This window comes from Cucurbita moschata, unplaced genomic scaffold (genome assembly GCF_002738365.1).
Source record: "Cucurbita moschata cultivar Rifu unplaced genomic scaffold, Cmos_1.0 Cmo_Scf00007, whole genome shotgun sequence".
Taxonomy (NCBI): Eukaryota; Viridiplantae; Streptophyta; class Magnoliopsida; order Cucurbitales; family Cucurbitaceae; genus Cucurbita; species Cucurbita moschata.
In genome coordinates, this window is record NW_019268523.1 from 962,900 (window position 1) to 1,023,847 (window position 60,948).

The window sequence follows — 60,948 nt, forward strand, 5'->3', positions numbered from 1 at the left end:
ATTTCAGAAACCTTAGAACCATATAAGAGCTCGTGATTTCTTTGCTTATAATTGATGACTCCTTTTGAAGGCCCTTTTTTCTTTGCAAGTGCTCGTACATTACTTTATTTTGCTCAATGAACGCTCTGTTTCTTACCAAAAAAACAAAAGCAATTTCTTTACAATGCTATTCTACCCATGAAACTACTTTCAGGATTAATCAGTGTGTTTACATTCAATCCACATATTCAGTCCAAGCCATACGCACTGTAAAAAAAAAAAAAAAAAAAAAAAAAAAAAAAAATCACATTGGCTATTAGAAGGTTCAAAGAATGTGAAGGAAACGTATAATAAGGCATGGGGAACAACGTAATAAATTAAGCTTCTCAGTTTTGAAGCAAATTTAAAGATTAAATACATGAATTGCACATCAGATTCAAAATTTCAAATATACGAATGAAACACACATCGTTGAAAGACATTTGAGAGACATAAAATCTCATTGAATACTAAAAGAGTATCAAAGATTCATAGAAAGATCGGTACCATCCCCAATTTTAAGCTCTGCAGCATTTTCTTCCTCCTCTCCAGACATGCCTGAAGTTGAAGTTTTGGACTACCTACAAAATCTGGAAATGATTAGAGCAAGATCAAATTACAAAATTGATATTACAAAAGATCCCGTTGCGAAACTAGACTAATAAATCAAATCTCCATTCCACACAGCAAACTTCCTACCACATAGCCTGGCATCAGAAGTATAGTAAAAGAACGGAAAATTCAGAGTCAACAACTAACGATATATAAAATTGATAACCTTATGAAAGAAGACTCTGAATAAGGTATGGCACTAAAGATTCTTCAATTTACTTTTGAAGGATTTAGTCTATAACATATAGAAATTGTTTTCGTAATGTAAGTCATTAACGTTTCCCATTCCCCATGAAAACACTCACATAGATCACAATTCTATTAACGTTCCCCATCAATCAAACAAAGTTTTAAGGTTAGTAATACACTTCGCGAGCCTAGGAACATAAAATCTTCAATTCAAATTGCAAAAGCTCCATCCAACTTGTTCGAGGTTAATCTCGAATCTTTTCGAGGTGAATGACGGATAGATTTCAGATTTAAATGAAGCCCAAATCAACTTTCCATTAATCACGATAATCAGCAGCATTAGGGAACAGAGAGGGGCATTTGAGCCCTAACTAAATGCCTAAACACCAACATACCGATTAAAAAAAAAGAACAGAAAAACAAAAATTTCCAACTTTCAAAGAAGAACAGATTCGTAATCTTCGAAATCGGAGATGGAGATGAATACCAAATTCTACCAACGTCTGGAATTATAAAAATGCATGCATTAATAATCAGCTTGATGAGATTTCAAATAGAGAACGGCCTGAGAGAGGACGCACCACAAACACAGAGAGGGTTAGGGGCGAGATCCGGCGGCAATACGTGACGGCAAAATCAGAGAGGGCGGTTCTTCGTTTCCAACTCAGACGTTACTCAAAGAAGGCCCATTACTGTGAGGAAAATATATGTATATTTTGGGGAAAAATGGAGCCAAATATAGCAAATAAATTATTCAAATAATCTTTTTTTTATTAGATTAATATAAATAAATATATATATATATTAGGAGATTTGTTAAAACAATTCTTTAGATAATATTTTTTAAAGTGATTTATTAAAATTATTTCGAATAAAAATGACTCCAACCAAAATATCCTCCAGAATAATGTTTCTATAGGATAGCATAACAACTCAAGCTTATAGCTAATAAATATTATCTATTTTGTCTGTTATGTATTCAGCTTCACGATTTTAAAACGTGTGTTAAGAGTAAGTTTTCACATTTTTTTTATAAGAAATGTTTTGTTTCTCTCTCCAACCAATATGGGATCTCACAAAGAACAACACGGCACAATCAGTATCTGCACCTAACCTCCACGTTGGAGAGGAGATTCAGGCAAGAAGCGAGTGTGAAATTAATACAAAAATTAACTAGTAATTAAAATTTAATTTTTTTTTTATGTGAAATTGAATGATTTAAATTAAAATATTTAAAAATATTTAAAAAATAATAATAATAAGAACAAAATGAGGGAGGCCCTCTGTTGGGGGCTGCGCTACCATTGTTTTAGATATTAGGATCGTACCATTGATTCACTTGATGGACCAAAAGACAAAAGTAAATTATTTTTAAAAAATTTATTTTTTTTATTTGAAATATAAAAACCATACTAAAGCAAGAATTCAAATTTTAAAGCTTAAGTTAGTCTCATTTAATTAATTAAGGCATATAATATTGATTAAAAAATTAGAGATTTAAATTTTTACCAAAATTTAAAATTTAATTATAAGATAATATGGGATGACATATCTGTAAAGATGCACACTGCTGATCATTTAGTTAATAATGTTAAATAATAGCGACGAAATACAAATATTTGGTTATGTAACGTTATATTTGTAAAATGAAAATTCACGAGCATGATTGAAAATTACCTTAAAGGGTAAAAAGTTGTAAAATTGTACATGTAAAAGAAGGTAGAGGGAGGGCCTAATGAAGATTTTGAGAGGGGCCAGTGGCAAACTTGAGCAGAAGAACAGTAAAAAGAGTGAAGAAAAAGGATGAAGAAGAACAGCAATCCTACTCTCCCACCTAAACTCTAACTCTACTCCACAACTGGAAGCTTTTCTCGTCTTCGTGTAACGGCCCAGATCCACTGCTAGCAGATATTGTCTTTCTTAGGCTTCCCCTCAAGGCTTTAAAACGTGTGAAGAAGGTTTCCGTCTTATAAATCCACTCCTTTTGGAGTCTATCGTCCTTACTAACACACCGCCTCGTGTCTACCCTCTATGTGAAATAGCAAAAAAGGCTGGCACATCGTTCGGTGTCTGGCTTTGATACCATTTGTAACGGCCCAAATCCACCAATAGCTGATATTGTCCTCTTTGGACTTGCTCTCAAGACTTTAAAACGCGTATGCTCGAAGAAGGTTTCCACACCCTTATAAACAGTGGTTTGTTCTCCTCCCCAACCAATGTGGAACATCACATTTCCATTTATTTTTACGGAGATTGATATGGTCCCAACGTTAAATTTATGGGGATCGAGTGCTCCATAGAAATTCTATTTTAAAAAAAATTTTAATATATAATTATGAGATCTAGTGTTGGTTGTAGAAGAGAACGAAATATTCTTAAAAATAGTGCGGGAACTTCTCCCTATGAGACTACTAGTCCAAGCCGACTATTTGCTAACCGTGAGCTTGAGCGGTTAAAATAACACGAGAAATTCTCTATTTTTGTATAGCTAACGGGGAATAATCTCGATCACGGATTAAATGGACATTAAAACAGAGAAAAAGGGAAGATTTTTATGTGGGTATTATATTGTATATAGAGCTATATGCACATGTCCTGTCTGTGCCCATAAAATTAAAGTGTTTAGGGTCCAATATTTGAAAGATTTCTTTACTTTTTAGTCCCTATATTTTGTACAAATTCGTGTCAGTGCCACTGTTTCTTCCATTCTCTCTTCACACCTCTTCAAGACCCTCTAAATTTAACCTCAAACAACTCAAAGTCGATTGCCATTTCTCTCCCTCTCTGAGTTCTGCTGCTGAAGGTGATGATGATGATGATAAGCTTTAATTTCTTCCTTTTTTTTTTTTTTTACCTCCCAACATACAGTAAAAAACTGCTCTCTTTTTTATTATTTACCCTTGAAGAACATGCATGCATGGCTTTATGAACTATTTCATGAAAAATAAACCCTTTTTTTTTCTATGGGTACAGCTCAATCTCTCAGCTAAAGCTTCAGCCACTCCTGTTTTTCACCGCAAGGTAACAGTATTTTCTATTTTTCCGATGTTTTTTACCCACATTCTTCCTTTTCCATACATTCACTGCTTTAATTTCCTGTTTATATATATATATACAAGTTTTTTTTGGATGGTAAAAAGTAAAAAAACCAAAAAGGGTAAAACCCACGAGGTTGGTGAGTTTAATTTTGTCAAACTATAATATAATCATGTAATTATTGTCTAATAATTTTCTAATTAAAGAAATCATCTCTGTTATTAAAACTAGGAAATCATTACTTTCAATTAATTTCTTTTTTTAGGAAATAAAAAATAAAAAATAAATCTGAAATAATATATTATTTTAAATCAAAGGGTATTATTTTTTAAATCAATTTTTATTTATAAATATTAGGATTTTTTTAAAAAAAATTTAAATAATATTGGCAGGCCATTAATGGATTGGACATAAATTATAAATGGGCTGTTGGAAAAGAGGTCTAGATATTAAAGCTCTGGAATATAATTAAAATATATATTAAGTGAGAAAATAAATTTATTTTCCCAAAAGGAAAAATAATAATAATAAAAGAAGACAACTAATTAATTCATCCAAAATTAAGAACTAAATTATATAAGTTATGTTTAATTATTGATTTAATTAAGGGAAACCCTAATTAAGGATTCCTTTGGAAATTGAAGGGAAATAAATAATAATAATTATAAAATTAAAAGAGAAAAATACAAGGTTGTACTAGATACAAACATAGGACCCATATAGTACGTATGTTACCTTGGATTCGTCAATATGATCTATGTTGTACTAGAAAAAAATCCAACATATTTGGCATCAAATTGTCACATGTTCTAAAATAGGAAGCAAGAACACCTCGTATTTCCTACGAGCTTGAGCAATGGCACATGATATTTAAGTCCGCTCACCTAAATGTTTGGTTGTCATACTAGGGTTGTCCCTTCTAAATCTTTCGATACACAGTGAAACTATAATTTTTACAATTGTCAGTCTCCCACCATACAAATCTCGTTCAGTAGTTTCTAATGGAGTTTTGAAACTAGCTAAGAGTCGGTTTTGAACGACTTTCGAAATGGTTAAACACGCTTTTTTGGCGTTTAGAAAGTCATTTCAAAACGACCCAGAATTTATTTTTCAGAAACTAGTTGAATCATACTGATATCACACACATCGAACGTTAGATGAGTCGAAAAATATTAGGATTCAAATAATTTTGTTCCAATACAATCTCTTTTGCTTCATTAATTACATCAAAAGGAGAAAAAATGCAGTGTCACAAAATAATTCAATCTCCCAATGCTTACATATTTATAGTTCATATAATGAACTCCTTGCATTTTCCTAGGAACCAAACAGCACAAAACCATCCATGTTTTCTGTCACTGCTCCAAGCTGATTTCAAAACACTCATGTTGGCTGCATAGGCATATCATAAACCATTCAAAACCAAATCAACTTCATAAAGATTCATCAAAGGAGAAGCAAAAAAAAAAGAACTTTATTTCAATGTATTTAGGGTTTAGCAAAGTTGATGCCCGTTCCTCGTTTTTTGTTTCTCGTTTCTCGTTTTTTGACCTAAAAATTTCATTCATATTTTTCGAAACTAGAAATAGAACCGAACCAGAGACCAAAACCTTTGTCTTCAATTGTAAGATCCTCAAAACCTTAAAAAGAACAGAAATGTTCCAATATTCAAGGCTTTTAATGATCACATAATTAGATTCCTAATACCCTATTATAATCATGCTAATCCAAGATCAAATTATAATATCAAAGCAAAAATATCATAAGAGGTTGCTTAATTTAGATTAGAAATTTAAACCCGTACCTATCAACTAAACAAGATTATCGTATGAAACAGAAAAGATCTTAATTATAGAATATCACCAACACTATCCTTAATCAAATCTTTTGAAGTTCGTAAAGCGAAAGGTTAGATGAATCCAATTCATCTTGGTTTGATATGAACGGATCTTGTTGAATGAGGGCATTTTACTCCAGAGAAAGAAGGAAGTGAAATCGAACGATTCAAATAATGATTAGATCTTACATATATAAAGTGGGATATGAAACTGTTAATGATCAAGGTGTTGATTGTTGCTGCAGGCATCCCATGGCTTTGCACAAACTTGAAATTCTGCAAACATTTCAGCTCAAGAACATTAATCCATGTTCTTCAAAATTGATTCTTAATAATTAAAAAAAAAAAAAAAAAAAAAAAAAACCTGGGAGAGAATCCATGTTGGCAATTGAACAAAACCCAGATTGTGGTTTGGCAAAAGAGTCAATATTGATGTCCCAATTTGGAGGTGGAAAATAGAAATTGTTGCAATTGTTGTAATAACACTCTCCTTTTGAAGATGTGATCATAGGAGAGGGCTTCCACATGATCCCTATGATGTTGTTTTCTTGATCCAAGTTGGCTCCGCCGCCAACGGTCGTAGCGCCTTTTGGGAAGACGGGTATGGAAGAAGAAGAGGAGGAGGGTGGCGGCGGTGGCGGTGGCGGAGGTGGCGGTGGCGGGGATCGGAATTGGCGATTCTTGCTCATGATTTTCTCCTTAGTTCTTTCCCTAGCTCTTGCTCTAGCTTTTGCCCTAGATTGTTTGGCCAAAACATCATGAAATGGAAGGGTTTTGTTTGAGGATTTGGGCAACATTATTTGGTTAGCCTCAGATTCAGAGTCAAAATTATACAAATTTTTGTTGTTTGTCAACTCTTTAATGGCTTTTTTTGACTTTGTAAGGAGCCAATCTAGGGTTTTGCTAGCTTTGTCAAACCCCAACATGTCTTGAAGATCAAAGAACTTTCTAGAAATGTCAATGGACAATCTCACTCGCCTGTCTCTCAAACCCTGAGCTGTGTAAATCTTGCTATGCCGATCTTTCTTCACACTGGCTTTTTTTGTAATTAACCCACAAGAAGAAAAACACTTCCCACCATTTTGGGACATCCTTGCTTCTTCTTCTTCTTCTTCTTCTTCTTCTTCTTCTTGTAGAAATGGACCTCCCGATCCGTGCAGCGACGGTGGATCTTGAGGGCCGATGAAGACGATGTTGGTGGGGTTCAGCTCGGGGTGGTGCGGCGGCAGCGGAGGAGGGGGAGGAGGCGGCAGGAGGTGGTGGTAAGGGGAGGGGGATGAAGGGAAGTAGTGTTGAAGAGGGAAGAGGTGGAGATTGTTGGTGGAAGAAAACATGTTTTTTTGTGTGGTTTTGGGGTAAGTTTAGGGTCTTTAGGTTTGTAATGTGAAGGTTGTGTGTAATTAAACCAACTGAGCAGCTGCTTTCACTTTAAAAGCTTGATGAAGAAATGGCATATTTTCATGTACTCATGGAACCAATATCACTACTAGTGGACTTCAAAAGACCCACCTTCTCTCTTTTCATATCAAATTAGGGTTTTTTTTTTTTTTTTGCTCTCTCTCTTATGAAAAGAATGCACCAAAAGAAGTCGCCTTTTTTTTATGGTTTGTTTTACTGTCTGGGGAGGGGAACAAAGCATTCGTGGACAATATCTACTAACTATGGGTTTGAGCTGTTCAAAATGGTACGAGAGTCGGTCTCTAGATGGTGTGCTAGTGCCTAAAAATGATATTAGAGTCAGTCACTAGAAGGTGTGTTAGCGAGGGCGCTGGGCCCTAAGGAAAGTGGATTGTGAGATCTCATATTGGTTAGAGAAGAGAACGAAACATTTCTTATAAGGGTGTGGAAATCACTTTATAAAACCTTGAGAAAAAGCTGAAAGAGGACAATATGTGGTAGCGGTGGGTTTGGGCTGTTAAAAATGGTATCAGAGCCAGTCACTGAGTGGTGTGCCAGTGAGGAAGCTGGGCTTTGAGGAGAGTGGATTGTGAGATCCCACATCAGTTGGAGGGGGGAACGAAACATTCCTTATAAGAGTGTGGAAATCACTCCCTAACGGACGCGTTTTAAAACCTTAAGAAAAAGCTCAAAGAGGATAATATCTATCGGGTTTGGGCTGTTAAAAACAGTATCAGAGCCAATCACCGGGTTGTGTGCGAGTGAGGATGCTGGCCTAAGGGGAGTGGATTGTGAGATCTCACATTGGTTGGAGAGGAGAACGAAACATTCTTTATAAGGGTGTGGAAACCTCTCTCTCTAGTAGACACGTTTTAAAACTGTAAGGTTGATGTAATGAGTCGAGATGGACAATATGTACTAACCATGGGCTCGAGGGAAGAATGATCGGAGGGTTTTTGCCATTAAATGTGGGAGCAGGGTACCAAGGCATAAAAGGGAAAACAAAACTGTTAAAAAAAGGGGAAAAAAAACCCTCTTTAGTTCAGAGATAGAATGGGGGCCTCCTCTCAGCTGTCTTCTAGGGCTTAGGATTTCTGCGAATCTCTTTCAGATTCATAGTTTAATACTTTATCAGGACGGATGTGATAAATTAGGGTTACGAGTTGGGTTGAGTTGGGTAGAGTTGAGCTATTTTACTGACTCGCTCATTATCTGAGCCGTGGGTTCAATAACCCTACTCTTTCCATTTTGCCACTCAACTCGATGGAGTTGTACAACGTTTGCCTCCTTTTGCAACCGTTTACGTGTTTACTTACTTTCTTATGCATCTGCAACTCCTGACACTCTCACAATTTTTCAAAAACCCTAGCTCATCTTCCAATTAAATATATGTTTTAACTAGTTGAGCTATGTTCATATTGGCATGTGATATCTCACTCCGTTGGCAAGGAAAACGAAGCATTCCTTACATGAGTGTGGAAATCACTCCCTACCAGACATATTTTAAAACGGGAGGGAAAACCCAGAAGGGAAAACCCAAAGAAGACAGTATTCGTTAGTTTCGGGTTTGAGTTGTTACATATGGTATCATAGCCATCCACCGAGTGGTGCGTCAGCGAGGACGCTGGGCGCTCGAGGGATGGATTGTGAGATCCCACATCAGTTGGAGAGGGAAACAAAGCATTTCTTAGAAAGGGCGGTAGGTAGTTTGGAAGTGACAGACCCGACACTTTGGGAAGAAGACAACTTACAAACTGCTATATTTTTACAACACAAATGATAGCTTCCATACATTATTACACATCCAATACAATACAATCCAAGAAGGCCAAAAAAGATAGGGCTTTCCCTATCTTAGAAGGATCTTTTTAAGTATATATTCCTAATCACTAAGGAGAATTCATTTTATTCCTTTTGAAGAACTTAGCTTTATTTGTGGACATAACAAAAATCTCGTTTACAACAGATGGAGATTGCTTTCGATATCGGTAGAAATTAGCCCTCTTTACCCGTCCCATGGACATCTCTAAATTATCTACCATAATTCTTCTTACCCAAGATCTAGAACTATTTTTGTAAGATCCCACATTAGTTGGAGAGAATAACGAAACATTCCCAGGAACCCTTTTCCTAACAAACGAGGTTGAGGACGATAATTAACGGGTCAAACCAAACAAGCAGAGGGCTTGAACTATTACAATTAGGGAGGACAAGGGACAACGTTTATATTCTTGTAAATTGAAGCCACTTTACGGTCCAGTGAACATCTCTATTCTTGACCCAGAAGTCAATTTACAGTCCTCGTAAATTGAAGATAGTTCTAGATCTCGACTAATCTCGTTCTGTGGACATCTCTATTCTCCACCCAGAAGCCACTTTATCGTAAATTCTCTTCAATAATTCTTATTAGTCAAGATCGAGAACTATCTTCAACGGTCCACGGTTTAAAAGGGTTTAGGGTTTGATTTTCAAATATTGGTATTTGTGTTAGATTGATTTAAAAGTTAGTGGGGGAATGTAGAGGTTGAATTAGTGGGGGAATAGATTTGGGTGTGGAAATGCTTCACTCACAAATCATATTCCCTTTCTCTCTCATCTAGGCCCCCCCTCCTCCCCTCTTTTAACAAAGGATCATCAACTCAAAGGTTAGAGAGAGAATGTGTGCAAGTTTTCCCATTTTGCCCTTGGTGTATAACGGTCCTTGCTGGCACACGACCCAGTGTCTGACTTCAATATCAACAAACGGTTAATCTTACATTTTAAAAGTGTGTCTGTTGAGGAGAGATTTCCACGTATTTATAAAAAAAATGTTTTGTTTTCTCTTCCAACCATTTATAATTTTCGGACATAATAATTAATTGCTAGACCTTAGACTACTTTTAATGAAACTTTGCTGGATATGACGAACGAAAATTATAAGACGAAATAATTGCCAAAGCTGCAGGTTTTTTCCTTTTGTGTTGTGGGGTTGCAATTGTTCGAATTCTTACATAAAAGACCTTTAACTTTTACGAAATTACAATATGTACCACAAATTCGTTAAAATTTCAGATTTATTGAAAGTACAAGGACCAAATAGAATAAAACTCAAAATACAGTGACCAAAGTTACTTAAAATTGTGGCAAGTAGAAGTTCATCCGTTAAAAGGTCATTTATTAGATATAAAATTAGAACCGATAAAAATCATTTCAAAATAATTTATAGACCCATTATATGTAAATTTAAAAGTTTAATAATTACTGCTTTAATTTAACCTATTAAACAATAAATTATTACGGGTAACATACATATGTTTATTATAATTATAATTATAGTTCGAGCAAAATTTAATAGATAAAATATCAATTATTATTATAAAAATAAAACTCCAGGTAATTTTTAAAATTAAAAAATAAAAAATTTGCTTTTAGAGTATGATTTTGTCGGGGTTTGTTTGGATATTTTAAGGACGGGAGCACATTCCTTGTCTAGTGGATGAATCTAGACGTGGCCACCCACAGGGGTGGATGATTAACAAAATTAATATTATTATTATTAAAAAGTATGACTTTTATGAATTAAATATCGGTAGGTCATAATATTAAGATTTAAAAATTTAATCAACGTCATAAATATTTTTATAAATTCAATGATTTATTAAATAAAAAACAATTTTGATTAATTTTGTCACTATATTTTAAATTAACAACTGTAACAGTTTAAATCCATTGCCGTCTGACTCACAGTTTTAAAACATGTATGTTAGAGAGAGATTTACATACTCTTATAAGAATGTTTTTGATATGAATGAAGAGACATTAATCATACAATATACTTCAATGAATATGTGAAGAAAATGTTGTCAAAATTATCAAAAAATGTTACAATTCATGACACATTAAAGAGGAATTAAGTTTGATTGTTATAAATTTTGGGTGGATTAGTAATTTAGATTTATTGTATTTCATTAATGTATTTTAAGACTTTTAATTTTACATAAAGGTTAATTATGGTCAGAATATTACAACTGCCTTTAATAGTTTCATTTTGAGGCCTACGTTGTATTTGTAGGTAGACTTGGAAAATATAGTAAAAGAAGCATTTGTGTTTTTCTTTAGCCAATGACTAAGTTTATTTGCAATTATACATAGTTTAGGTTGCATGTAGAATCATTCAAGCTCGACATGATCAATCTTGCTTGTGGAGTGATTCGAATCTCAAACAAGTGTTCTTGCGTTGAGATATTTGATCAACAAGAATCATTCAAGCTAGACATGATCGATCTTGCTTGCGGAGTGATTCGAATCTCAAACAAGGTCATCCGAATCTTACTCTCCTTGTAGTGATTCCTTTCCTTATCATTTGGTATCAGAGCTTCAGGCTCAAGATCGGATATATGTTTGCTTTGCGTTTCTTCAAGCTCAGTTTCGTTCTCCCCTTCAATCAATGAGATCTCATAATCCACCTTCCTTAGGGGTCTTAACGTCTTCATTGGCACACCGTCCGGTGTCTGGCTTTGATACCAGTTGTAACAACTGATACCCACGGTTAGCAAATATTGTTCGCTTTGACCCGTTACATTAATGTTATAAACCAACCTATAACAAGAAATCAAACAGTGGTGCCGCCTAGCAGCCGAGCTGACAACGCAAAGCCGGTACTCCATAGGCCTCTCGGGCTAAGCCCCACACATCGAGCATTGAGCTTTTATGGGCCTAATTGGACTTCACTTTCAATTTACTTTACTCCCTATAATATTTTAAATTAAATTACAATTTTTATTTTCATAGCCCCTCAAATTTAGACATACTTCCAATTTTGTCCAAACAATTTTAAAAAATTACAATTTAGTCCTCACTTAATATTATTTCATACCTTAATATTATTAAAAAGACGGAATATAATTAATAAAGTTTGACTAAACTACGGAAATTGAATTAAAACTATAGAGACTAAATTGAAACTTTAAAATTACTAACCGAAACCATGTCTCGAGACCAAAATTATTTATTACTCGATTTTAATTTAGGCCAAAATTAAAGGATAAAAACGTAATTTCCTAGGAAGATTAAATAATTTACTACTAATGATGTTGTTGTCTCACCTACCTCAGCAATCATATTAGAACCCTTTTAATTTATAAAAGTGAAGCAATAATTATTCTATGCCTTTCCCAATCAATACGGTCCAATTAAAAGATTAAATATTTGAATTATTTCGATCCACGTGTTATTGAACTAAAAAAATTAATTAATTAAAAAATCATATGAGTGTTATAGACAGGTAAATAATAGTACTATATTAATAAAATGACTTTTTTACGTATTATATTTGACGAATTTGTCCTTTTCTCCAGCAAAATAATAATAATAATAATAAATATCTTATCGAGTTATGTATAGTTAGTGCACCATATTTTTCTTTTAAATATGTCATCCAAAAAATCAATAACCGTTTTTTTAATGCACATGTTTATCATTTTTATTTTTTTAATGCACATGTTTATCATCATTCAAAAAAAAATCTATATATATATAGATATATATAGATTTTTTTTGTTGAGTTGTTTTTTTTAATTATTTTGATATTTTAATTCCGAATGATTTAGTGTATATACTACTCATTTATTTTCTATTGTAAAAATTATCTCATAATTAAGTGGCAATTTTTACCATTAAAATTACGAGAATTAAAGGTTAAAAAATATAAATAAATACTAAAATGTTAGAAAATAAAGAAAGTGTTGTTTATTATTATTTTTTTTTATAGATAATTTATCCGTTAAATGTTTTAAAATGTGCCGACCGTTCTTCTCTTCTAAAAAACTCTTTAAAATTTAAATTCTATAATTTTGATATTCTCACCGACAAGTGAATGGAAATTCTGGCCCACCGACCTGTTGTTTTCACACGTTATAATCCGGTCCAGTCGTTCACACCGAACCTTCCGTAGAACTGGAAGACTAATGTACCATGATTTCCAATCGCGAACTGCCACGTGTAGTCGTCGTCGGGTTGACTATTGTTGGCCGCCGTCTCCACCATTTCCACATGCGCGCCGTCCACGTCCCCGACGGCGATCAGACGCTAGAATACCCCAAAAATTATTGATTTAAAATTATTAATTAAAAACACCGAAAAATATTCTCTCTATTTAGGAATCCCAATCGCTTCGTTTTCTTCTCTCTCAGAACACTTTTTCTTCCACTTTCTCTCCATCCAAACTCCAAAATCAGAGATCGAAATCGTCGTCCATGGCAACTTTGCGAGCAGTTTCCAACTCTGTGCGATTATCCTGCGCGAGTCCGACTAATTCCTCTGTTAATCGGCCTGTTTCCGTCAAGCTTCCTGGTCAATTGTTCACTCAGAGCTCCAAGCTCTTCTCCGCCCCGAAGAAGAATCTGAGTTTCTCCACATCTGGAAGATCGTTCTCTTGCCGTAGTCAGGGCAGTGCCTCTGATTCTCCTAATCCGAGTGAGTTCTTAGGTTTTTTCAATGAATCGACATTTGTTTTGGAGGATCTGTGTGGATTTTGATCGTTTCTTTGATTTCCGTAGGTAAAGTTCAGGAACTATATGTTTATGAAATCAACGAGAGAGATCGTCAAAGTCCTGCATATCTTAGGTTAAGCCAGAAGAATACGAATGCGCTTGGCGATCTGGTTCCCTTTACGAACAAAGTAAGTGAGCTTTATGATCTGTTTATCTTGTTTTCTATGTTTTGATTTTGAATTCACTGAATCAATTTTCATTCTGGAGTATTTTCTATATGTAGTGTAGTCTATAGGAATCGCAATTTTCCGAGAAGAAAATCTGAACAGAATGCTTAGATTCATATGAGAGCTAGTATTTTTATTTCGTCGGAAGATTTTTCTTAGTGAATATCAATCTCACTTAGCGCCATCGAAAAGCGAGGATTTCTCTGCTTAGTCTCTGAATTAATGTCCTTGTTCTTCGTGGAAGATTCCCGATGGTCAAGCAAGAAAAAGTAGAAAGAAGCACGTTCATAATAGTTTATTAATTTTTTTTTAATAAATTACAGCTATACACCGGAGACCTACAAAAACGGGTAGGGATAACGGCAGGGTTATGCATATTGGTGCAAAACAAACCGGAGATGAAAGGTGACCATTACGAGGCCATCTACAGCTTTTACTTTGGGGATTACGGTCACATAGCGGTGCAGGGGCCTTACCTCACCTATGAGGACACGTACCTGGCTGTGACTGGTGGGTCAGGGATTTTCGAAGGTGTGAGGGGTCAGGTTAAGCTGCAGCAGATCATATTCCCTTTCAAACTCTTCTATACCTTCTACTTGAGGGACATTGGGGACTTGCCGGCCGAACTTGTTGTAAAGCCCACCGAGCCCAGCCCAGCTGCTGAGCCCACCGCAAATGCCAAGGCTTGCCACCCTCATGCCACCATCTCTGGTTTCACCGACTAGGGTTGGGTTACTGAATCGAACCCGGTCAGCTTGGGTGGTGGTTTCCTTTGTCTATTTTGTAAACCAATCTTTTTTTTTTCTTAGTTCCACGGCATATAGGATCGGAGATCCTCGGACCTCTTAATCTGTTGAATTATGGTCGTTGATAATCATACACTCGTGTTTTAATGCTCTCGTGGTTTTCAAAATCAAGAAATCATACCCTTCCCATCGACTTTGTTGGAGCACAAAGGTGTGATTTGTAATGTTGTAGACTATCGAGAGTGTTCAATATAGAGGTTGTAATTTATAATTGCCCTTTTATTTAGAGTCTAATAAAGCCCTTCGGTTTAATTTTATTGAGTTTCATACTTAATTTAGGTGCAAATGTTTGCTTAATCCACCACCATTGGTGTAGGAAACTTCTCTATTTATAATCAAATAAATTACAAGAATATGAAGATGGTAATAAATAAAAAGAACAATATATGAGATAATAAATTAAATATCTAGATATTTGCCTGTAATAAAATATAAAATATGATATATATGATAAATTATAATTTAATATTAAATATCTTTTAACATTCATCTTGTTGGTTCGAGTAGTTGGTTGCACTTAAAAGGGTGACTCATTATGGTAATATTACACTTTAGCCCCTCAAGTAATTGTTAATTGACATTTGACGCTCCCTACAACTTATCCAATGCACGTCAAGCCCATGATGGATGATACATCATTATTTTATTTATTTATTTATTTACTTATTATTATATTTTTAAATAGAGAAAATGCCTAGGAGGAAAATGGCAGCATAGTGGATGAATAAATAAATATTTACAATTATTTCATGAAATTAATTTTTAATTCAAGACAAGACCATATTAGTTCATTATTTTATAAAAATTATTTAGAATATTGGAAAATAAAAAAAAAAAGAGAGAAAAAAAAAACTGTGATTTTGATGAAACCAAGGTAGGCAATGCACAAGAAACGAAAAATGGAGAAAGATAATGATGAGATAAACACTGAAGCGGGACCTCTCTACCCCTACCTTCTACACTACCACTCCATCTCCTCCAATGTCATGGACACATATCTTCATTGTAAATAAAATTCCATTTTTTAAAAATATCGAATACTATCTATTAAAAAAAAAAGTTTAAGAACTCGTTACACAATTTATAAGGTTTATAGCTCGTATAGAGATAAAGTTACCCGAAAAGATACCCATTAACCAAGAACAATGAGCAATTTTCTTTAAGAATTCTTCACTGTATCCTCATTCCATCCGTCTTGGTTTCTAGACACATCTGCACCAAACCGAAAAAAGCAAAATTTTCAAAATCAACAACATAATCATATGAACAATAAAATGGGGGCGAGCATTGATCATGACATGACATGATATAAACGTGACATAAAGTAACATAAGCATCAAAATTAAAACTAAAACTATTTAGGAAGGAAAACCCCATTAACAAAGTGACAATGCATGGGAAACACTTTAAGCTATACAACAACTTAGTGCAAAACCCATTGTTTGAAACAGAATGCTAACAATAAAGACCAATAATCGAGACTGTAAATTGTTGAAATGGACTTGTTTTGTCTTGCAAATAAAGAACTTAGCAATTCTGGCTGTGACAGAGATGATTCTTCAGCCTTTATAGACATGGAATAACAATTAGAATGTGTACATAAAACAAACATAAGAAAATATTTAGCCTTATAAAGCACAGAGAAGAGTGATATTAGTAAGCTAGTAGTTCCTCATTTCTTGAAGGCCTTAGAATGGAGCAGTTCCATTATGGTTCACAGAGAAGAGAAGAACCAGACGACTTAAATTTGAGAGAGTGGGCAGTAAGGGCAAGGATGAAGTGTGAGAACACAAATTCCAGAAGGTTTTCAGGGTCATATCTAAGAAGCTTTAGGGAAGAAGATGGGAGATCCTTCAGATCAAACATAACCATCTCCAGCACTGCTTCTTCCCCAGGCTACTACTCCATGAGAGGTACTCTCTCTGTTTTGTGGTTCATATCAGTTTTGACTCTCATATCATCTCATCTTTTGTTTCTTGATTTCTTCTTTGCAGATGAAATTGACCCATCAACCTACTCATTCACTACCGCTCTCAAAGGTAAGACATGTTTGAAAAGGAGTTGCCTGTCTTTGTTTTGAGATTGTGATAGAAAAGGGTTTTTGTGCAGCATTACAATCCAGGTCGAATTATAATAGTTGGGAAAGCTTGTCACCGCCAGAAGGGCTTGCTTTGAACTCAAAGTGGTATGAAGCAGAGAAATATATTTGCAATCCTCTCTCAGGGGAGGTTCCAATGGAGTGTTTATCTGCTAAGTCACTAAGCGCAAGGTCATTCAGAAATTCAAGAACCAGAATCACCATGTCTGCTCCTTTAGTTTATTCCACAAATTCCACACAACTCCAGGAAAGGCCAATTACTTTTACACAAATTCCAGGTACCATTTTCTTGCCTTTTTTGTTCCTTTTTTCTTGTAATGTGCTTTGAAAGGTTTCTCAAGTTCATTGTTTAAGATGTAGAAAAGAAAGTGGAAGGGATGACTAAGGATGTGGGAACTCAAAGCACACCGCCTGATAGAAGCTCAACAAGTCCTAGCCCTGCTTCCACGCCTCCCATTAAAGAGAGGTCGTTAAAGGATTGTGGGAAAGAAGAAACTGGTTCATCTAATTCTTATTCCATTCCCAGAAAGAAATCAGAGAAAGTGGTACGTACATTCTTTGATCTTTCAAATGATAATCATGATTAAGTAGAGGGAAGATTCAAACAAATCCAACTAATTAAGAAATCTAGGGAGAAATTTTAGTCTCATTCTCTTCCTCGTTGATTGTGCATTTCTACAAAAAGGGTCGTCAAGATTAGGCTTGACTGATTCAGATCGATGTTCTAACAAGATGGAGAAGTGTACGATTAAAATTGGGACCACGCTCTTCACATATTCCTGTAGGGCTCTGAACAAGAATATATCAGTATCAGGAGCAAAGCCAATTTCACAAAACATACTTCCAAACTTCCCAACAGTAGTAATCACGACTCTCCACAATGTTATGATATTGTCCACTTTAAGCATAAGCTCTAGTGGCTTTGCTTTTGATTTCCCAAGAAGCCTCGTACCAATGGAGATGTATTTCTTAGTTATAAACTCATGATCATCCCTTAAATTAGCTAATTTGGGACTCTCTCCCAACAATCCTCGACACCATCCACCGAAAACTCTGGTACATTTCACTTAACAATCCCACTTACCCAACCGTCCCCACGCTCCTTGCTTTATTGTGGAGCCCATCGAGATTCTTTCCTGCAAAATTCAAAATGGGCTCTCACAGTTTCTGCTGCTTTATGTTGAAAATTCTGCTTTTTTTCTCTCTTTCTGGAAAAAATGGTTATGCATTTGAAGGATATGGTCAAATGCCTAAAATAACGTAACAAAAAATGTCTCAGAATCATTGCATCTGTCATTCATAAAACATCCACATGCTTGTACCTCAATATCTGTTGGTATAATCTCAAAATAAGTCCACAGGTGAAAAGGCCGGGATTCAAGGGAAACACTAGAAGTGAAAAGAAACAAAAGAAGTAGAACGAAAAAACAGTTCTCAAAGGTTATCGTTGAGCACGAGAAGTTGTTAGGAATCACGACTCTCTTCCACAATGGTATGATATTGTCCATTTTGAGCATAAGCTCTCGTGGCTTTACTTTGGGCTTTCCCAAAAAACCTCATACGTATAAACCCATGATCATCCCCTAAATTAGTCAACGTGGGACTCCCTCCCACGTAGATTTTGTCTCACTGGTATAATTGAACTGTGATTCAACTACTGCCCTTAACATTGTTTGGCTAATCTTCTCATTTAAGGCATAAATTTTTATTCCAACACAGAGATATTGCATCTTAAACCCCAGTTGTTAAAGTAAAGTTTGAGGCATTTTCTACAAACGCCCATGAGGAAATGTTTACAGATGACAATGCCTAAAGTAGCAAATAAAAGAGATATCCCATTGTGTTCAGATATTCATACAGAACAGTGATGAGTGTAATATGAGTGCAGGTGAGAAGTAAAGCAAGCAAAGAAAAGGAGATGCCAAAAGGAGAAAAGGAAGATAGAAACAGTACAAAGGAGCAAACGTGGAGGCAAGGTGGGTGCCTGTCATGGATGAGAACAAGACAGAGGGATAAACACAAAACAAGAAAGAACAACTTTTTACCTCATTTGAAAGGGTGCTGAAAAGTTCTGAGGAAATGGGAAAAGGAAAGGAGATTCGCTTTGTGTTTCATTTTCAGGCATATTTTTGCAGGTGTTAGGGAGGGGGTTTGTGTTTGCGCTAAGAAATTAAGAGCAATCATGTAGAAGGACCTCAGGCCTGCCTGCCTGCCTGCGTAGAAAGGTTAAGGCTTTTAGTTTTGGGGTTCTCTGCTTTAGTGTTGATATCATTTCTTGTTTATTGGGATGGTGAAAGTTGGGAGCAGCTTTACCTTCTCACTTCACGTGCATGCCTTTGTAGTAGACCTTCAGACAAACAAAGCTTTTAATAACTCGGACTACTAATTTCATTACCTTTCAGGTAGTTACTAACAAATGAAGCTGCTATCAATTCAAAATCCAATTCTAATACTATAATCATACGTCAAACAACATTTTCAGTTATCTATATACACACACATACACATACACATACGTATTCGAAATAAAAAATATGCAAAACCTGTTTATTCACGGCACGATGAAAAGAATCTTATCAATGCCATAATGACAAAATATGAGATCTCACGTTGGTTGGATAGAGGAATGAAACATTCCTTATAAGGATCTGTAAACCTCTCCCTAGTAAACGCATTTTAAAGTCGTGAGGTTGACAGCGATACATAACGAGCCAAAACAGACAATATTTACTAGCGGTGGACTTGAGTGGTTACACGATAGGATATATGTAATGGAACTTTCATGTGGACTTGACCCTGGAGTGGAGAGAATATATAGAACGCAAAAGAACATAAGAACACATTTTCTATGGCTACACACATTTTGTATACTAAATGAAACCACAATATGTAGCAGAATTTGATTATACCATATCCTTTATCATGGTGAAGCACCGGGAATAGTGTTTAGAAATAAGCCGGACTTCATACAGAGCATTCTCTCCCTTCCCTGCAAGAGTTTCAATGAAATTCTCAGTTAACAATGTAATGATAAATTATGTAATGCATTAAGCTCACCGACTTCTGCAGTGATCCCTGGCCCAAGTCGAATCGCTTCCCTCCGTTTTGGGCCGCACATTTCTCTCCTAAATATTCAAATTACAATTCTGTTCCGAATGGGATTATCAACACAAGCACTCCCAAAAGAGATATATTTTACTGCATATTTACAAGAATTCACAAATTCCAATCCAAGTGCTACCTAGTCAATACTCACAAGAATTCATAGCCATATAGAGTCAGAAACATTCTTTCGCAAGCGAGACTTCCTCATCGGAGGGTTTTGCTTTGTCCGGCGAGGCTGATCGGAAGACGGCTGAGTAGAATCATAGAATCAGCGGCTCTAGCCGAGAATGTGATAGCTAGTCGCCGAGACTTCTGCAAAATGAATCAATAACTTGGCTCTCCCAATCAAATGGCCACCGCCAGGAACGGAAGTTGTGCGGTAATATTCCCCGCTTTTTTTTTAATTTTTTTTTTAATTCGTAATTTTCTACCGAAAATAAAATTGAAAAGAATTCAAAATAAATTATGATTATTTTGTCAATATTCAAAATTTTCTTCCAAGTCACGGCGTTTTGTATAAATACCAATACTTTACCAATTTTCTGTAGGCAGAGGCACGGCGGGCTCGCGCGACTTGCAGAACAAGTTTAAAAAGTTTTCTTGAGCGAAGGGAAAACGAAAATGGAGTCTTCGAAGGCCATTCCCCATGAAATCGGAGGGATCCAGAATGATGCCCTTCGATTTGGGCTCCAAGGCGTGAAGAGCGATCTCGTTGGATCTCATCCTGTTGAATCCATCTATGAAACTGTAATTTCCCCTCTTCCTTCTCTCTCAGTTTTTTCAATCTAAGTTGTCTCACTTGGTTTCTATATCGCTTCGGCTGTTTAGTAATTGCCATTAGACAAGATAATCTGGGTTCGATGGAGCTGATGAACCACTTGTTTGTTTAAGTTACTCGGATTAGAAACTTGTAGCTTCATGTTTTACTTCCTGTTTTTTGCTCAAATTTCTCGTTGTACTCCCTTATTTTGAAATTTTTGGGGTCTGGTTTTATCAATTGTTGTAAAATGGTGCTGAGAATTTCATTTCAGAGTGATTTATCTAGTGTCCCATTTGACCTCTGTATAGAAAAAAGTATGAGATTCCACTTCGGTTGGAGAGGGGAACGAAATATTCTTTATAAGGATGTAGAAACCTCTCCCTAGTAGATGCGTTTCAAAACCGTGAGACCAACGGCGATACATAATGAACCAAAAGAGGACAATATCTGCTAGCAGTGACTTTGGATTGTTACTAATGGGATTAGAGCTGGACACTGAATTGAGAGGTCCAGGAGAAGGGAACAAGTGTCAAGGACGCTGGGTCTCGAAAGGAGTGGATTGTGAGATCCCACATCGGTTGAAGAGGGGAACGAAACATTCTTTGTAAGGGTGTGGAAACCTCTCCTTAGTAGACGAGTTTCAAAATTGTGAGGCCAACGACGATACGTAATGAGCCAAAGAGAACAATATCTGCTAGCAGTGGCCTTGGATTCGTTACAAATGGGATTAGAGCTAGACACGGTGAATTGAGAGGTCCTGGAGAAGGGAACAAGTGCCAGTGAGGATGCTGGATCCCAAAAGGGGTGGATTGTGAGATCCCACATCGGTTGAAAAGGGGAACGATGCATTCTTTGTAAGGGTGTGAAAACCTCTCCCTAATAGACACGTTTTAAAATGGATGAACCACAATACATTCCTTTGAATACTTGGGATGAAAAACAAGCTTGATCTCGTTGGTTAAATTAATTTTTTTTCTTGATATAGACGAGAAGAACAGAAGAAGAGATGAAAAGGAAAATTCTGGTGAATACATATGGATCTGCTTTTCCATTGAAGATGGATTTTGAGAGGCAAATTCTTTCTCGGTAAGGCCACTCTTCTTGTATTGATGCTGTATCTCTCTTGGTGTGTTCTAAGTTGGAGCACTTGTTTATTTTAACTTAAAAACTATTGCAGATTTCAAAGGCCTCCAGGACCTATTCCATCTTCAATGTTGGGTTTGGAGGCTCTTACTGGAAGCTTGGATGACTTTGGCTTTGAAGATTATCTAAATGGTAAAATAAATCCATATAACTCATCTGATTCTGTTCTCTATTATACATTTTCATCATTAGGTAGAGCTTTTTCATTGCCTTAAATATTTCTTTTGAGCGTAATGAGTTTTTTTAGGACTCTTATTAAGTCACCCAAGTGTCTACATGGTTGAGGAAAGGGAAGGGGGGACCGAGTGATGTAAATGTGTAAGGGTCGAAATCCATAGTCGGGTATGTATGTGTTGTGTGATTCTGCGGGGGTGTCACAATCGCACTCTTGCGGCTACGGGACAGTGATTGTGCGACACTTGTTCTAATTTGGCGAACAAGTCAGCCGTGAGAAATTCTAACTTTGTAGACTATGACAGCGTATTCTAGAGCCTCAAGTCATGTTTAAGAGAAATATATTGGAAAACGTGAGTGGGGAAATACGTTGAAAACAATTTGAAAGAAAACAATGTTATAAACTAAAAGCGATTAGGCACGACTTTGATAGCATGATTAGTCATATCCCTCTATAGTATATTTCGCGGCATTTTAGCCTTGGCGGGTGTAGACATGATTTTGGTGATCGGTCATACACTCTCAGGTTGACACAACATGAAAGAGTAAAGATATCTAAGATGAAAGCATGCAAAAGGGGTTTGGAATGGACATGCAGTCATGGACAAAACGTCTTGGACAAGCATGACCGGGACATCCGACATAAGGAGGATGAATTGCTTTGGCCATTTTTTCGCACTTCTTTTTCACTTTGACTTAACATAATGAATCTCAATTGTGCAGTCCATCTGTTGCTTAAAATACACATTTTAGATAATAGTCTCTGCCAGTGTTAATCTATACACCTTGTTTATGTGAATGTGATTTGCAGACCCAAGGGAATCTGAATCTTTGAGGCCATTGGACATGCACCATGGAATGGAAGTCCGCCTTGGCCTGTCCAAGGGACCAGTTTGCCCAAGTTTCATATAATATCATCTCAATTTCATTGTTGGCCTCAGTTTGCCCATGATTTTGTTGACCTCTGTTTGTTTGTTGGTCAGCACCATCTTTGCTTCCTGTGAGCCAAACTATGAGTTTCATAGCCAACATCATCTGTTTGTTATCCCAACTTTTTATCTGATTTCTTATAAATAGATACCTTTGGCTTCAGTTCTTGATAGTGTTGTGATTTTGGGGATTTGTGATTGTGATTATTTGGATTTTTATGATTTTTTACAATGAGATCGGTAAAATTTGTTTAGATTCGCAAGGGGAGAATGATACCATAGGCATGTTAGAAAGTGATTACAAAATAGTTAAAAGATCACTTCGATCACTCCAAAATATGTTTTTAATCATTCAAAATCAATTCAACTTTGATTCTCAATGATTAAAAATATGTTTCGGTTTGAGTCTAATAAAACTAATTTTAATCATTTTAAAATCACTCCCGATTCCTCTCCAATGCGATCTTTCCGTTTAAGTATGAATCATTTTACTCAATTACAAATAAAGGCAAGTTTCATTTTGATGAGAAGTCCATACACAGTGCAAGTACTTGTTCCATTTCAACTATGAACCAGCATATAACGTTTTCATCCTACTCTGCTGGCCCTCTGTAAACGTCACCTTTGTCGTTCGACCGAGCGATAACCGCAAGAACTACGAGGCCACCCAAAACAACAACGACGATACCCAATGAATTTATCAGCAAAGCCTCATTAGAATAGCGTAATATTACCTTACTGGTTTGAAGAAAGGTAGCCTTTTCCAACAATCCAGTAACAGTTGTAGCAATGCAAAGGCCATATATGTAAACGCCAAAGAAAACATGCCATGGCAACAGAGTAGCTCTGCTGTTTCTTGAGCCACCTGGGTACCAAAAGGTTACAAATCCTGCACCCCACTGTCCAAATGGAGCCACCCTAATTAATTAGAATCACGTAGCTCAACAAAAAGATAAAACATAGCAGCGGATATTACGATTTACGAACCTGGATGCCAAACAAAAAGACAGAAACTAAGCCCAACCATGAATGTAGACTGTAAAAGTTGTCGATGCCCTTGTCATTGTGGAACTTCAAGGCAGCCCATACGCCAATCAGGCTTAAAAACAATGCAACAAACTGGAGTGCAAGATGAACTAGTTTCCTGAAGTTCTTGGTTCCTGAAACTGTCTTGTATGCTAACATGGCTGCATCAATATATCTAAGCAGGGTGAACAAAACCATTGAGAGCACCGGCGTGCTACGAAAATAACTCGAACTCGAGTTCGCGAATGATTTCAGAATACAAATCTCAAGAACATACCTTTAGTTGGGATGTAATTTCATAATCTATAACAAAGCAGTATTATATTTTCACATAATCTACATATGTATTCAAATTGCCAGTATAGAACATCGCATTAAAATCACTGTCCAGGAAGAACGAAAAATTATGTAAACTAATGCTTCAAGCCATAATTTCAATCCAAAGAAGAAAGATATTTACCTTCACCATTTAGAAGAATAAGTCCAATCACCATAAGAACAGGATGAACCTACAAAACAAGAGCAACTTCACCAAATAAACGCGGAAGGAAAAGGAAAAATGAGAATTAAAAGGTAATGTTTCAATTATGTAAAGCATATAGGATTTATTCAGAGCATGTAAAGAAAGAATTCTATGTTGCATTAGCTCTCATCTTATTGAGCTGACGACAAATTCAGAGCACCGCTTGCTGACACGACAAGATTTCCATATGGCTACTCAATAATCATCCCCAAATTTATCACCAATTATCCAAACTCTAGAAAGTATAGATTCAATTCCTCTAGGCGTGCATCATCAATGAGTTTAGAGCATATTGATTTTCACGACAGCAAACAGCCTTTACAGACTGAGGTAAGCATGGTTCTTGGTAGTTGCTATATGTCACGATATTCTTGTACAAAGTGTGTGTTGCATATAGGTCATGCTTGTCTAGGACGTGTTGTCTATGACCGCATGCCCATTCCAAACCACTTTTACAATGCTTTCATCTTAGATAGGCCTTTACTATTTTATGTTGTGTCCATACGGGGTGGGGAGTATGACCCGGTCACAAAAATAATGTTTATACCCGTAAAATACTCTAAAGTATAGGGGATGTTACTAGTTGTCAATTGTTCATACCCGGGTTATATGCTATCAAAGTCGTCGTTGTTGCCTACTCGCTTTTAGCTTATAAGATTGGGTTCTTTACAATTGTTTTCAATATATTTTCTCACTCGCGTTTTCAAAAATATTTCTCTTAAACGTGACTCGAAACTCGAGCATACGCCGATATTATCTACAAAATCAGAATTTCACACAGCTGACTTGTTCGCTAGGTTAGACCAAGTGCAGCACAATCGCAGTCTCGCTGCCGCAAAAGTGCGATTATGATACTATAGACGATGATATCGTCACCTAATTTTGTTCCATACATCTCTATTGGTGAGAAAACAGATGGCGCGGAATTAATTTCAAACAAACAAAATCAACGATCTCAAGCCTATCAAACATGCGAATCAATTTATAAAAAAAAAACGGTAAAAGAATATGAAAAATAATTTCTGAATAAAGATGAAGTAGCGAATTACATTGAAGATGAGATCCTTTTTGTCTGAGCTAAGTGCCAAACCTCCACGGAAATGCAAGGTCCAAATGAACACAAGAGCTGCCACAACCATCCCGAGCACTCTGACAGCCATGAAAATCGGGAACTGAACAGCGGGAACCGCCATTGGTTCTTCAGCAGAAGATACAGCAGAGGAAAGAATAAGAATACTAGGATCTTCACCGGTGGAAATCGTGGCCAACTTCGAGGTAACTTTCAGCTGATCGAATGGAGTTTCAGGCGTGGATCTCCTTCATCGCCATGGGAGGGAAGGAATTTAAATTTAAGCTTAATTTTAGTAAAGAATATTTCAAGGTTAGGGAGAGGGTTTTTCCTTGACTAAGCTTTGCTTTGGAATCACGGAATTTTGATTTATTTTTTTAAAATCAAATTAGAATATAGAAAAGTTGAAACGTTAAATTATAAATATAATCAAGGATTTTTATTTTTATTTTTAAACAATTTTTTTAGTGAGTTATTCTATTAATTAATTAATTATATACCATTAAATTACCATTTTTTATTATTATAAACTAATATATCTTAAACTTTTAATTTCATTAAATTTTAAAAAATATATGATAAATTATTCTATTAAATATAAAATATAAATTTTAAAAATCTATTATATACAAAATTAAAAATTAAAAATTAGGAAATTAGAACATTCCAGAACAAAAACTAAACATGGGCTTCATTTGTCTAAGCCCATTAACATTTTCTAATATTAGTCCGAAATTTTAAATGGTTTTATTTTATTTATTATTTTTCTCAATTTTATGTTTAATATTTAATTTAACCAATGTCAAGTATTTTAAAGTTCCCCCATAATATATTTTGTGATTTAATTTATTTATTTATAACTACCACTAATATATAATAGCATTATATATCTTGATCAAGTATGGTATACTTTAATACCGTATTAAAATGTTACAAGTCTAATAATTTTCGTAATAATTATTTTATTTACTACCTAATATTTTTATACATTGAAGCATATAAATAAAAATTTATGTCTATTTGAGTCTTATCTTATGTCATTTTTAAAATAGTAATGTTTTAAAACTATTTTTTTCCTAGCTCAACAAAAAATAATTAAATAGATGAATATTTCAAATGATAATTGATATCTTTTTTATTCGGTCTAACCGATAAATTAAAAGTTTGTTCATAAAAAAATTATATATATATTATATGATATTAGTGTCAAATTTTCCATATTAATTATAATATGAATTATACCGTATTAATTGACCTATTTTATTTTGAAAAAACTTCCAAAATTGTACAATTTTTCAAAAATAGAAAAATAGTATATTCCAACGACAATAATTTGGTTAAAATATTAACATTTAATTTTCATAATTTCTATAAAGTTTTTAAATTAGTTTATTCCTAATTTTTTTTATTATTCATACGGTAGAATTTTTAAATAAAAATATATTATTATTTTATTAAGTTTGATAAAAATTAATTAAATTTGGATATTTATATTTACAGGGCTATATTTCCAATGATAATTTTTTATCCAAGCTGGCGGCACACGTGTCACGACTCGACTGGTCCAATAATTTATTCTGCGTGGTTGGAATTTGATTATTGGATAACTCTGATATTACTGGACGAATGTCCTTGAAAAATTTTGTATTATATAGAACTAATTAAAAATGTTGATTACGTACAGCTGTCATTTTAATTATTAATTCGAGGAAATTTTTTAAATTAAAAAAAATAATTAAGGATAAATGCAATTTTTAAAAAAAATTAAAAATTAATTTTGAAACACTATTAAGAATTGATGTACAGTCGTAAGTATACTTTTAAATTTTTTAGAAAAATTAAAAAATATTATTAAGGTCTTTAGAATATTTTTTTTTAGACAAAATAACTTTTTTTAAAATAAAATATTTAATATATAATTGTTCGTAACTCTTATCCGCCAACTCATCTTTTCCAACGAAGTACACCGTGGCATTCCCATTTTCCCCCCACTTTTTCACTTGACACGTGCATTTTCTTTCATTTTCCATTTTACCCCTCCATTTTCTTTCTATTTACAACTCCTTCCTCACCCAACGGTCCTTTTATCCTCCAGGGGTACTTTCGTCAGCGTAACGATGCACTGGAACTCGCACGCTCCGAACTGAAAAGGCAGTGGCGTCTCGGATACAGTTTTTTTCGTCTAAGAAATTCCTAAACTGCCCCCACCCGGGCTCGAGTGTTTTTGAAGCTTTTGCCCCATTTACAAACATTTTTTTGCATATATTTTTCTATTTATTATATTTTATAAAATAAAATAATATAAGTTAATATAATAATTTTCTGTTAGGTAAAAATATATTCTCTCTCCCTCAAATTTTATATTCGAATAATTTAATGGTAGAAAATTTGATATTTTTCTTTTTTTTTTTAATGAAAAAAATATTTTCCTCTTTCCTTATAAAATAGATTTGGAGTGTCTTTATTTTTTATTTTTAAGTAATAACTTAATTTTAAATTTTCCTTACTATTTTAACCCATTAATTTTGTTTAGAATTATTGAAAAATTGAACGTTATTATAAATAGAGTTTAAAAATTTATCGGGTAATGAAGGGTAATATGGTAATTTGAGCGTGGAGTTGCGGCGGGGCCGTAGAAATTAACAAGTGGTTCGCGCAATAGCGCGCCAAAGGAGGCGGGAGATGGAGAAAGATTAGAGAGGGGATCGGTTCGTTTTGTGAGACGTTGTTGGATTTCAAATCTCCGTTTCGCCCGGACATTCGGAATTCTGTTCACGTCCGGCCTTTGGCGCTCATAATAGAACTGGAATACACGAATGGTTAGCGGTTTGATTTTGGAAGTTCCTTCTGTTTTGTGTTCGCGACGGAATTCCGGCGGCTTCGACTGGGTCGGGTGAGGGCTGACTGAATATTCGTTGCTTAATTTGTTTAAATCCCCGTGTGTGTTTCATTGTTTTGGTTAAGGATTTAGTATTCTTTGTAGTTCGAGTCTTGGGAGCTGTGTGGGTTTTTGTGTTCACCCACCGAAATTTGGGTTTCGCATGCTTATGAAGTTGAACTCACGATCCGTGGAATTGTTGGGAGTATCGTGATGTTTACGCCGCATAAGGCTTGGTCTGGAGCCGATTCTGCCTCGAATCCCAACTCTGTTACTCCTAATTTGAGCCGCAGGGGTGATGGGATCAAGGGGTCGGGCTCTGAGGCGGCCGCCTTGGATCAAGAAGGGTTGGCTGAGAAGATCTACAGACTTGAAAACGAGGTTATTAGTTGATTTTGTGCACGATTTTGTGGAATATTCATGTTCTTGGTTCTATTAGTGGATTATTTTTTGTCAATTTAGATGAGTTAGGAGAAGGTGGCTCACACTCTCTTCTAATTTCTTTGCTTTGAACAGCTTTTTGAGTACCAATACAACATGGGGCTTCTCTTGATTGAGAAAAGGGATTGGACTTACAAATATGATGAGCTTAAACAAGCGTTGGCTGAAGCAAATGACACTCTTAAAACAGAACAAATGGCCCATGTGATTGCAATATCTGATGCTGAGAAGCAAGAGGAAAGTTTAAAGAGCGCAATGGGCGTTGAGAAGGAGTGCATTTTTGACGTATGGCTATAGCTTTCTATTACTTGTTTACTAACATATCTTGTGTATCCTGTCGATTCTGTTGAGGATTGTTGAGAGGGAGTCACACATTGGCTAATTTAGAGAATGAACGTGGATTTATAAGTAAGGAATACATCTCAATTGGTATAAGGCCTTTTGGGGAAGCCCAAAGCAAAGGCACGAGAGCTTATGCTCAAAGTGGACAACAATATCATACCATTGTGGAGAGTCGTGATTTCTAACAAATTCGCTTTGCTTTTCTTTCCTTTATCTTGTTCCTCTATGCTACTTTCCAGATTGATTGAAAATGATTCTGGAAGTTGTTCTTGAAGAAAGGAGAATGTTAAATTATTGGGGTAGATGACCGTCTTGAGGTCGAGGGCTTGAATTAGTTGAACTCATTTTCCCTTATTTAGTTCATAATTTTTCTAGGTATATGTATTCCCATTGAATGTGCCTGTCCATCTGCATATGCACTTCTCTGTTCTGAGGTCCTCCTTCCTGGGTTACTTATTGATTAAACTGCTGGTATGTGAAATGTTGTCATTCAGCTGGAGAAGGCTTTACATGAGATGCGTGCAGAAAACGCTGAACTTAAGTTTACAGGTGACTCAAAGCTAGCTGAAGCTAATGCTTTAGTAACTAGCATTGAAGAAAAATCTTTGGAAGTGGTGGCGAAACTGCGTGCTGCGGATGCAAAACTTGCTGAGGTGAGCGGGAAGAATTCAGAGGTGGAAAGGAAGCTGCAAGATCTGGAGGCTCGGGAAGGTGCACTTAGAAGGGATCGTCTATCCTTCAATGCAGAGTACGCACTCCTTTCTGATAAACTTGTAATTTTCTCGAGAACCAAAAAAATATAATTTTAAAATGATCTTTTCAACATTGGCTTTTGTTAGACAGGAAGCTCGTGAGGCTACGTTGTCTAAACAACGCGATGATTTGCAGGAATGGGAAAGAAAGCAGCAAGATGCAGAAGAGAGGCTTGCCAAGGGTCAAACAATTCTTAATCAGCGAGAGGAGAGGGCAAATGGGAACGACGGGATGGTGAAGCAGAAAGAGAGAGATCTTGAAGAGGCTCGGAAGAAAATCGAGTCTGCTAATTTAGCTCTGAAAAGGAAGGAAGAAGATATAAGTAGTAGACTAGCAAACATAGCTTTGAAAGAGCAGGCTAGTACCTTTCTTCAAGCAAAGCAACAGATATGCAGTGAATCATATTTACAGGTTTTAATATTACTGTTTCTTCTGGATGCAGGAATCCGATGCATTGAAAGTTACTTTGGAGATTAAAAAGGAGTTACTCGTGTTAGAAGAAAAGCTTAGTGCTCGTGAAAAGGTAAGTTTTGTCACTCCACTTGCTGTATGGAATCTACGTGAGAACCGTATAGTTTTTTATGGCAGCTTCTGAATGCATCTCATTTACGATCAAACTGGTTCGATTTTGTTTGAGTTATAATATATATTTTTATCTCCTATGAAAGATTGGTAGTTGCTAGGTTCGACCGAATTGGTTTTAATGCTCATCGGATTAGTTTGATTTTGGTTGATATCAACTGAACCCTGGTATATGTTTAGGGAAAGTAGCCTCTTTTACTCTTCTCAGGGAAATATAGTACCTGGTAACATTTGAAATAGTCTAATTTTATTTTTAACCACTGCAATGTGAACAGGTTGAAATTCAAAAACTTCTTGATGAACACATTATTATTTTAGATGCAAAGAAAGTCGAGTTTAAGCTGGAAATTGATCGAAAGAGAAAATCATTTGATGAAGAATTGAAAAACAAAGTGTCTGAAGTGGAGAAAAAGGAAGCTGAAATCAAGCACATGGAGGAAAAGGTTGGGAAACAAGAGCAGGCACTTGAAAAGAGAACGGAGAAGTTCAAGGAGAAAGAGGCAGACTATGATACAAAGCTCAAAGCATTGAAAGAAAGAGAAAAGTCTACGAAATCGGAGGCGGAGAAGCTTGAGGTGGAGAAGAAACAATTGCTCACTGATAAAGAGGATCTGATCAGTTTAAAGGCGGCAATGGAGAAGATTAGATCCGAAAATGATGCACGACTGTCGAAATTACATGAAGAGAGGGAAATTCTTGAAGTGAGCGAGACAGAAAGGTCTGAGTTTCTCCTTTTGCCGTCAGAATTGAAACAAGAGGTTGAGAAGTATAGGCAACAGAAGGAACTACTGCTGAAGAAATCAGAGGATTTGAAGCAGCAGAAAGAAAATTTTGAAAGAGAATGGGAAGAGCTGGATGAGAAAAGAGCTTTGGCTGAGCAAGAGAGGAAGACCCTTTTGCAGCAAAAGGAAGAATTTGAAAAAAGGATCTTCTCTGAGGAGGAAAGGTTGAGAAATGAGCGATTAGAAACTGAAGCTTATATCCATAGGGAGCAGGAAGATCTAAAGTTAGCCCGAGAATCCTTTGCAGCTAGTATGGAGCATGAGAAATCCGCCGCTGCTGAAAAAGCTCGAAGTGAGAAAAGTCGAATGATGCATGATTTTGAACTACGAAAAAGAGAACTCGAATCTGCCATGCAGAATCGAGTGGAAGAAATGGAAAGAGAATTCCGTGAGAAAGAGAAGCGGTTTATAGAAGAGAAGGAGAGAGAGTTGGAGAATAATAAGTTCTTAAGAGATGTTGCGAGAAGAGGAATGGACGAGCTGAAACTCGAGAGACTTAAAACTGAGAAAGAAAAGCAGGAAGCTATAGCTAATAAAGAACATTTGGGAAGGCAGAGAATTGAAATACGTAAGGACATTGAAGAGCTTCTCGAACTTAGCAATAAGTTGAAAGACCAGCGAGAACGACTTATTGTGGAGCGAGATCGTTTTTTGTCATACATTGACGAACGCAAGACCTGCAAGAACTGTGGGGAAACAGCATCTGCGTTTATGCTTTCAGATTTTCGATATTTGGATAGTATTGAAAATGCTGATGTTCTTAATCTGCCTGGACTGCCTGGACTGCCTGATAGATACATGGAAATTCAAGGACTCCAGGCGTTTCCTGGTGGAGCTCTGGGTATTTCTGATGTGCGAAACGAGGAACTGACTCCGGGCATAGCTGATCCAAAATCTCATGTTTCTGGTGGAACCATTTCTTGGCTTCGTAAGTGCACGTCTAAGATTTTTAAGTTCTCTCCAGGTAAAAAGATTGCATCTCCAGCTGAGAAACAGGATGATGAGGCACCAAAGAAAGATGAACATGATGAGGCAGAGTTATCAATTGCAATTGCAAGTGATTCTCTTGATTACAAGAGAGCTCAGTCTGATGTTAGTGGCAGGGAAGTTGAACCAAGCCGGAATTCAACTGATGATAAAAGTAACATTATTTGTAAGGCACCAGAAGTTGCAGTCGATTCCCAACCTTCTGACGTAAGGGTAGCAAATCAGCGAAAACTACGTCCCAGGAGAGAAAAGCCTAAAGTCGGTAGAACTCGGTCAGTTAAGGCAGTTGTTGAAGATGCTAAAGCTATAGTTGGGGAACGTCAGCAAACTCAACAGGTCGAGTATCCAAATGGATATGCTGAGGATTCTAGTCAGCTGAATGAGAGTCGAGATGAATCTAGTCTTGCTAGCAAAGGCACACAAGGGAATTCGCGGAAGAGGACACACGCTAATTCATCTCAAATCATGGATGAGAATGATCATGATGACAGTGAGGTACGCTCTGGCAGTGTCGTGGAAGTTCAACCACGAAAAAGGCGACAGAAGGCTGCCCCAGCTGTGCGAGCTCCCGAAAAACGATACAATCTCCGGCGAACTAAAGCGTGAGATTCTGATTGTTCCTTTGTTATTTAGGTTGGAAAAACTGGGAAAAAATAACTGAAAGGCGTAGGTCGTTACACCACGAATGCCCTACCCATGCCCTCTATACATTTTAGTTTTGATATGTATTTTCATACAAGTTATTAACTTATCTTATCTGATTTGATTTTTTTCAGTGCTTCTAAGGACCCTTCTACTGTTAATAAAGAAAAGGAAGAAGATGCTCCTGTTAATCGTACAGCGGAAGACGTTCACCATTCAAAAGTTCGTCCTACACCATCGATGGGGGTCACTAGCGACAGTGCTGGAAGCACTCATCTCGTAAGGGTACGGTTTAATCCTGGTATCTAGTTGAGCATCACGATTTCGAACCTGTATTTCCTTTAATGTTTGTCTAGACTCTGTATATGATCTTGACTTCTATCTTTGCACCACAGAAACTCATTTCGTATCGCCTTTTTCCCTAGAAAAAACCATTCGATACATGTCGTTATTTCATTTTGTCTCGACTTCGGTTGGTTTTGACCTTCTGTCCTACATTCAATGTTGTATCTATCAGCTGCCAACTGTGGCATGGCTCATGGTGAAGCAATGTTTATGCTGATTGAACTCTGGCAATTGATAGTTTATTGTCCTGGTCATTCATTGTGCAGCATGGGAGAGTTGGAGATAGTCAAGATGATGTTATTGCTGGCACGTCCAAAAACTCAACTGATATGGTATCTCTGAGTGAGGAAGTGAATGCAGGCAAGGACGTGAACCCTGGGCATTACAAAAGTGAATCTTGTGAGGAAGTTGGAGATGAAGATGAAGAAGAGTCAAATCATCCAGGTGAAGTTTCAATAGCCAAGAAGCTTTGGATGTTCACCACAACATGAAGTTTCAATATTGTTGACTGTTGACTAAACATTAATGACCCCTTCTTAGTTAGTATGGTGCCCAAATAGACCGAATCGAGCGGAGCGGATTTCTAAAGTAGGTTAAAAAAACCTCGATTTTGTCGGATTTATATGTCTGTAACAACCCAAGCCTACCGCTAGCAGATATTGTCCTCTTTATGTTTTTCTTTTCGAGCTTCTCCTCCAAGTTTTTAAAATGCGTATGCTAGGAATAAGTTTTCACACCCTTATAAAAATGTTTCATCTCCTCTCTAATCTACCCTATTGAGGGCTAGCATCCTCGCCACACTTTTCTCCTCTCCAATCGATGATGATTTCATAATATCTTTATTAGTTGAACGATTCATATTTTCAATTAATTTTAGTTGTTCACCTATTGGATTATAATTCTCCGTTCAAGATGACAAATGTATAGGCATAGAATGGTCCTAAACATAATCATTAATTAACCTTTTAGAATTAATGTGTTAGACATTGAAAATATTAATTAACCTTTTAGAATTAATGGGTGTGACGTTGAAAATATTTATTGCCACCCTTCACCAAATCTATTTTCACCTTTATAAATTAATAAATTTTAATACTACATTTAAATTCTCGTACTTATATTGCAAATAATAATAATAATAATTAGCATTTAATTATTATTTATTCATTAATTTTTAATTAAATACTTTTTTAATTGGGATTCTATTCTTGTGTATGAAGGTAAATCAAGTTTGGGCAAAGCATCTTTTGAAAGGAAATTTTTTTTTGTGTATGAGAAGACTACTTCTTGATTACGTCATATTTCAAGACTCGATTTTTGGATATTCATTTTCTAAATTAATCTAAATATGATATTATTACTAAGAACATTTATTTATCGGTCAAACAAGATAAAGTCAACCATATAAATAAAACAACCACTTAATAAAATTGTTGATTTAATTGACATTTTTTTTTTTTAAATTTACTAACTTAATTAGATGCAATATACCCGAAAAATTAAAATAATATTAAAAAGAAGAAAAAACATAAATTAAAATAATAAAGTTGACTCAGCACATTCACGTCCAACTCATAAGTAAATTAAAAAAATAAAATATATATATATATTAAAGGGAGATGGAAAATGATGGCTGGGAACATGAAAAAGAAAGGGAATCACATGGGACAAAAATATATTTAAATAAATAATTGGAGAAAAAATATATTTAATAATATGTAATTGTTCTTAATTCTTATCTTCCTTCCACCTTCCTTCAAACCTTTTTCAAACCCCTCCTCTACCAGTACACCGTGGAATTCCCCTTCCTTTTTTAACTTTATTTTTTTTTTCATTTGCCACGTGTACTTTCTCCTGTTTCTCATTTTTACCCCTCCCTTTTCCTTCTATTTACTACGCCTTTCTCACCCAACGGCCATTTTTTCCTCCAAGGGTACTTTCGTCAGCGCGTACAATGCACTGAATCTCGCACGCTCCGAACTGGAAAAGGCAGCGGCGTCTCTGATGTGGGTTTTTTTGGTCTGTGAAATTCCTAAACTACCCCTGGCGGCGTGGAGTTTTCCTGGTCAATGAGGTTGGCTGCTGCGTCTATTAACTTTTTTTTTTCCTCATAAAATAAATATTTAAAAATAGAGTAAGGTTTATAAAATAAATAGAGAATTATAAGAGAGTATTTTCCTTCTTAATTGTTCACGTGAAAGGGTCATTTTTAAAAAAAATAAAAATAATTTCTGATAATTATCGAATACATATATGGAAAATGAAATTTTAATTTAAAAAGTAGAGAAGGGTAAGATGGTAATTTGGGGGTGGAGTTTGCGGTCGGGGCCCGTAGAAATAAACAAGTGGTCCGCACAAAAGCGCACAAAGGCAGGCTGGAGATAGATAGATAGAAAGATTAGAGAGAGGGGGGATCGGTTCGATTTGTGAGACGTTGTCGGATTTCAAATCTTCATTTCGCCTGAATTTGGGAATTCCGTTCACGTCCGGCCTAGGGCGTTCTTAATAGAACTGGAATACGCGGAAGGTTGAGGGTTTGATTTCAAGTTTAGTTTGTTTGATTTTGGAACTTCCTTCTTTTTTTTTTTTTTTTTTTTTGTGTGTTTTCGACGGAATTCGGGGGCTTCGCTTGCGGTGGGTTTGGGCTAACGGATTATTCGTTACGTATCTTGTTTGAATCTCCTCGTGTGTTTCTTTGTATCTTTGGGTTGAGGGGTTAGTAGTTCGAGTCTTGGGGAGTTGTGAGGGTTTTTGTGCCCACCCTCCGTTGAATTTTGGGTTTCGCACGCTTATGAAGTTGAATTCACGATCCCTGGAATTGGGTTTAGTTCCGAAGTTGGTGCTGTTGAGAGTTTCGTGATGTTTACGCCGCAGAAGGCTTGGTCTGGTTGGCCCCTCACGCCCAAGACCGGGGCCCAGAAGGGTGGAGCCGGTTCTGCCTCGAATCCTAACTCTGTTACTCCTAACTTGAGCCGCAGGGGTGATGGGATCAAGGGGAAGACTGTTGCTTTTGGTGAAACTGCGACGCCTCTTTCAGGTACTGTAGTTGAAAATGGGAGAGACATGTTTGTGGGGTCGGCTGAGGCGGCCGCCTTGGACCAAGAAGGGTTTGCTGAGAAGATCTCGAGACTTGAAAACGAGGTCAGTTGATTTTGTTCACGATCTTGTTGATTATTCATGTCCTTGCTTCTTTAAGTGGATTATTTTCGTTAATTTAGATTACTTGAGAGCATCTGTTTCGCAATGTCGTTCAGAGTTGAAGTAGTTTGTTCTTATGGTTTCTTGCTCGACTTGTGCCATGAATTGCAAACCAATAGTATAGTTACATTATGTGGATAATGGAGTTGGGGGCCCTAGAATAGGATATGTAACTAAGTTGGTTTATGTAGTATTATGAGCTAATGGTTTCTTCTTTTAATTTTTGGTGGAACGTGGAGTTACCGATCTGGTGTTTCTTACTTATAAGCATCTTAACTTTTTCCAGTTCAGCTTTATTCTTGTTTCGCCAGGTGTTTGGGAGCAGTATATTTTTACATAATACCCACGCGTCAGGTGAACTAATTATAGTTATTAACTCTCTTCCAAATTCGTCGTCTTAAACAGCTTTTTGAGTACCAGTACAACATGGGGCTTCTCTTGATTGAGAAAAAGGATTGGGCTTTAAAATATGAAGAGCTTAAACAAGCATTGGCTGAAGCAAACGACACTATCAAAAGAGAACAAATGGCCCATATGATTGCAATATCTGATGCTGAAAAGCAAGAGGAAAGTTTAAAGAAGGCATTGGGGGTTGAGAAGGAGTGCGTTCTTGATGTAAGGCCCTAGCTTTCTGTATCTTGTTTATTAACATATCATTTGCATCCCTATGGTGTCAATTCACTTTGACATTCCTCTCTCGTTATCGGTCTTATTATAACCTCCTACCTTTTGGCATGTTTTCTATTTGCATCTTGTTAATGGAACTTTGTAAAGATGTATGACTTTGGAGATTTGTGTATTAGGTAATAGCCTAACTGCAAATTTGGTTATTTTTGTAGTGTAAGTTCCAGTTGGGACGTAGTACTGGCTTGAGTCCTTTTGGGTACTTGAATGAAATACCTTGGTTTCTGCCTGCTGGAATGATGGCTTTTAAGATTACCTGATGGGATCGTATTGACTCTGTTTTTAATGTTTTATGTTTTTTCCTATTTCCACGTAAGCTCATTTTTTTCGAGAAAAAAGTATTTAAGATTACCTGATGGGATCGTATTGACTGATGTTTCAATGAGTGATTTTTGAAGAAGGGAGGGAAGGGAAGGGAATTATTTGGATAGAGATGATCATGGGAAGGGGGATGTTCCATACAATTTAATGAAATGTATATTTACTGTTCTACATATGACCATTTGCATTAGCGGGACTATATTTCAAGTTCTCTCCTTTTCTTTCTATTTAGGAAAAGCGGGGTCTTGAGGATGAGGGCTTGAATTGTTTGAACTCATTTTCCCTTATCTAGTGTATAATTTGTATAGGTAAATGTATTCCCATTAAATGAGCCTGTCCACCTGCATATGCACTCCTCTCTTCAGAGGTCTTTGCGGGGTTACTTAATGATTGAATTGCTGTTATGTGAAATATTGCCATGCAGCTGGAGAAGGCTTTACGTGAGATGCGTGCAGAAAATGCTGAAATTAAGTTCACAGGTGACTCAAAGCTATCTGAAGCCAATGCTTTAGTAACTAGCATTGAAGAAAAATCTTTGGAGGTGGAGGCAAAACTTCGTGCTGCTGATGCAAAACTTGCTGAGGTGAGCCGGAAGAACTCAGAGGTGGAAAGGAAGCTGCAAGATCTGGAGGCTCGGGAAGGTGCACTTAGGAGGGATCGTCTATCCTTCAATGCAGAGTATGCACTATTCTCAGATAATTGTCTTAAATCTTATCGCATTCTTGTAATTTTTCTCTAGAACCAAAAAGTACACAAGTTTAAAATGATGTTTTCAATTTTGACTTTTGTTAGACGAGAAGCTCTCGAGGCTACATTGTCTAAACAACGCGACGATTTACGGGAATGGGAAAGAAAGCAGCAAGATGCAGAAGAGAGGCTTGCCAAGGGTCAAACAATTCTTAATCAGCGAGAGGAGAGGGCTAATGAGAATGATAGGATGGTGAAACAGAAAGAGAGAGATCTTGAAGAGACTCAGAAGAAAATTGAGTCTGCTAATATAGCTCTGAAAAGGAAAGAAGAAGATATAAGTAGTAGGCTAGCTAACATAGCTTTGAAAGAGCAGGCTAGTACCTTTCTTCAAGCAACCAACAGATGCGCAGTGAATTATATTTACAGGTTTTAATATTACTGTTTCTTCTGGATGCAGGAATCCGATGCATTGAAAGTTACTTTGGAGATTAAAGAGAAGGAGTTACTTGTGTTAGAAGAAAAGCTTAGTGCTCGTGAAAAGGTAAGTTCTGTCACTCCACTTGCTGTATGGAATCTACGTGAGAACCGTATAGTTTTTTATGGCAGCTTCTGTATGCATCTCATTTACGATCAAACTGGTTTGATTTCGTTTGATTTACAATATATATTTTTACCTCCTATGAAAGATTGGTAGTTGCTAAGTTCGACTGAACTGGTTTTAATGCTCATCGGATTAGTTTGATTTTGGTTGATATCAACTGAACCCTGGTATATGTTAAGGGAAAGTAGCCTCTTTTACTCTTCTCAGGGATTTCATCGTCAAATTTTATTTCCAAAGAAGAGAAATACAGTACCTGGTAACATTTGAAATAGTCTAATTGTATTTTTAACCACTGCAATGTGAACAGGTTGAGATTCAAAAACTTCTTGATGAACACAATGCCATTTTAGATGCAAAGAAAGTTGAGTTTGAGCTGGAAATTGATCAAAAGAGAAAATCTTTAGATGAAGAATTGAAAAACAAAGTGTCTGAAGTGGAGAAAAAGGAAGCTGAAATCAAGCACATGGAGGAAAAGGTTGCTAAAAGAGAGCAGGCACTCGAAAAGAGAACAGAGAAGTTCAAGGAGAAAGAGGCAGACTATGATACAAAGCTCAAGGCTTCGAAAGAAAGAGAGAAGTCAATGAAAACTGAGGAGAAGAAGCTTGAGGCAGAGAAGAAACAATTGCTCACTGATAAAGAGGATCTGATCAGTTTAATGGCTGAAGTGGAGAAAATTAGAGCGGAGAATGAAGCACAACTGTTGAAATTACATGAAGAGAAGGAAAGTCTTCAAGTGAGTGAGACAGAGAAGTCTGATTTCCTCCGTTTGCAGTCTGAATTGAAACAAGAGATAGAGAAGTACAGGGAACAGAAAGAACTACTGCTGAAGGAAGCAGAGGATTTGAAGCAGCAGAAAGAAACTTTTGAGAGAGAATGGGAAGAGCTGGATGAGAAAAGAGCTCAGGTTGAGAAAGAGCAGAAGACTCTTTTGCAGCAAAAGGAAGAATTTGAAAAAAGGATCTTCTCTGAGGAGGAAAGGTTGAGAAATGAGCGATCAGAAACTGAAGCTTATATCCTTAGGGAGCAGGAAGATCTAAAGTTAGCCCGAGAATCCTTTGCAGCTAGTATGGAGCATGAGAAATCCGCTATTGCTGAAAAAGCTCAAAGTGATAGAAGCCAAATGTTGCATGATTTTGAACTACAAAAAAGAGAACTAGAATCTTCCATGCAGAATCGGGTCGAAGAAATGGAAAGAGAATTCCGGGAGAAAGAGAAATTGTTTAAGGAAGAGAAGGAGAGAGAGTTGGAGAATATTAAATTTTTAAGAGATGTAGCTAGAAGAGACATGGAGGAACTGAAACTCGAGAGACTCAAAACTGATAAAGAAAAACAGGAAGCTGAAGCTAATAAAGAACATTTGGAAAAGCAGAGAATTGAGATACGTAAGGACATTGAAGAGCTTCTCGAACTTAGCAATAAGTTGAAAAACCAGCGAGAACGGCTTGTGGAGGAGAGAGATCGCTTTATTTCATATGTTGACAAACTCATGACCTGCAAGAACTGTGGGGAAACTGCATCTGAGTTTGTGCTTTCAGATTTGCAATCTTTGGGTGGTATTGAAAATGCTGATGTTCTTAATCTGCCCGGACTTCCTGATAGATATATGGAAATTCAAGGACTGCATATGTCTCCAGGTGGAACTCTGGGTATTTCTGATGTGCGAAATGGTGAACTGACTCCAGGCGCAGCTGGTCCAACAACTCATACTTCTAGTGGAACCATTTCTTGGCTTCGTAAGTGCACGTCTAAGATTTTTAAGTTCTCTCCAGGTAAAAAGATTGCATCTCCAGCATTTGAGAAACAGGATGATGACGAGGCACCAATATCAGACGAACATGATGTTCCGGCCGAACCTTCCAAGAGAGTATCTGCAAGTGAAGAGGAGGCAGAGTTATCTCTTGCAATTGCAAGTGATTCTCTTGACGACAAGAGAGTTCAGTCTGATGTTAGTGGCAGGGAGGTTGAACCAAGCCTGAATCTTTCAACTGATGATCAAAGTAACGTTAATAGTAAGGCACCAGAAGTTGCAGTTGATTCCCAACCTTCTGCCACAAGGGTAGTAAATCAGCGAAAACTACGTCCCAGGAGAGAAAAGCCTAAAATCAGTAGAACTCGATCTGTTAAGGCGGTTGTTGAAGAATCTAAGGCTATAATTGGGGAACTTCAGCAAACGGTTGAGTATCCAAATGGAAATGCTGAGGATTCTAGTCAGCTGAATAATGAGAGTCGGGATGAATCTAGTCTTGCTGGCAAAGGCACACGAAGGAATTTGCGGAAGAGAACACACGCTAATTCATCTCAAATCATGGGTGAGAATGATAATGATGACAGTGAGGTACGCTCTGGCAGTGTTGTTGAAGGTCAACCACGGAAAAGGCGACAGAGGGCTGTCCCCACTGTGCGAGCTCCCGAAAAACGATACAATCTCCGGCGAACTAAAGCGTAAGATTCTGATTGTTCCTTTGTTATCTATGTAGGGAGAACTAGGGGAAAAAAAAAAAAAAAACTGATAGGCTAGATTATTACACCATGTCACCCTACCCATGCCCCGAATTCGTGTTATAGTGCATATGCGTGGTTACGGTGGCACCCACCTTCCCATAGCCCCAACCCAACCTGCCTGAAAAAAACTATGTATATGTGCATGACCCTTTGAAGTTATTGCTCTTTACTCTACATTTTAATTTTGTGATGCCATTTTAAGACAAGTTATAATTTGTCTTTCATCTGATTTGGGTTTTTTGCTACATAATTTATTCAGTGTAGGTGCTTCTAAAGACCCATCTAACATTAGTAAAGGAAATGAAGAAGATGCTCCTGTTAATCGTACAGAGGAAGACGTTCACTATTCAAAAGCTCGTCATACACCATCAATGGGGGTTGCCAGCGACAATGCTGGAAGCACTTACCTTGTAAGGGTATGGTTCAATCCTAGTTTCTTGTTGAGCATCATGATTTTGAACCTCTATTTCCTTCAATGTTCGTCTAATTTCAGTATATGAGCTCGTCTTTTATCTTTTTTCGTTCATATTAGTCTTGCATATTCTTCTTTAATCTTAAAACGTGTACTCCATTTGCAATACTGAAGCTTATTTCTTATCGAGTTCTTTTCCCAAGAAAAACCAATCTGTATAGGAGATAGGTTATGTCGTTCTTTCATTTCGATCGTTTTAATTTGTCTCAACTTCGGTTTGGTTTTGGCCTTTCCCTCGACACTCAATGATGCAGCAATGTGAATGCTGATTCAACTCTGGGGATCGTTAGTTAATTTCATGGTCTTTTATTGTGCAGTGTGGTACGGTTGGAGATAATCAAGATGTCACTATTGCTGGTACGTCGAAAAATTCAACTGATATGGTATCTCTGAGTGAAGAAGTGAATGGGTCACCGGAAATTGCAGGCAAGTACGGCGATCGCGGGAAATACAAAAGTGAATCTTGTGATGAAGATGAGGATGATGATGAAGAAGAGTCGGAACATCCAGGTGAAGCTTCCATAGGGAAGAAGCTGTGGACCTTTTTCACAACGTGACCATTTGACCTGCCCTTCTTATAATAATGTTGACTGTTGAAGATGGGTAAGTGGGTCAACTTGTGTAGGATTGATTTGATGATGGTAGGGAGAGAAGGTTTAGGATGTGTAACAAGAATTCAAATGTAGTTAGAACTACGAATTTGTGAGGGCAGGGGGATTTGCTTTCTACTTCCTTCCCCCTCTTTTTTTCTTCTTTTAGGATTCAGGATACTCCAGCCATTTTATATATTGACACTCTCTATCCTTAGCGCTAGTTATTTGACGTTACGGTAGCCGCTGACCCGTGGATTCTCGGCTATGCCCCCGAAATTTGTTTGTATCAAAATGTTTGCCTCTATGTTAGTTCTTGAATGATTGTTTTAACCTTATTGATTTGATTCCCTTTCTCACCCTTGTTCTACAATAAACGTGTTTGGTAGACGGTTTTTGTGGATGATCTATTAAGATTTTGCTCTCCTCTTGCTTTCTACTACAATTGTTTCTGTTCATCTTGTTTGAAAATGATTGCATTATGAACAGAAGGGGCAAAAGTGAACTGTACTTCGAGTCGAATCAAGTACGATTCTTTTGAGTATTACTTGCTGACAGATGAGTTGTTCTCATTATTACTTGCTGACAGATGAGTTGTTCTCATTAGGACAACTGAAGATCCATCCTGGTAATAACACAATAAGATAAATGATACTACAACTCGTTCTTCGGATTATACGGTTTTTTTCTAATGAAACAAACAATGCTAGTCTTTCCCTCACCTAAAATCATATTTTCGGTCCGACCTGAGAATCATTCAAAAGAATGTTCCTGTCGAATCCTGTCATCTCGATGCAGTATTCTCGATATTCAGTTATCTCTCTAAGTGAATAACCCATATACAACAGAAGGTGCAGATTCATCAACTAATGTCTCAGTTTCACCAAACTATGATTCTTTTATACACGTTCTATCTCTCGTTTGTTTCAGAAACTTCCTCTGTCAACTGCCTGCAAGGTTAAATATTCTTCACCAGCTTTGAAATAAAAACGTCAAGTCTACTTCACACCCACAATTCTTTCAGAATGTTTGTTTCTACAGAATCTGTCGATCCCCAAATATCAGCGTCTTCTAGGTGGCGAAAACGGGGAGGAACTGTAAGAGCCATATCTCGAGTAATCATCGTCAAGCCTTGGGCTTTTTCTACCTCTATCCGAGTGGAGCCTCCCCAAATTTTGGCTCCTTGATGTTGAAAAATTATCTCTTGGACTACGGGAGCCATAACTAGATTCGTGACCGCCATACCTTGGAGTGAAGATGGTAGGACTTTTTACCGAGTCAACACCGGGAGGCCTGTAATCTCTGTAGTCCCGGGACCAACGTTGTTGATGGTGATCATTTCCCCTCCCATCATGTTCTATGTGATGGTTCAAGCGCTGGCTTGATCGCTTTCTAGGGAGATCCGAACTCAAAGGTTCAGCAGACCAAAGTCTTTCATCTGCACTTTCTGGGATTGGAGCATTTATTCCAGGAAATTCAACGCTCATTTTCTTTCCTGGTTTACGGTACTCTGGCTCAGTAATTTCCCCATCTTCCTGTTCGTCACCTTTCTCATCAGCATATATTGTAATCCCTGATGGCTGATCCTCATCTTCCGGATCTGAAAGATCACAAGTTTTTACTGCCATTAAATAGTGAACAGAACATTGCAGATCATAATAGATTTATTTATTTCTTGTTTGTTATTTTATAATGGTTAATTTTTTTTTTTATCCTAGTAATCATTCTAGTGGGAATTATATTTAGCTTAAAACACAAACAAGTTTTTACTGCATGAGAGTGATTTTGAAACATGTTCTTTTTGTCAACGGAAGAGCTACCTCTCATTGATAAAAATAAAAGAACATTGGAAGGCAATAAAAACATTAAAATGACTAGATTGAAGACAAAGCAGCACAGATAACTTAATGTAATTACCTAGATATCCAGGTGGGTAGCCCAGCTCTCGCATTCTGTTAAGCCAAGGGGGTGGATCAAGCTCCTGAATAGTGAAAGGAATATCAAAAAACATAGCCACATATTGATTCCAACTCATAAATCAAAATTTCCTATTAGTAAAATCACTACTGAATTATGCATATGATTTTCAAACCATATGCCAATCTTCATCAATTTCTAAATTTTGGTTTTATTTGATCTAAAATGACTGTTTATTATGGCAGATGACAGTCAAGAGCCAAACCGATCCAGAGATAACCTAAGCCCTCGAATTCGAAATTCCTAGTTTTCCATCATCAGGAGGAAACCCTTAAGATTCAAAAGGACAAACTATCAGCAAGGCAAAAGAGAATAGAAGCTCAGAAAGGTGTCAACCCACATCAGAAGAATACAGCCCGAGTAACTCCATGACAAGCCATGAAGGAAATAATTCTTAAAAACAAGATAGTTATAATACCTTGAGACCTAACAGTTGCCGTGTTTCAGCATCAAGAGCTCCTGGCCTCAAATCATCATACTTCCCGCCACGTGAACTCTGATAATATCGAGTTGAATTCCGGGAGCCAGAGCTATTATGTTTTTTATACATATTGCGAGCATTATTAACAGCAGCATTATCTCGAGGCTTTCGACAATCCTTTAAGGAATGGTTGTAAGAACCACAATTGAAACAACGGCTAGCATCATCAATTATCTTCTGGCCTCTAGAAAGTTTTCCATAGAAAATAAAGAAAGAGAAGAATAAAAAAATAAAAAAAAACAAGTTCAAAGTGTAGTAGTAAAAGGGTAACGATTAAAAGAGCACTAATGGAAAGACACAAAACCAAGTATAAGCCCATATATTCATGTACTCTGCAAAACTAAAAAGATAAAACTATTATGAAGAATCCTTTCATTTCCATTGCCATGAAAAACAAGGAAATCAAGGACTAGATTTTATTTAAATATAAAGCTGCCTCATTCTTTAGATTTGCTTGTCCCCTGCTGTTAACTTGAACCATCAACAGTGGTGAATAAAGAGAATTTACCCTTCCGCATTATTCGAATCATTGGCTGAAGTCAGTCCCAAAGTGAATCCCCGATCGTATAGCGGCACCGAATTATCATCTATAGGAACAAAATTTTGCGGCTGTTCACTTGTTTGGTTGTCAATCCAGAAAGTCTGCAGATAAACAATGATTAAGAAGAAAAATTCAGGAAGTAGCTAAAAAAACAAGAGAGGAAGGAAAAGCTAATAAATAATTCACAAATTCTTTACCACAAAATAACATACTTAGAACGAACCATAAAGGGAAAATAGGTTTAGTTTGTCTCCAGCATCAAACTGAATAAAGGATAATAAAGTAAACAAAAAGAAAGTTTATCAACATGTTCTCATATTGCGAATCAAAACGTCCCCATGTTGTTATTGGCATTAACTTAATGTGTAGCCTAGTTATCCATACACCTGCTTTAATTGCTACCAGCAATTCAAATTTTCAACTATGATGGTCTGTGGTCATGCAAACACAAAACAAGAAAGTTTCAAGAGTTAAGCTCCTAGAAGAACTTCTAGTTTATTTTTTCCCACACACGGGATAGAGAAAAAGAATGAAAAAGGGAAGTCCAAATTCAAACCTTTCCTCTTAACTTAAGATTTAGCATAAGAGATATAAATAGAAAACTGTTGCTAACTAAACCCGAAAGTAGAAACGCCATTCAAATTGAGATAAACACAGGTCAAAAAGTTCAAATATAAACGTTTATGAACAAAAAGATAGAAAGTCACCACTGCTGAAGTCTTCTTTGTGCCGACACATAGAGCAGGGAAGAAGGTCTCTTCTCCAGATTCTAGGTTTTTAGATTCTTTATCACCCTGAACAGAGAAACAGACAAATTCAATTAGCTTCCTCCACCCCTCCACCACAACAAACACAGAAACACAGACAAAAAACTCATCCAATGAACAAATCCGTAAATGGCCACTTAAACCAAAATTTTAAAAGGATACTTTAACCTCACTACTATAATCATTTATAGGGTTGGCTTATAATATAAATTTTTGACTTCAATACATTTAAAGTCTCAATACCAAAAAAGTAGTAATAGTTCATATTGTCACTCAAACTTTTATATTTTTGAAGAACAAGATAGATTAATATTATTCTTCTGATCATAACCTGAGGCATAGAGACTTATAAGCCTCATTGCACTTTTACAAGGGTGCAAGTCTCTTGTGGTTCAAAGGAGGTGTAAGTCTCAAGGCTAAAAGCAAGAGTCTTGCCTCGAGGCAAGCCTCGGGCACACCACACAGGGATTTCATTATTTTATAGGAACAATTAGAGGATAACCACCTCATTAATCTATAATTACCCCTTTGAACACTAGACAATCACTGGTGGCTCGCTCGCTTCTTCGTTCAAAATCAAAGATAATAAAATAACCTCATTTCAAGAAACTTGACAAAAACAAACATTGCCCAAAAAATCACTCAAGATAGGGAACTTTAAATTTAGAAAAAATCATTTGTGAAGAAAAACCATTAACAGAAAAACACTGGCCTACAGATGAGTACACCTCAGTTTAACTATTCGACAAAATCAGATGAAAAAGAGTTGATTCTAAATTCCACAAGATTGTGTAAACCAACAAATTAAACAATAAGCCAGAGAAGATAGCTGCAAACCAAGCAGCACTGATGAATGAGGTTTACTTGTGATGGAGAACCTCGTTGAGCATTCCACTCAGACCACTGCTTTAATAATTCATCCAGCTTTTGTTTACTATCTCTGACAATAAGAAAATGAATCTAGTTAGGTACTTACAAATTCAGTTGTTGAACATAGTTCTCTATAAGTTGTTCGACCAACATTAAATTTTAATTTTTTCTAAGAAGAGAATCAGTTTCCAATAGGATAAATACAAATATAGTTTAAAAAAATGGTCGTTTTTAAGGAAAGGAAGAAACATTTTTAAGTGGATGACAATTTCAAAATAAGAGAACAACTTTCATTGACATTTTAAAATTTATATAGGCTTCAAGACAAATCAATTTCAGAAAATTGCTTCATCTCACCAATAATTAGTCATTCGGTTGTATCAAATTCAAATGATGCTAGTTCTCTATCCAGTACCACTGTTAGCACTCTAATCCCTTAAAAACCCTAATGCAAACAATATCACCTTGTTTTACACTTTTTGGCAATGATGCCTGCTCTTCAAATACAACAAAATATAATTTTTATTAAATTGAACAAATAGGCTCATTTTTGCAGAAGCAGTTACACAACCAACCTTGTTAAAGAAGTATACACGATGTGCACTGAAGGTTGTTGTTCATCCATGGCCATCCTTGGTTTTTTGACACCTAATATTGCTGGATAAGTAGAAAAATATTTTTTAGTATCACAATTAGAACATTGTAAATTATATAAAACTTAACTTATCACAATTAAAAGGGGATACGCCTTTAAAAAATGGTAAAAAAACCGATAGATTAGTTTTTGAAAGTAAATCATAAAAGGAGATGGATTCGGGGAGAAAAGTCCAACTACCATCACTCTTGTGAATCTTTCTGGGGCCTCCATGATGATGGGATGGGGCCGAACCATTCTCAATGGAAACTCCAGTGGCTAGAGTCAATAGACCACTAGTTTTCGAGAAGGATGAATTGTCAACCAAATCCTTCTGAATTTTTTTACTTTCGGCATGAGAAACATCTTCAGATCTTAAATGAAGCTCATTCTGCTGCAAGGGCTCTATGCTTGGTAGTATATTCTCATCTACAGAGTTGACTGGCAGGTATTCGGCTTCACTCCGTATTTTATAATTCTCACTTGTACTTCTAGTCTTACTTAAATCTGGGAGGTTATCCAAATCCTCAATTTCCATATCTGATTCAGAACATTGTGTTTCATCATTAAGGCCAGATTGGGGTATGCAACGCATATCTTCCAACTGCACATCATCTGCAAGCTCAACCTTCTCTATGCTTGCAGGATTGTCCTTGCACTCCAAAACACTTGATTGAGAAGAAGCTTCTCTTGTTTCATTAAAACTAAGAGATTCATTACTCTCATTTTCATTTCCAAAATCACCAGAAGCTGGCAATGCAATGAAATCCTCGGTTCCCATAAAATGGAAATATAACGGACAATTCGGTAGCAAAAAGTCCACTCAGTAGCTGTAAATTTAATCTGCAGGAATAAACAGAATACCAGGTAGGAATCACCAATCAATAAAATGTGGCAATGACACATGTTAATCCATACAACATTAAGAACACTTCAGGTAAAAGTAGACTGGGAAGTTAAGTAATTATAAACAAATTAATTATATAAGTAAATAAAACTGTAAAGAATCCAAAAAGTAATTGATAATATAACTATCTGACTTATGATAGTTTCAGAATCCAAGACTTTCAGAAAACCCTCAAGCCTTAAATATAAAAATCATGGAGCATATCAAAGATCCAGTTTCAATTCTCCTAGAGCCCCAGCTTAGAATATTGACCATCTACAGGTGTCTTCATTACGTAACAGTGAAGGGTTAGAACGTAGTCCTAGAAAATGGCGTCTCAAAATTCTGATTATGTAGAAAAACACATATCTAAGTCGAAACAGTATCATCAAGTTGAAATTAGTTCTTTTCTAGTCCAACAAATGTGGGGTGGGGATTTGAACCTCTTCTTTAATTTCCAGTAGTCAGCACCTTTTCCCAAGTTTCTATATCACAAATTATTGCTCAAGCTTCAAATTATTATATCAACAACATCAAAGAGCTAATCTACAGTCGGATCCAAGCGATGAAAATGGAAGCTGAAAACTTAACGGCAAACGGATGCTTCAAATTTTCCTAATTCGAACACATTCTAGTTGAGTTCCGACTAGTTGTAATCAACCAAATAAAGAATGAGAAGAAGCTTATGCTATAAGGGGAAAATGAGAAATTTAGGGTCGTGGAGAAGGTACCTGAGCAGGTCAGTAAAATTCGGACACAGAAATGGGAAAAACAAAAAAGCCGAAGAAAGCGAAGCGACTGCAAGAGAGATCTGTCGGAGCCGGAATTGAGAAAATATCAGCCACTCCAAAGACGACGAGCAAGTGAGGGATGGTCAAATGCTCCGGGCGGCGCAGCGCGGCAGATGGATGCGTGCTTGCCGTACGATTCAGATTCTTCTTTTTATTTATTTATATTCTTTTAATTACAACCTTCACTCTTTCACTTTTAAATTATAAAAAATTTAATTGGTCATTAACATCTTTGACCTTTTTTAAATTTCATAATTTTTTTTAATTATTATATCGCATAAAAATGGTATTTTCTTTTTTAATCATAAAGGATCAGACACAAAATTGATGTCGAAAGTTTCCTAGAAATCGTCATTGATCCAATTTGAATACCTCCACCAGATGATCAAGATATATAATGCAATATAGTATCTATTGATATCAATATACTTTCTCCAGTCCGATGTAACGAGTTTAAAAGGTCTAGCATATCTCAAATTATTCAACAAAAACTCACCTAAACACATGTATCGAAGCCCGTGTAGCAATCGTCGAGTCACGTGACCCATTTTCCGAACCTCATTAGATACTAAAATGCCGGATATGAAGTCTACAAAATGAAAGAAATAATGAAGAACCTTGGCTCCACCATGAACAGAGTGCATATAGCCACCACCATGAGAAACCTTTAGGCAGTATGACAAAATTTAACCCACATTTCAAACATAGCAATCTCCTAAGATGTGTATAATGTATATCAATGATAAGTATATAAGTTGCATTTGGACGCCAAACTTGATCCACAGTTTTTGTAAGTGAGAATCTCATCCAACTTATGGAGTCACTACTATGATTAGTCTAAAAATTTTGGTACATCAGAGTTGCATCTTCTTCCTCTATTAGCTTTCTACCTGAACCACCATCGTTGCGCCATTGAAAGAGGAGTATTGAGGAACGGGGCGTAGCGGTAGATCAACGGAGAAACAAACCTCCCAATATTCGACCAGGCGCTACGATGATACCCAGAAGTGACAGGAGCGTGATACATGAGCTTTAGCAGCTGTTTTGCAAGAACAAAAAAAGTGATTCACCAGCTCTATTTTTCAATATGAACACAAAATAAAAAGTTTCAAGGGAAACACCCTGAAAGATCCTCACCAGCCTATTCATGAGTTTATAACATCAAATGAGATCATCAACATACCAAATTGTTGGTTTCAAATTCAAGAGAATCGCTTTCGAGTTAATGATTCAAAAGACTATGGTTGTCAATGGAAATTCAAACATTTGAATACTGAATTCATATTATACTATAATAGTAAGCCCACGGCTAGCATATATTGTCCTTTTTGGACTTTTCCTTCCAAGCTTCCCCTCAAGGTTTTAAAACGCATATGCTAGGGAGAGGTTTCCACGCCTTTATAAAGAATATTTCGTTCCCCTCTCCGACCGATGTGGGGTCTCACAGAACAAAGAATATGCTATTATGTTAATGATTAATACAAAAAAAAGACACACCTGCCAGTACATGAATACATGTAAGAAGTTGCGTTGCCACCTGCAAAACGTAAGTTTGAAGAGATCAATGAAGGGAAATGAGCATTAAAAAGGATGTAGAAGAAGTTGAGAAGAGCCAAAAGGAACTAAAAACTGACGAAAGCAAGGAGATGATTAGGAGGAAGCCAAGTCCAATCTCAGCCTGCGAAGATAGGATGCTGAGGGTAGTTGAATTTGACTCCACCCATACGCAAGGCTCTTCCAAATATTTCCTGCATCAAATTAGAAACGGCATAAAAGCATAAGATACTTGCACAGGGAGAACCTGATACGTTGTTGCTATGAACTCGAGCGATAAAAGTAGTCGACAACAAGATTTTAAGCACACGAGAAAAGTAAGAGTCAATACACATTCATCTATTTTGACAACTCATTAATTCCCTCGAGAACGAATTATGTGTCTCCTATTAATACTATTCAGCTTCCACATTTGTAATTAAAGGAGCTTTAATCAGATCTATTCTCTACTTTCTGTACTATGCCATTAATTTCTTAGTATATCCTTCTCTAGGCATAACAAGGAAGAAAATGTGGGCACCTTCCCCTCCATAAAAGCAAAGATGGAAAATATAAAAGGAAGAACAAATGCAGTCCTCATCTAAGAAGCATGGACACTTTCGTTCGGCCAGCGTGCTTGTGCATGACACATGTTGACCACTTAGACACTCTATCAAACACTTGTTAGTGCAATAGATGTGGTAGACACTAGTTGTACAAAATCAAAATAGGTTCAACATTTACTAGACACGAATCAAACATTTCCTTGTCGTGTTCATGGTAAAGATTTTAAAAAATGACATGTCGTCGTGTATGTGTCATATCCGTATTTGTGCTTTCTTAGGTGTTGACTGTAAGCAGGTTTTTTTTAGGGCGAATCAGAATCCAAGTGGAATAGATAAACTGAATTGAAAAATTGAGAACAGGCTACCTGTATAAGGACGAACGTGCAAAATTACGCCTAAGAAACTTTGCAACGTGTTCAAGAGCCCGACACAGGATAGGAATTAAAGCAACTGCATTAACCAAAAAAAATGTTACCGCACAAGTGTGAAAGATGAAAATAACTACATGAACAAAGTCATACAGCGATATCATAAGAAGATCAATAAATAAACAAAACTTGAATACGAAGCTATGCTTACATTTAAGGCAAATATTTGAAGTCAAAAAGGTGATACAGTAAATGAAGTAAATGAAATCTTTTGTTGCAATTATGGACTGGAAATAGGCTTGCAATGCTTGCAAATTCCACGCCCTGGGCTTCTGCAAACATTAAAAAATTAATAATTCAAGATAGAAAGACAACAGGTAAACTAGATGGACATAAAGGAGCTGTTTTTTTTTCTTCGTATTCTCGAGGACAATAACCCGAGCATTTTCTTTTCTTTAGATAGGAAGAATTCAATCGTTTTCATGGAATGGAAATGAGGCTTGTTAAATTAGTACAGAGGACTTACTCCATATAACGAGTACAAAGAATATAAAGAAGAACAAGTTATGCCCATAAAAGATAGCCTATATGCCCTCTGCGAAAGATTTTTGGGTATTAGGGGGAAAATTGCAAGCACAGCTACAATAAGCACCTGCAGAAGAAAAGAGAACAACCTTTAAGGATGGAGACCAAATTGAAAAATATGTTAAAAAAAATAGAAGCAGTTCAGAAAGATCCATAACCACGAGCCAATACTAAAGAAAACCAATATATTTTTATGAACATACCTTCGTATATGACATTCATGCTCGAATTTGAAATAATGTTCATGACTTTTCAATAAAGATTTTTATTGGAGGCTTAAAGTTTCCCCGAAGGAAAAGCAGCTCATGGACAATGGTCACATAACCTCTACAATTTGATGACTGTAATCTGCTATGGATGAACTTCCCATATGTAAATTAATCCTCCAGGATATCACAAAGCCCAACAGAAAGTCTTTTGTTTGCAGTTTACCCAAAAACGGGACAGTTGAAAATCTCGATCGAGGTAAAAAAAGACATCAAAACTTAAATTAATAGAGAAAACCCGGTAGTAAATCTTGGAGAACTATCAGGGCACTGTCAAATAATAACTTATAAAGTAGAAGTAATAATGCACATCGTACCCTTCATATCTAGGGAATCAAGTGCATAGCAAGCGTGCACAGGCAGACGCAAAGAGGGGACAGTTTTAGTAATGATGGGGATAGCTCAACAAAGAGAATAAGTAAAAGCATTTCAGATACAAATAGGATATGGCGATATGTACCAACTTTTATCAACAAAACTTATGAGAGCTACATTCATCTTTCAGAAACGATGGATTGAAAGTTCATACAAGCTTTCCTAAAACCAGCAGCTCAGATTTAAGAAAAAAAATGAAAATACATAAATAACATTGTGATGAAGAAATTTGGAACTTCGTGTGTAGCCCTCAAATATTCTGAGGTTATACCAAACATTGCAAGATCATGTAATGTAAGTAAGCATGAACTAAACTAAACCTACCCATGCATTGACAGAAAACTGGATCGTTTGACGATCCCAGCGCAACGGACTTGGATTAGCATCTGCACTTGCAGACGTACCTGAAGTCCTAGTCGTTGACCCTGCATTATGGAAATGCAATCAGGTAACTTCACAACGAACATTAAAATATATCTAGATCTAAACAGAACTTTTACCTGAACTTCGTGGTCGACTTCGGTCATTAGTAGGAGGGGGTGCTGCTGAAGACGTTGCTGAAGGTCTGGATGACTGAGTTGAACTACTTGAAGACATGGCCTCAACCACAAGATCGGGATCCTGTTTTGACAAGCAAGGAAAAGAAGCATAAGGTAAGAATTTAAAACACATCCAAGAAGACATTTGAATTCTCAGCAGCCACCAAACAGCACAAATTCTATAAAAGAGGACAGTTAAACAAATACCCCATTTCTCACCTTATACAAAACCAGTCTAAATTTTTAGCTAATTGACTTGTAATTGAACTTGAACATCCTCTCTCAACTCCAAGAACCCATAAATCCACAAGAAACCTCTAATTTTAAAAGAGAAAATTCCCAATAAAAATTGCACTAACAGTAACATTCCACAAAGCAGAAACTAGCGACAAACAACAAAAATTTAAGCCACATCTCGAAATCCAGAACTCAACGCCAAATAGCTTAACAATTACCGAGTACGGAGTCAAAATTGAAGAATACAACGATACCCAATTCGAAAACAATCAAAAGGGAGAGAACCCACGATGTAACGCTGGTAGAACTTGCGCTTGTAATGGTCAACAACGTCGGGGCGAGAAGCCATGTGAGGAGGGATCAGAATGTTGGACCAGTAATCAGCCCATTTGGGATCGTTCTCGTAATCGTATGCTGCCGCCGCTGCTCTCTTCAGCCTCTGTGGATCCTCTCGTTCTTCTGCCATTCTTCGTTCTTCGTTCTAAGCTGTCTCCTTCACTACCAGGTGATCCTGTGCTTCTGGAAACAAGATTTCTCTCGGCGAGAAAGTATAGAGAAATTAGGTGCCGATTTACTTTCCACTAGGGAGCATAGATTCTCTTTCCCATTGCTGAAGAAACGGTGTCGTTTTAAAGTAATTGAAATATTTCATAATATTTTCCTTTTTCTTTGGTCGTCAATTATATTTAGTTAAAACATTGTCTTGTTGACCAAAAAAATAAAAAAAATCCAATTTTTATTTTTACAAAATTGCAATAATACCCCCATTGGGGGCCAGTGCCTTCATTGGCACACCCCTCGGTACCTAACTCTCATTTTCACAATTTTTTCTTATAAGAAATGCTTCGTTCCCCTTGTTAATCGGTGTGGGATCTCACCATCCATCCCTATTGGAAGCCCAGCTTCCTCATTGACCCACCGCTGGCATATGTTTTTTTTTTTGGGGGCTTTCCGTTCTAGATTTCTCATCAAGGTTTTAAAACGCGTCTGGAAGAGTTTTCACACGCTTACCAAGAATGTTTCGTTTCCCTCTCCAACCAACATGGGACCTCATATTCTATTTCTCATCTCGGATCAAAAACAAAACAAATCTCTCGACCCTTGAAACTAAACAAGATATGGGGAAGTAAATTCATCCCAAAAATCAGAGATGATGCCAAGAAAGAATCATTCTTCAAAATTCATATACGAATAATTGTAATGATTGTACAAAGAATAGTTCATCCATCTGTAGTTACTCCTCAAAATTGAAAATATAATGAAATGGAGAACAAGCTTTCAAGAACAAAAGAAAACTAAGATGGGAAAAAATGAGCAGAGATTTACAAAGAATTGAATGGTAGGACCTGATTCCAGCTCCAAAATCTGCAACACATGTAAAATGAGCTTCATACACACATATCAGACGTGCCGGGATCGATTATTAGGCACCGATGGACTTTGATCTCTCGATTCTCTACTCCAGCTACTCTGACTTTGACTATAACTTCGACTCCGATCTCGATCTCGATCTCGTTCGGAGTAACCATAACTGTAATCTTGACTGCCAAAAGCCATTCTCTGAAACATTCTAATCTGAGCAGAATGTTCAGCTGAATCAAACACTTCACTCTGTCCAGGTTTCACCCCATTCGAAAGATCTGACATTTCATCTAAAGAGTCTAGAGCTCTCACCACCTGATGCCAAAACAGTTCATCTTTATCTTAGTTTTCTTTTCCCTCTAAGTTGGGACTTTTATGAATGGTATGAAGATGATACTAACCTGACTCATTCTTGGCCTCTTTACGGCTGAATGACGAACGCAGGCAGCGGCTGCTTCGATCATTCGAAACATTTCTCTGTCGACATAATTGTTGTCTAGCCTTGGATCCACCAATTCTTCAAAGTTCTCATCCTCAATAGCTTGTGCCAGCAGCGGTCGAGCCTGCAGTTTCCATGGAGGTTAATGCACAAGTAAATTTCAACCCACGTGTTTTGTTTGATTCTTCCAAAAACTCGTAATAGTACGAGTTATCTTACCCCAACCGAAGTTACTAATTCCTTTGTCATGGTATATTGAGGCATATTATGCATTATCAAGCCAAAGAAAAGGTTAAAAAGATATATTGTAACAGCCCAAGTCCCCCTTATATATCGCCGTCAGTCTCCCGGTTTTAAAATGCGTATACTAGGGAGAGGTTTCAATACCTCTATAAAGAAGGTCTTGAGAGAGTTCGATAATTCAACACTCCGAAGATCGAATACCCGTTTCAGCTTTCTCCATTATTGCTTTGTTTCTTTTTTATTCTTTAAAAGAAGCAAATATTGAAACAAATAAACTGAGTGTGAGATCCTACATCGGTTGGAGAGGAGAACGAAACATTTCTTATAAGGGTGTGGAAACCTCTCCCTAACTAACGTGTTTTATAACTTTGAAAGAAATCTCAAAAGAAAAAGTCTAAAGAAGACAATATCTGCTAGCGGTGAAGACTGAGAGCTTTAGTTTTACAAGTTGCCTATTTATATAGCAAGAAAGAAGATAAGATAGAGACGACTTACCCATTCAACTAAGCTCTCATCTCCCAAAGGCTGAGAAGAATCTACAGACTTGCGACCAGTAATTAACTCCAAAAGTACAACCCCAAAAGAGAAAACATCAGATTTATCAGTCAATTTCCCACTTGTAGCGTACTCTGGCGCCATGTATCTGAACAGATTAAGCGTTGTTGTTTGAAAGTTTTAAAGAAAACATAAGCAAGAGTAAGCCAGCACTTACGTACTTAAAGCCCGGCTATCAAGAAAAGAGAGTGCATAAGTATAGCAACTTGCTCCTAAGAAAATGAAACATGAGTACTCTTAGTGACATACCCAAAGGTTCCCATAACACGAGTCGTTACATGAGTCAGTGAATCCAACGCCAATTTAGCAAGCCCGAAATCTGCGACCTGTTAGCGGTAGAGCACACGATATCAGAAGCAAACGATGAAGAACTAAAAGTGCAAACAGTTGGGGAAACATCGGACTACACCTATCACGAGCTTATGTTAGTCCTCAAGAAGTTCAATCAAATCAGATAGCTATCACTAAATAAAATCCTTTCCAGCCCAAGAGAAAAATGACATGGCCATTCCATCAGAATGTCTGATGATATGAAAAAAAAATTGTGAAGGCCTGTGATTGATGGGGCAGGCAGTCTTTTTGCTTGTTCATTGTAATCTCTATGCTTATAATGGAAAATGCTTTGGTTTTTTCTCAGCATAATTCACAAACTATAGTTTTGGTGGCAACAATTGTCACAGCATCTCAAAAGAATTCTAGCAAATTACCTGAGCTTCGAAGTTGATATCAAGCAGAATGTTAGACGATTTAATATCCCTGTGAATAATGCGTGGATGACCTGGTAAGAATCACCATAATACTGAGAGGAATAGTTGAAAAATATTTAGAGAAGTCAAAGAAGAAATCAAATGCTTGGAGAGAAGACCTACGGTTACTAAAATCTAACTAGATTTCTTTCGAATGGAAGCACCATAACAAGATATGTTGATGAGAATGATGCAACTACGGGACTAATTCACATCGATTGGAGAGGGGAACGAAACATTCTTTACAAAGGTGTGGAAACCTCTCCCTAGTAGACGCATTTTAAAAACCTTGAGGGGAAGCCCGAGAGAAAAAACCCAAGAGGACAATATTTGCTATTGGTGGGCTTGGGCTGTTACAAATGGTATCAAAGCCAGACACTAGGCAGTGTGCCACAACGAGGACGCTGGCCCCGAAGGGGAGTGGATTGTGAGTTCCCACATCGATTGGAGAGGGAAACGAAACATTTTTTAGAAGGGTGTGGAAACCTTTCCTCAACATACGCGTTTTAAAAATCTTGAGGGAAGTCTAGAAGAGAAGGCCCGAAGAGGACAATATTTGTTAGCAGTGGGCTTGGGCTTGTTACGAATATACTTTACTGACAATGTCCAAAGGGAGAAACTTACAATCTTCATGTAGGTAAGCGATTCCCCGGGCTGCACCAGAAGCAATTCGAACACGTGAAGCCCAAGCCAAAACTGTCCTGTTTTCACCTAAAATTAAAATTTTCCATGAGTATTGTCGTTGTTTTTCTTTACAAGGGTATTATGCAGCAAACTATGTAGAAAAAAACATTGAGAAAGCACCACAGTGGGCATGACATTAGCCATTAAGAGACAAAAAAGCAAGATATAAGAATTCTCAAGACATTTCAACAGCATTCATAAAGTATATCTTACCGTGCAGATGATAATGAAGGGTATTGTTTGGAACATAGTCATAGACAAGCAATCTTTGATGGTCAGAGATACAGTAACCAACCAGGGAAACCAAATGTCGATGGTGTACTCGGCTAATAATTTCAACTTCAGCTCTGAACTCTCGTTCTCCCTGTCCACCACCCACTTTAAGTTGTTTAACGGCTACATCTCGTCCATCTGCAAGGGTGCCTCTGTACACACAACCAAATCCACCTTCCCCCAAAAGACTATTCAATGAAAACCCACTTGTGGCCTGGTGTAGCTCTTCATAAGCAAACGATCTTGAATTACCTACTCCACCTCCTTCTGATGACGCATACTTGAAATCGCTATCGGTTCGACTTCCAACCACATTAGCAAAAGAATGGGCTCTTAGGAAAAAGGCATCTGGAGATACATGAACATTCATCAGTATTCATAATGTTATGGCAACTCTCCAAATAATTCTTCAAGAGAATTGATGCTGTGGTGCCATGTAGCCCAGGCCAGTACAACAGAACGATATTAAGATTCAGAGTTCAAATGCAGTACCTGAGTTTTGGGAGGAAAAAGGAGAAGGCACGGTGTAAGGGATATTCTTCTTTCTTCTCTTCCGTTTCTGAACAAACCAAATTGCCATGATAACAAGACTCAGCACTAGAACACCAACCACGCTGCCAACTGCCACAAATGTTCCAGTGCTGAAACCCCTTTTACCAGTGGTTGGGGTATTTGTTGCAACACTGGTACCATTGATTATTGGAATTGGCCATTCTGGTGTAACAGAAGTTGAAGGGGTAACAGGACTTCCCCCTGATGAATTGGTTGGAAAACCAGGATCACTAACTGGAGGAGGAGCAGATAATGAAGGGACTGAAGAAGGAGGGGGCGATGGTACTGTAGATCTTGGTGGAGGGGAGCTATGATCAGGAGGAGGAGGAGATGCCTTGTGGGATGGAGGAGATACTTTAGGTGATTCTCCTGTTGATGAAGGTGGTGTTGGGACATTAGCTGATGGAGGAGGAGAAGGTGAAATAATATCAGGGGGAGGGGGAGTAGAAGATGGAGGTCTAGGATTGGATAGAGGAGGGGGAGAACCACCTGCTGGTGGTGTCGGCGGCGGAGGTGATAAATCAGAAGGGGGAGGTGAAGCTTCGGGAGGAGGAGGATAGGAAACGGATTGTTTTGGGGGAGGAGGTGATGCAGAGGAAGGTGGTGGTGATGTTGATGAACGTGGTGGTGGAGAGGTTGATCTTGAAGGCGGTGGTGGAGAGGTCGATGTTGAAGGCGGAGGTGCAGAGGTTGATGTTGAAGGCGGAGGTGCAGAGGTTGATGTTGAAGGCGGTGGTGCAGAGGTTGATGTTGAAGGCGGTGGTGCAGAGGTTGATGTTGAAGGTGGTGGTGCAGAGGAGGATGCTGAATGTGGTGGTGGGGAGGTTGATGCTGAAGGTGGCGGCGGTGAGGGCGAAGATTGCGGAGGCGAAGACGGTGAACCAGCAAGGGGAGAAGGAGGGGATATTGGTGGTGCAGGTGGTGATGCTAACAATGGAGGAGAAGGTGGAGGAGCATCAGAAACTGCTGGTGGTGGTGACTGAGGAGGCGGAGCTGAAGAACTAGAAGATGATGAAGGAGGTTCACCGGACTGATTAGGCTCAGAAGATGTAGGAGATGAGGAAGATATGGCAGACTCCGCCGCCGGAGAAGGAGAAGGTGAAGCCATAGTCCAATTCACAGACCCTTAAACAAGCACAAAATCCAGTACACTACACTTCCATTCCCGATTCGAAAATCATTTTAAACATAAACCTCACAATGTAATCCAAATCCATATCACCAATCTCATCCAAATCGCTTCAAATTGACAGAATCCACATCAAAAACACTGAATCAGTACACCCTAAACGAAGAACTTCAAACAAACACCAACAAAAAACCATGAAAACAACAATCCTCAAATCTAAACTAAAAGAAAACCGATGTCGAATTCGACAAAATGCAGCAACCACACATCAGTAAATAGTCAGAAACTGAAAAAACAGAGCTCGTACCTGTCGCTGAAGCGAAGAAAACTCCCTCCGGCGACCAAGTTTCGAAGGTCGAAAATGGAATCTGTAAAGTCCACTCAGTAACCGCAAAAATATTTGGTTCTTCAGTGGATCATAGAGCGGGCGGTTTCAGAAAACGCGGGGGCAACTTGCTGGAGCCAATCTTCAGCTCGCACATGCAGAGGGGGAGGCCAATGAACGGATTAAGCGTTGCTATCAAACCAAATCAAAATCTCTGTTTTCAGTATCATCATCACTTACCATTTATCTCCATCTACTTTTCATCTTATACTCATACTTTTTTCTCTTCCATCATTATCACAAAAAAAAAAAAAAAAAAAAAAAAAAAAAAAAATTATATCCCATTCCCAAAAAAATTTTGCTTTATTTCTATGAAGCAATCGTCAATTATTGTTCTTGATCTCTGTTATCTGTTCTTCCGGAAAATGTTCTAAGCCAAAGTTGAGTTAAATTCGTCGTTTAATTCTTCAAACTCAGCTTTTAAAAGTGTTTATATGTTTTTTTTATATTTCAAAAATTAATTACTCTGTTAAATATAAATATAAATTTTGTAAAAACTAAATTTAATAATTTTGAAAGTATATTTTTTTTATATAAATTATGTTCATAGTCATACATATATAGAATTTAAAAATAATTAATAACTTAATTGTGAAGTAAATTTCAATTTCTTTAGATACAAATTTCGAGAAAATAAAATAAAGTAATGACGATTGTTTTGGAATTACTTCTTTTTTTTCGACTAATATATTTGTTTGGCGGTTATTTCAAAAAAAAAAGTTTGGTATAGTTTGACAAATAAATTAATAAATATTCGTAATGTAAAATGAAAATAAATAAATAAATAAATAAGAGAGTGTTTAATGAAAAATAAAATAAATAAATATGATTTCTAAAAAAGAAAATCAGCTTCACTTGAATTAGTCAAAAGGAATAAAATATGGGCACTAAATCTGTCCAAAATTTATTTAAATATTAATAATTACTGTTGACC

At 36.9% G+C, this 60,948-nt stretch overlaps 9 protein-coding genes and 1 long non-coding RNA gene across 13 annotated transcripts in view; 4 read left to right on the top strand and 6 right to left on the bottom strand.

Annotated features, from left to right (window-relative positions):
* The window catches only part of LOC111445330 (DNA-directed RNA polymerase II subunit 4-like), a 3,241-nt gene extending 1,709 nt beyond the window's left edge, over window positions 1-1,532 (bottom strand). The window contains exons 1-2 of one of the 2 annotated variants that reach the window (XM_023083633.1): window positions 1,401-1,532; window positions 526-599 (exon numbers count right to left, since the gene is read on the bottom strand). In XM_023083633.1, coding sequence (XP_022939401.1) covers window positions 526-574 — 49 coding nt within the window. In that variant the 5' untranslated portion in view covers window positions 575-599; window positions 1,401-1,532. Of the gene's footprint in view, window positions 1-525; window positions 609-1,400 lie in introns of both variants that reach the window. The other variant, XM_023083634.1, reaches the window with a different exon arrangement.
* Window positions 1,533-13,227: 11,695 nt separating this feature from the next.
* On the top strand, window positions 13,228-14,850 carry LOC111445098 (allene oxide cyclase, chloroplastic-like). The gene is made up of 3 exons (XM_023083328.1): window positions 13,228-13,543; window positions 13,627-13,748; window positions 14,111-14,850. The coding sequence occupies exons 1-3, from the start codon at window positions 13,324-13,326 to the stop codon at window positions 14,510-14,512; spliced, it is 744 nt and encodes a 247-aa protein (XP_022939096.1). The 5' UTR covers window positions 13,228-13,323; the 3' UTR covers window positions 14,513-14,850.
* Window positions 14,851-15,860: 1,010 nt separating this feature from the next.
* Window positions 15,861-19,083, top strand: LOC111445097. Of its 2 annotated transcripts, none has more exons than XM_023083326.1 (5): window positions 15,861-16,506; window positions 16,588-16,632; window positions 16,703-16,969; window positions 17,046-17,236; window positions 18,580-19,083. In XM_023083326.1, the coding sequence occupies exons 1-5, from the start codon at window positions 16,287-16,289 to the stop codon at window positions 18,754-18,756; spliced, it is 900 nt and encodes a 299-aa protein (XP_022939094.1). In that variant the 5' UTR covers window positions 15,861-16,286; the 3' UTR covers window positions 18,757-19,083. The 2 variants fall into 2 exon arrangements, with proteins under 2 accessions (XP_022939094.1, XP_022939095.1); XM_023083327.1 differs by having other exon boundaries at window positions 15,862-16,506; window positions 17,052-17,236.
* On the bottom strand, window positions 18,966-20,184 carry LOC111445101. The gene is made up of 3 exons (XR_002710789.1): window positions 19,749-20,184; window positions 19,601-19,680; window positions 18,966-19,038 (listed from the first exon to the last, which is right to left on the bottom strand). It is a non-coding gene; the product is annotated as an uncharacterized LOC111445101 (long non-coding RNA).
* A 137-nt stretch (window positions 20,185-20,321) lies between these two features.
* LOC111445100 (cyclin-B1-2-like) lies at window positions 20,322-22,970 on the top strand. The gene is made up of 4 exons (XM_023083330.1): window positions 20,322-20,543; window positions 21,542-21,642; window positions 21,734-21,831; window positions 22,685-22,970. The coding sequence occupies exons 1-4, from the start codon at window positions 20,418-20,420 to the stop codon at window positions 22,783-22,785; spliced, it is 426 nt and encodes a 141-aa protein (XP_022939098.1). The 5' UTR covers window positions 20,322-20,417; the 3' UTR covers window positions 22,786-22,970.
* A 307-nt stretch (window positions 22,971-23,277) lies between these two features.
* On the bottom strand, window positions 23,278-25,748 carry LOC111445099 (probable transmembrane ascorbate ferrireductase 2). The gene is made up of 4 exons (XM_023083329.1): window positions 25,401-25,748; window positions 24,289-24,337; window positions 23,790-23,989; window positions 23,278-23,701 (listed from the first exon to the last, which is right to left on the bottom strand). The coding sequence occupies exons 1-4, from the start codon at window positions 25,542-25,544 to the stop codon at window positions 23,396-23,398; spliced, it is 699 nt and encodes a 232-aa protein (XP_022939097.1). The 5' UTR covers window positions 25,545-25,748; the 3' UTR covers window positions 23,278-23,395.
* A 2,362-nt stretch (window positions 25,749-28,110) lies between these two features.
* LOC111445125 lies at window positions 28,111-42,589 on the top strand. Its single transcript, XM_023083358.1, has 16 exons — window positions 28,111-28,679; window positions 28,815-29,024; window positions 29,576-29,829; window positions 29,921-30,191; window positions 30,277-30,357; window positions 30,692-32,787; window positions 32,962-33,112; window positions 33,439-33,661; window positions 35,919-36,313; window positions 36,776-36,985; window positions 37,800-38,053; window positions 38,168-38,438; window positions 38,523-38,606; window positions 38,974-41,108; window positions 41,428-41,584; window positions 41,958-42,589. Exons 1-16 carry the CDS (start codon window positions 28,512-28,514, stop codon window positions 42,195-42,197), a joined length of 7,200 nt encoding a protein of 2,399 aa, XP_022939126.1. The 5' UTR covers window positions 28,111-28,511; the 3' UTR covers window positions 42,198-42,589.
* Window positions 42,590-42,854: 265 nt separating this feature from the next.
* LOC111445451 lies at window positions 42,855-49,323 on the bottom strand. The gene is made up of 9 exons (XM_023083839.1): window positions 49,118-49,323; window positions 47,702-48,343; window positions 47,442-47,523; window positions 46,861-46,936; window positions 45,937-46,023; window positions 45,197-45,330; window positions 44,626-44,872; window positions 44,148-44,211; window positions 42,855-43,830 (listed from the first exon to the last, which is right to left on the bottom strand). The coding sequence occupies exons 2-9, from the start codon at window positions 48,279-48,281 to the stop codon at window positions 43,292-43,294; spliced, it is 1,809 nt and encodes a 602-aa protein (XP_022939607.1). The 5' UTR covers window positions 48,282-48,343; window positions 49,118-49,323; the 3' UTR covers window positions 42,855-43,291.
* A 484-nt stretch (window positions 49,324-49,807) lies between these two features.
* Window positions 49,808-54,236, bottom strand: LOC111445621 (transmembrane protein 33 homolog). Its single transcript, XM_023084125.1, has 9 exons — window positions 53,936-54,236; window positions 53,371-53,491; window positions 53,195-53,295; window positions 52,171-52,296; window positions 51,856-51,976; window positions 51,642-51,726; window positions 50,812-50,925; window positions 50,675-50,714; window positions 49,808-50,216 (listed from the first exon to the last, which is right to left on the bottom strand). The coding sequence occupies exons 1-9, from the start codon at window positions 54,110-54,112 to the stop codon at window positions 50,064-50,066; spliced, it is 1,038 nt and encodes a 345-aa protein (XP_022939893.1). The 5' UTR covers window positions 54,113-54,236; the 3' UTR covers window positions 49,808-50,063.
* A 577-nt stretch (window positions 54,237-54,813) lies between these two features.
* On the bottom strand, window positions 54,814-60,297 carry LOC111445513 (proline-rich receptor-like protein kinase PERK8). Of its 2 annotated transcripts, XM_023083940.1 has the most exons (9): window positions 59,937-60,297; window positions 58,441-59,739; window positions 57,889-58,296; window positions 57,616-57,702; window positions 56,953-57,023; window positions 56,495-56,571; window positions 56,186-56,333; window positions 55,410-55,571; window positions 54,814-55,323 (listed from the first exon to the last, which is right to left on the bottom strand). In XM_023083940.1, the coding sequence occupies exons 2-9, from the start codon at window positions 59,606-59,608 to the stop codon at window positions 55,048-55,050; spliced, it is 2,397 nt and encodes a 798-aa protein (XP_022939708.1). In that variant the 5' UTR covers window positions 59,609-59,739; window positions 59,937-60,297; the 3' UTR covers window positions 54,814-55,047. The 2 variants fall into 2 exon arrangements, with proteins under 2 accessions (XP_022939708.1, XP_022939707.1); XM_023083939.1 differs by having other exon boundaries at window positions 58,441-60,297.
* Window positions 60,298-60,948: the final 651 nt, after the last annotated feature.

Excerpts from the sequence above, each read along its gene's own strand:
- LOC111445099 (XM_023083329.1), bottom strand. The coding sequence starts at position 25,544 with ATGGCGGTTCCCGCTGTTCAGTTCCCGATTTTCATGGCTGTCAGAGTG. Across the intron at positions 23,990-24,288 it reads TATTCTTCTAAATGGTGAAG|CCATGTTAGCATACAAGACA; the intron begins GTAAATATCTTT and ends ATATTGATGCAG. Across the intron at positions 23,702-23,789 it reads TCTTTTTGTTTGGCATCCAG|TGGGGTGCAGGATTTGTAAC; the intron begins GTTCGTAAATCG and ends CCATTTGGACAG.
- LOC111445097 (XM_023083326.1), top strand. The coding sequence starts at position 16,287 with ATGGAGCAGTTCCATTATGGTTCACAGAGAAGAGAAGAACCAGACGAC. Across the intron at positions 16,633-16,702 it reads ATTCACTACCGCTCTCAAAG|CATTACAATCCAGGTCGAAT; the intron begins GTAAGACATGTT and ends GTTTTTGTGCAG. Across the intron at positions 17,237-18,579 it reads GAAAGAAATCAGAGAAAGTG|GTGAGAAGTAAAGCAAGCAA; the intron begins GTACGTACATTC and ends ATATGAGTGCAG.
- LOC111445125 (XM_023083358.1), top strand. The coding sequence starts at position 28,512 with ATGTTTACGCCGCATAAGGCTTGGTCTGGAGCCGATTCTGCCTCGAAT. Across the intron at positions 36,986-37,799 it reads AGAAGGAGTGCGTTCTTGAT|CTGGAGAAGGCTTTACGTGA; the intron begins GTAAGGCCCTAG and ends ATTGCCATGCAG. Across the intron at positions 38,607-38,973 it reads AGCTTAGTGCTCGTGAAAAG|GTTGAGATTCAAAAACTTCT; the intron begins GTAAGTTCTGTC and ends CAATGTGAACAG.
- LOC111445621 (XM_023084125.1), bottom strand. The coding sequence starts at position 54,112 with ATGGCAGAAGAACGAGAGGATCCACAGAGGCTGAAGAGAGCAGCGGCG. Across the intron at positions 51,977-52,170 it reads CTTTGTACTCGTTATATGGA|AAGCCCAGGGCGTGGAATTT; the intron begins GTAAGTCCTCTG and ends TAATGTTTGCAG. Across the intron at positions 50,715-50,811 it reads CTAATCATCTCCTTGCTTTC|GTGGCAACGCAACTTCTTAC; the intron begins GTCAGTTTTTAG and ends TACGTTTTGCAG.
- LOC111445513 (XM_023083940.1), bottom strand. The coding sequence starts at position 59,608 with ATGGCTTCACCTTCTCCTTCTCCGGCGGCGGAGTCTGCCATATCTTCC. Across the intron at positions 58,297-58,440 it reads TTTTTCCTCCCAAAACTCAG|ATGCCTTTTTCCTAAGAGCC; the intron begins GTACTGCATTTG and ends ATGTATCTCCAG. Across the intron at positions 56,334-56,494 it reads CGTGTTATGGGAACCTTTGG|ATACATGGCGCCAGAGTACG; the intron begins GTATGTCACTAA and ends TAATCTGTTCAG.
- LOC111445100 (XM_023083330.1), top strand. The coding sequence starts at position 20,418 with ATGGAGTCTTCGAAGGCCATTCCCCATGAAATCGGAGGGATCCAGAAT. Across the intron at positions 20,544-21,541 it reads TTGAATCCATCTATGAAACT|ACGAGAAGAACAGAAGAAGA; the intron begins GTAATTTCCCCT and ends TTCTTGATATAG. Across the intron at positions 21,832-22,684 it reads CTTTGAAGATTATCTAAATG|ACCCAAGGGAATCTGAATCT; the intron begins GTAAAATAAATC and ends TGTGATTTGCAG.
- LOC111445451 (XM_023083839.1), bottom strand. The coding sequence starts at position 48,281 with ATGGGAACCGAGGATTTCATTGCATTGCCAGCTTCTGGTGATTTTGGA. Across the intron at positions 44,873-45,196 it reads GATTCGAATAATGCGGAAGG|AGGCCAGAAGATAATTGATG; the intron begins GTAAATTCTCTT and ends AAAACTTTCTAG. Across the intron at positions 43,831-44,147 it reads CTACCCACCTGGATATCTAG|ATCCGGAAGATGAGGATCAG; the intron begins GTAATTACATTA and ends GTGATCTTTCAG.
- LOC111445098 (XM_023083328.1), top strand. The coding sequence starts at position 13,324 with ATGGCAACTTTGCGAGCAGTTTCCAACTCTGTGCGATTATCCTGCGCG. Across the intron at positions 13,544-13,626 it reads CTCTGATTCTCCTAATCCGA|GTAAAGTTCAGGAACTATAT; the intron begins GTGAGTTCTTAG and ends TGATTTCCGTAG. Across the intron at positions 13,749-14,110 it reads TGGTTCCCTTTACGAACAAA|CTATACACCGGAGACCTACA; the intron begins GTAAGTGAGCTT and ends AATAAATTACAG.